General features: G+C 53.3%; 2 protein-coding genes and 1 long non-coding RNA gene across 13 annotated transcripts; 1 reads left to right on the plus strand and 2 right to left on the minus strand.

The window, feature by feature from the left end:
• Positions 1-27207: 27207 nt before the first annotated feature.
• Positions 27208-28017, minus strand: MIF (macrophage migration inhibitory factor). Its single transcript, XM_045535064.1, has 3 exons — positions 27799-28017; positions 27459-27631; positions 27208-27374 (listed from the first exon to the last, which is right to left on the minus strand). The coding sequence occupies exons 1-3, from the start codon at positions 27904-27906 to the stop codon at positions 27308-27310; spliced, it is 348 nt and encodes a 115-aa protein (XP_045391020.1). The 5' UTR covers positions 27907-28017; the 3' UTR covers positions 27208-27307.
• Positions 28018-28592: 575 nt separating this feature from the next.
• Positions 28593-30736, plus strand: LOC123626166. Its single transcript, XR_006730765.1, has 2 exons — positions 28593-29718; positions 30488-30736. It is a non-coding gene; the product is annotated as an uncharacterized LOC123626166 (long non-coding RNA).
• Positions 30737-34811: 4075 nt separating this feature from the next.
• Positions 34812-57282, minus strand: SLC2A11 (solute carrier family 2 member 11). Of its 11 annotated transcripts, none has more exons than XM_045535066.1 (14): positions 56956-57282; positions 53896-53994; positions 49351-49511; positions 43888-44014; positions 42961-43114; positions 42141-42270; positions 41451-41599; positions 40837-40953; positions 37215-37402; positions 37000-37110; positions 36536-36637; positions 36387-36462; positions 36015-36142; positions 35516-35804 (listed from the first exon to the last, which is right to left on the minus strand). In XM_045535066.1, the coding sequence occupies exons 1-14, from the start codon at positions 56974-56976 to the stop codon at positions 35604-35606; spliced, it is 1764 nt and encodes a 587-aa protein (XP_045391022.1). In that variant the 5' UTR covers positions 56977-57282; the 3' UTR covers positions 35516-35603. The 11 variants fall into 11 exon arrangements, with proteins under 11 accessions (XP_045391029.1, XP_045391022.1, XP_045391030.1 ...); XM_045535074.1 differs by lacking the exon at positions 56956-57282 and adding an exon at positions 56540-56681; XM_045535075.1 differs by lacking the exon at positions 56956-57282 and adding an exon at positions 56456-56522.
• Positions 57283-67403: the final 10121 nt, after the last annotated feature.

The following is a 67403-nucleotide window of genomic DNA, read 5'->3' on the forward strand; positions in this document are numbered from 1 at the left end:
AAGACTGGCACACAGAAGCCAGCTTTTGTGGGTCTGGGCGGGGAGACCTGGGGTGACAGCGGGGGCAGCAGAGCCAGGGGGTCACTTCCTAAGCACTGAGGGGGCACCTGCCTCCCAGCTGTTTGCAGCTCTTTCAGAACATGAAGGACTTGAGGTTTCTGGTGCCTCTTTATACTCAGAGCCAGATTTCATACAGGAGAGAAGGTTGCTCTCCGTGTCCGTGTGCACATTTGGTGCTCCCAACACCTCCTTTCTCCGAATATCCGCTGCCCTTGAATCAACAAAATACGTGGTTCATACTCTATGGCATTCTGGAAAAGCAAAAACTATAGAGAGAGTAAAAATATCAGTAGTTGCCAGGGTGTCTGGAGAAAGAGAACAGAGACCTGTAAGTGAAGAACAGGGCATTCATTTTTAGGGTAGTGGAAGTATACTGTAAGACAGCATAATGGTAAACATAACATTGAATATTTCAAAACTTCCAGAAATGTACAACAGAAAGAGTGAACCTTAACGTAAACATTTAACTTTAGGTAATAATGTAACAATATCTGTCCATTAATTTTAGCTAATGTATCCCAGTAATGTAGGATGTTAATAGCAGTTTGAATTATGAGATGTGGGGGAGAGAGGATGGAATGATAAAAGAACTTTGTGTATAATATGCTCCATTTTTATGTCAATTCCAAACTCTTCTAGATAAAAATGTATATTAATTAAAAATAATAACCTAGCACCAATGTTATGGGCAATTTTTCTTTTGAGACAGGGTCTTGCTCTGTCACCCGAGCTAGAGTGCAGTGGCATCATCATAGCTCATTGCAACCTCAATTACTGGGCTCAAGCAAATGTCCTGCCCTCCCAAAGTGCTAGGATTAAGGCAAGAGCCACCATACCTGGCCCAGGGAGATCTTGTTATGCGAATGTTCAGTAATCAGGTAATATCTAGACATTGGCTTGAAACACTGTCTACCATTGAATGTGAACAAATATTGACTCTTAAAATGCATATTTAATTCTGTGTTGGCAGCAGTATTTATTGACTAGGTAAATGAAAGTTTTGATACATTAAAAATATGACTGAACCTCTTCATAGGTTTCCCTTACATGTGGGACACCGAGTAAGACGCAATTATTCTTAATTGTCACAAGACCTCCGCAGGCTTCGCCTAGATCCTAATTCCTTTCGTAGGGCTTTCTATCAGAAAAGAACATGATTAAAGCACTCACCATAGAGAGAGCTGTAGGCAACTTGCTGACAGAGGACCAAAGAGGAATTAGTGACGACGGGTTCTAAGCATTAAGTTTTGATCCCCTTGTTCACTGGCTTCTGAGCAGAGCCATCTGAGTCACAGTTGGGTTTCAGGGAGATCACGGAGTTCGGGGAGCGCGTAACACACCTGTCAGGTGGACTGTGGGGGCCGCACCTTCCTGCAGATGCGTCGGTACAGAAAGGCGGCAGAGCAAGGGGACCGGGAGCTGGAGCAGAGTGAGGGACGGGTCCCAGCCCCACTTAGAGCCACATGGGCCTGAGAAGGTCATGTGATCCCTCTGCCCTCGGTTCTCTGCACTGTCATGTTAAAATTGTAATAGGGCCTACTTATTAGTATCACACTATGAGGTTAAAAATGACTGAGTAGAGGTAAGTCATAATTAAGAGGATCGGTACTTCAGTAGTTCTCTGTAAGTGTTTGCTAAATGCCAGGAAGAACAACGTGACCCTCAGTAGTGGTTGAACACAGAGGCTGCTCAGATGGCTCCAGGGTACTGGAGGACGTAGGTCTATTTTTTGTCCTTTAAGGCGTATGACGCTTTGCAGCTATTAGAGAACATCTGGTGTTTGGGACAGGTGCTGAGCAGTGTCCCAGTACTGGAAGAATTTGTCCCAAGTAGTGTCTCCCAACTCTCAGAATCTGTCATCTGTCCAACGCATTTGGGATTTCTACGAGCTTTTCACAGAATGACTATGGCAAATGCTGTTCTATGAATGCACTAACGCCTGCCCTGGGGCATGTGACCACTGCCACTAACTTACACTGTGGGGAGTGTAGGAACTCTGTAGACTCAGGTAACTCCAGACATGCATACAGATGATGGAACTCCTTTGCACGGTGACTAATAATGCCACAGCTGACTGGTGAGGGCAGGCGCGTGGCTCAGAGCCTCAGCGCTGGGGCTACACGCTTGGGTTTCCACCTTGGCTCTTCTACTTAGGAGACCACGAGCTTGGGCACATTCATCTGTGTCTGTTTTTCTTGACCCAAAGAGGATAGTAAATAAGCCATGCCCTATGTCTGTGGTGACTGTTGAATAATTCCACGCATGTAACCTGTACAGTAAAAATGCTCATGAAGCTTATCAGTGGAATGTCCTGCTTCCTATTTCAGAACTTAAGAAGGCTCAGAGACTCATTCAAGCCCAGGATTTCGAATTCCCAAGCCATTGTTCTTATTATAACACGCACCTGCTTGGCCTAAAAACACATACTTTATTCTAATCCAGACCCACTTTTCAAGAATCAGATAAGGCGTTTAACATCGCTGTCTGTGTCCGCCTGGTGCGCACTCAGTGGGCACCCCACCATCGTCCTCCAGAATGGTCCAGTCGTCTGACTCTTGGTCAACTGATGACATGACCAATGAGATGAACACCCGTGCGCTGGGTGGAGCAGCTTATCTATTAACAAGTCTGGTGTGCTCAAATCATGAAAAAATGTGTTCCTTATTTATTGTTAAGAAATATAAATGCCTCTACCCTTACACGGTTTCCAAGTCATGGAACGAACTATAGCTCAGCCCTTGGAAAGAGCTCTGGATGATGGGTCAGAAGAACTAACTCAAATACATCAAAATAGCACTAACAGAGAAACAGTTTCTCAAAGGTACAGTGCTGTATTTAAATTTATACAAGTATCTCTTAGTATAACTTGTATTTGTTTCCGTATGTATGTGTATGATCTACTTGTTGCTGAGTGTAAATAAACCTCTATGCTCTTGGTTAACAGTCTCTACTAATTCATTATATTGACCTTTGCCTATTGAAATAGTGGCTAATCACTGGGTAACCAAGGAGAAAATGACTCTACTTGACCATATTTACCCCTGGAAAGGTACGTAGGTTGGGTGATCAACTATAATGGATATCTCTATAATTTTGTACAACGTCAAATGCATAAATATAAATGTGTGTTTTTTCCATACACTGATGCATGGACAAGACACATTTTTATTATGTTTGTAAATTAATATATGAATAGAAATGACATACTCAAAATTTATTGAGCTAAATACAGAGTCCATGAAAAGGAAGAGGGAAACATGTTAAAAATATCCATTTTTGTGTGAAAACCTCAAAATCATCTGTACCATTCTGGATTTCCTCCAAATTTTGGAAATTAATAATTTTAATAGGTTCTTAATTAGGTAAAAACAGCATTAAAATAGACTTTGCCATATTTTCCCCAAGGGGGTACCTAACTGGGCAAAGTTTGAGGGGTGCAGGATGTACTAGAAAATAACGCATTTTTAAACGGTGGAGAAGTTTAAGGGCTTGACAGAAGAATTAAATATATAAATTGAGGAATAAAACAAAATCACAAAATACATTTGTAACTGCCTATGGAAAAATGCAGAGGATAGTGTTTTTAAATCAAATATTTTGAGAAATACTAACTATCCCTTTGAAGGAGGACAGCATTCAACAATTCAATACGAACATACCTTTAGCACGAGAACACTTGTTGCCCATGTTCAGGACAGTGGCAGCTAGAGCTGGTGGCCAGATATATATATATATAGTCATCTAACCATGGTGACGGAGCATCATAGAACTTTCACAGTGAATGCACAATCCACATTGTGAGGTCCAACTGCTGCGGTGTAGACAAGTGTGCCTTTACACATACAAAAATGTCATTGAAGATTAAGTATTTTATTTTAGAAACTGAATCCCAAACCAGCACGTCATTATTCTCTGTTTCTTAAAACAAGTTACAGCAGGGGGTGGTGCACCCCCAAATGTAGTCAATAGCGAGGATTTCAAATTGAAGAGGAACAAAACTGACATGTTAAGAACACACAGTGGTTCCGTTCTTGGTCTGAAATACCATCCCCAGACATTTCTACCACTCCTGACTCATCAAATATTTCTAGAACCAATAAGTAAACTTTGTTCAGGATTAGATAAAAGACAGCATTAACATATATTTAGACATAAAAGCCATATTTCTCTTACAATATAATTATCAAACTACATTTTCTTCATATGTACATATTACTGTGTACTGAGTTATCTCTCAATCTCTGAATTCACAGAGGAGTTTCTCTATCACTGTTGTAACCGGCTCCATAAGCAAGAAAATGTTTTCTCAGTAGTGTTTTTAGTTCCCTCATATTTCAAATGAGTTCACAGTATGGCTGGGGCTGGCTGCTCTAAGCGACTTTGACAGTGACTTTTATCTCAGCCCTGGGAACTTAGCAGCTGCAGTCTCAGATTAGGCAGAAAATAGACGGAGAGCTCTCAGTGTGATCTGCTGACCAGAACTTTGTAATTTCTGTTGCACTGATGCATTCTCTTTTCAGTTTTTCCCAGAAATCGCAGAACCTCCATGAAGCCCGGAGATAACTACAAAGTCTCACGCCACCTGTTTGTCTGGAGAAGACAAGATAAGTGACACTCCACCTCAGATCGTGCCCAAAGACCCACTGAGCCTGTGCACGAGGCTGAAAGAATGACCCGTATTAACCCCTAGGTCATTATAATACTACAATCCCCACCCTGGGAATGACTTACCCACCATTTTTTGATCACGGGATACATGTGTGTTAGCATGATTTCTCACTGCGCTTGCGTGCCCTGCGCGCTACCCAAACACGCAGTGATGCTCGCTCCCCTCCGGCATTATTCATTGCAGCTCCAGAAAAACCCTGACCCTGCTGGTCGGGGAGGTGGATTCAGGCGTTCCATGCCTCCCACTCCCAGCAGACGCACCCGCAGTAATAAATCCTTTCTTCCTGGACAGTCTTCGCTGTCTTCGTAATTGGCTTTCTGCACAATGAGCAACACTGAACCCCCCTTGTGGGTTCGTCAGCAATTTGGGGGCTCGTCCAGGGTCTGTTGCTCATGGCTTGGTGGCCATGGAACAGGGAGCGACTTTATTATTTTTTTCTCATATTTTTTATTTCTGCTTTTTTTATTTTTCACCGCTAGATGATACGGGACAGGAGAGACTAAAGCCTCCCTGGTCACAGCCTGGCTGAGTGTCTGCCGGAGACGGTTTTGGTTTCTCCCACTGGCTTTGCGCTCAACAGCCCCAAAGGCATCCCTGATTGTCAGCGAAGAATGGACCTTCGGCCCTTGGATTTTGGCATCTGTGTCCGAACAGGTGAGTGCTGTTTGAAGGTGCCGCACAGCGGAGCAGCTCCTCTCTCACATGGGGAGAGTCTCTGGAATTCCCGTCTGGGCCGAGAGCCGCAGCCGTCTGGGAGAGCAGGACCCCTGACGGCGTGTGGCTGGCACTCCTTAGGCTTATTTGTTGGAACTGTGGTGTGTGTGTGTGTGTGTGTGTGTGTGTGTGTGTGTGTGTGTGTGTGTGACTACGGGAAATAAGAATTCAATTCCTGAACGTAGCCCTCGGGTTGCATTGTTCAAAACTGCTCTGAATACAGTCATGAGCCTACGAAGAAGAGAAAGATGGCGTATTTGTGTAACACTGCTTGGGTCTGGGGAGATGTGGCCCCTTAAGGGCTTATTGAGCTGTAAAGTTAGATTTGCTTTGTTGCCGTGTTGGGAACTGGGATGGAATCCCTTATGCGCAGTCATTTGTGCTTCTGTATCGAAACAAGTCAAATCAAATCAATGTGAGATTCTAATACAGAGGACAGCAGCCTTCAAGAAGGTCAGAGAATGACAAACCAGGTCCAAGGACAACGTATTGCTGCGAGAAGGAAAAGCCCCTGTGGAAGAAGGCCTTCGGGCAGCCGTGGCAGCCGCTCCAGCTGTGGCTGCAGCAGCTCAGGCTCAGGCTCTGGCTGAGGTGCTGGTGGCAGCTGTGGCCGTGGTGGCAGCTCTGGCTGCAGCTCTGATGTCTTTTGGGGGTCCCTCTCCTAGCTCTCCTGCGCCCCTTATGGCTCTGGACCCCTTTCTTCACCTTCACTGACTCCTCCAGGCATCTGCCCTTCACTTTCTTCCTTCTCTGAGAGTAGCCCGGGGCAGCACAGGGACACGATCTTACCTTCACACACCTGGCAGGGCACACAATTTGGTCAGGGTCCTCCCTCCTTCCCAGCAGGGCAACATTTTTTGAGACAGGTCCCTGTAGGAGGAATAAAGGAGAATGGACAACCAGCTGGATTAACGTGGGTTTATAACTCATTTACCACTTCTGATTTGTACAATTGGAATCAGAATAACGCTGGCTACAGGGCGATCCAAAGCGTATAACTGATCTGTTTGAATCTATTTTCGCTACACATCACCCCACGTGGACAGATGTCCAGAGCCTGCTTAACATACTGCTAACCTCTGAGGAGCATCACGTTGTCAAGGAAAAGGCTCAAGAGGAAGCGGACCAAGTGCATGCGGAAGCCCCAAATAACCGAGCTCATGTAGCCATTCCCAACGCATGGCCCAGCTGGGATCCAAACAATGGAGATGAAGGTAAGAGTCAACATTTTTGACACTGCATCCTGGTTGGGCTTAGGAAAGGGGTTCCCAAAACTAAAAGCTTAAACAAGGTTCAGGAAATAAGACAAAAAATAAATCAAAATCCATCAGCCTTCTTAAAAAAGATTATAAAAACATATCAAAAATGTACTAATATAGATCCAGAAATTCCTGATAGTTCAAGGATAGTTAACGTGACCTTTGTTGGCCAGAACATGCCTAATATCCAGCAAAAGTTACAGAAGTTAGAGGGTTCTCATTTTGCCCACATCTCATTTCATGAAAATGACGTATAAGTTCTTTATAAACTGTAAACAGACTTAAAAAAAACAAAAGGAAAAAGGACATATAAAATAAAACAACAGGCAAAACTTTTGACAACAGTTCTGACAAAAAATTCTAGGGAGATCTCCTCAACAGGGACCACTGCCCCACAGAGAAAAAAGATTTGGAGGCCGAGGTGGGAGGATCGTTTGAGCTCAAGAGTTCAAAACCAGCCTGAGCAAGAGTGAGATCCTGTCTCTACCAAAAATTAAGACAGAAAAAGAAAAAAAATACACAAAAATCCCTTAATAAAGGACCAATATGCCTACAGCAAGGAGATGGGTCATTAAAAAAAAAGATTGTCCTAAGTTACAACAAAAGAGTGATGGGGACCTACTGCACAAGTGATGGGGCTAAATACAGAAAATATAAAATGACGAGTCCCTCGGGCTCCCCAGAATCTGTGGGAATTACAGCCAGTAACTAATATCTCCCACCAGGAGCTCACAATAACCATAAAAGTGGGGAAAAAAAACTGATTGATTTCCTGATTGATACTGGTACAACCTACTCATTTTAAAGCTTAAATTGACTAATTTTACTAAAGATTCAGTGCTGGTAACCGGGGTATCTAAAAAACCCTTCCAAAAACACTTTTTTCAGCCATGAGATTGTGCTGTGTTGAAAATTCCTTCCTCACACAAAACTTTCTGTACATGCCTGAGTGCGCTCTCCCATTGCTGGGTAGAGATCTTCTCTCTAAATTACAGGCTCAAGTAACCTTTTAGAATTAACAAGTTCATATTACAGTTCCTCCAGAACATGTTTGTGCCTTACAAACAGCTCTACTTGTCCCCTTGGCTGTCCCTAAAGAGCTGCCCATCTGTGCAGCAGACAACATTGAACCTCCCTTGTTGGTTCATCAACAGCAGGAACTTTCATTATAAAACCCAAATGAGGTGCAGTGGCTCACACCTGTAATCTCAGCATTTTGGGAGTCCAAGGTGGAAGGATCACTTGAGGCCAGGAGTTTGAGACCAGCCTGGGCAACATAGTGAGATCCTGTCTCTACAGAAATAAAAAAAAATAGCTGGGAATGGTGCACCCCTGTAGTCTCAGGTACTGGGCGGGGTGGAGGAATTCAAGGTTGCAGTGAGCTGTGATCACAGCACTGAACTCCAGCCTAGGTGACAAAGCGAGACCCTGTCTCAACCGCCACCCTGCCCTCAAAAAAAACCCACCCTTCCTTTATTCTCTGGAATGCACCTTCATTTTACACCACAGGCTGCGTTTCCCATTTGCAAACTGGACACTAGAATAAAATCTCTTTTCTCCAATTTCCTTTTCACAGAACTTTTGTTCACACAGTGTAAACAGAGTAGGACACTATCTGAATCAAATTTTGCTTCTTTCTTTACTGGCAAGAAAGGGTGTTTGAGGCATGGGAGGATGTGGAAGTAAAGACAAGAGCACCCTGCCATAAAAGAGAGTATGTTGTGGGTTCAATTCATCACTCTGTATCTCACTAGAGGGGATTCTGGGCCACTGCTGGGAGAGGTTTTTTCCTTTTCCAGGTGTCGTGTATGGGGTCTGCACTCAGTAGCAGTCCAACCATATTTGCATATGAGGCCTAGAGACTCACTGGGACATATTTTAAGGTTGCATCCTCTTCACAGGATTTTAAATTGAGATGGTTCTCCATTAGGGAGAGTAGGAAGTTTGAAGTTTGGTCTGAGGGGCAGAGAAATAAAAAAACCTTTCTCATTATATTGTATCATGGCATTAAACTTACATAACAAATCTCTACCAAAAAGATGTGCTGGCGCTTCTAGTCCCAGCTACTCAGGAGGATGGCTTGAGTCCAGGAGTTTGGGACTCGAGTGCACCATGATCACACCTGTGAATAGCCACTGCACTGCAGCCTGGCCAATATAGTGATATCTCATCTTTTTTAATAAAAATTTAAAGATTTGCTGGTGAGGAATCAGAAACTAGAAAGGTATGACGGGTGATAAGAGGGCCTGAGGATATTGAGGTGACCTGAGGAATGAGCAATGAAACAGGCTGTCCAGAGACTCCAACAGCTTAAATAGAATCAGAGATGACAGGTAAAGATAAGCCCTCTGAATTGATGGTAGAGAAAGTTGCACCAGTGTCAATTAAAAACTCCACTTCCTGATCCTCTACTTTTAGTTTTAACGGTGGGTTCTGGGTTGCAACTGAGGATCAGCAAATTCTAAAATTTACAATCCAGAGTCGTCAAGATACTTCTTTTCTTCTTCTTCTTCTTCTTTTTTTTTTTTCTGTCAAAAGGATACCCTGCAAGCCAAGATACTTCTGCAAGCAAAGGTTAAGGTGGTGAGACTCATTGTCAGAGAAATCAAATTTTTATATACAAAAAAATTGAAGACTATTTGCACAGGTTCAACATTAGACAAGATGTACCAATGAAACAGCAGAGTCAAATATGATATGTGATAGAACAGTGGGGGAAAGACTGGACTGTGAAATAAATGATGCTGAAACAATATTCCTCCACGTGATACAGATAAAGTTGAATCCCTATCTCATATCATGCATTACTTTTCATGTGGACTAAAGGTGGACTAAAGACCTAAATGTGGAAAAAAAAATCAGTAGAAAATACAGGGGAATTCCTCTATGACCTTGGGACCAGGTCTGAATTCTTAAGCAAGACACAAAAATGCCCAAATCATAAAGGAAGAGATTGGCAGTTGCCTGCACTGCAACTTTATATCTGTGCTTCAAAAGATACACTACTGCGGGTAGGAAGGGAAGCCAGCTGCAGACTAGGTGAAAATATCTGCCAGGAATGCACTGAGCTGGTAAAAGATTGGAATCCATAAAATTATAAAGAACTACCAATCAGTAAGAAAACACCACAACACAATAGAAAAATAGGCAAAAAATATAAACAGATAATTCACAGAACGTGAAAACTGAGTAGCCAATAATCACCTAAAAAGAAGCTCAAAGTCATTGAAAGCAGGGAAATGAGATGTAAAATGACAATGAATGACTATTCCATTCCACACCCATCAGCTTGGCATGATCAAAATATGTTCAACATGCTACTACAATCGTAATAACAGCAAAAAATTGGAAATGCTTTAAACGCCTACAACAAGAGAATTGAACCCGCGCAGAGCAAGAACGAGTGAATTAAGCCCATACACCTGCGTGGAAGCATCTCAAAGAACCGTCCGGCAAAGTGCCCAACGGAAACGCAAACCATGAAGCCAGCTACAGGCATTGTAAACACACACAGCTGGAAAGAGCAGATTCCTGAATGTGGTTTTCTGTCAATAGAGGATGAAGCAGAAGCCCCTGGGGGTTTCGCTTCTGTGTGATCCCAGTGGGGGATACGCGAGTACTTGCACATGACTCTTTATACTGTGATAAGACACTAAAACCACCATGCTTAACAAAAGGTCATTACAAAAATAAAAGTTAAGCGAGAAAACTCTTCTTTAGGATGCGTGTCTCTTGCCGGTCACTTGGCATAGCATTTTATCAGCCTTCACTGTTCCCACTTCACAAGGACGGCCAGGGTAGGCGCCTGGTGGCAGCAGGACTCGCTCCTCAGACTGACACCAGCTCCGGCCCCGCCCCAGCCCTTGGAGCCGCGCCTCAGCCCTTGGAGCCGCGCCCCACCCCTTGGAGCCGCGCCCCACCCCTTGGAACCACGCCCCACCCCTTGGAGCCGCGCCCCACCCCTTGGAACCACGCCCCACCCCTTGGAGCCGCGCCCCACCCCTTGGAGCCGCGCCCCACCCCTTGGAACCACGCCCCACCCCTTGGAGCCGCGCCCCACCCCTTGGAACCACGCCCCACCCCTTGGAGCCGCGCCCCACCCCTTGGAACCACGCCCGCCGCGCGGAGCATGCTGGGGACCGGGGAGGGCTCACGGACCTCACCAGCCCCGCCCAGCTTTGCGCTCGGAGTGCGCTGGGGTTTGAGGGAGGTTAGTGGGCAGGTTGCCTTGGCAACTGGTCGCGCGGGCTTCGGGCGCCAGGCGCGCACTGGTCCGTTAGGAGGCGGTGACCAGCGGCCAGTGTGTCCTGGGCCTCTGAGGGCGTCGGTCTCTGCCCGGCGGCCTCGGGGGCTGGAGGGAAGGGCGGGAAAACTACCCGGGAGTGGGAGCGGAGAGGCGGGAAGGGAAGGGCCGGGGGGTCTTCAGATTGTTCCGGATTGAGGGCAGAAGGCTGAGGTCGGCGCGGGGCCGGGCGGGAGGCGCCCCGAGCCTCCGTGGGCAGCCTGGGGCTGGCCGTGTCGGGGGAAGGAACGGTGCGCGACCCCGGAGGCCGGGCGGGAGGAGGAGCGCGGGCGTGGAGCGGCAGAAGCGGGGGCGGGAGGGCCGCCGGGCACACACAGGTCAACGCACCGGTCCCCGGCTCATAAGCCATCATGACCCCTACTAGTTTTTGAAAGATCAGTATTTTTTATGTACAAGATTGGGGCGGGGAAAGAAGGCATAAGAGGGCTCGGGGTGGGGCCAGGTAGTAGAAGAAAAGCTATTTGACCTGAATCGAGAGCCCAGCTCTGGAGCAGGAAGGGACCTCGGAGGTTGCTTTCACACGGGACTGGAAGCCTGACTACGCCCACTGCTCCCTCTTAGCCACGCTGAGACCTCCTTCTACCTTTGGGAGAGATTTGCCTTCAGGTTAAGGAGGGAAGGAGGGACCCATGCCAGTGGGAGGTGAGGGAGAGGACGCCCTGTGGGCCCAGCCCGGGGAGAGCAAGACACTGATTTCGAAGAAGAAAAGTCTATGTCTCTGGCTACGCCAGGAGCACCCCAATCCCATTTCAGGGCTTCTGGGTGTGGGAGACTAAGTATTAAGACTAGGGCGTCTGGAGAAGACCCCCCCCCTTTAGAAACCCTTGTCAGTAGGGAGACTTCACGTGGGACCTGCTTCTTGGGTCTGACAGCCCACCTCCAACATCGAGTTCATGCTCCGTTCATCCTTTACCGGGGCACTTTGGGGTCTGAGGCCATATTCCTTGGGAAGGACTTTGTCAGTCTTCTCCACGCAGAACCTGCCGTGACATGAGGTGAACACCCCCTGTGGGGAACATCCCAATGGGAAAGTTACTGAGCTCCCAACGTTTTTTGAGGCTGCTTTGTCATCTGTGAAATAATTGCTGCCCTGTTCCCTCCTGGGGTTGTTACAGAGACCTAGTGAGATACTAAAAAGTGCTTTTAAAGGTTGTGGGGTCTGCAAGTGCAAGAAAGCCCAGTCCATGTGGCTTTGGGAGCCACTGGCAAGAGAAGGGACTGGGGGCAACCTGTTGAGGCCACTACGGCCTCTTGCTGCTGACACATTGTCCCAACTCCCCCCTTTGCCAGGAGGGCTCCATCAATTTGAACAGCTGCCAGTCTGTTTGCCCTCATTCTCCCTGGCCCTGCCAGGACCTGGATTTGAAACCTGGGTCTGTCACTTACTAGCTGAGTGATCTCGGGCAAGTCATTTCAGCTCTTTCCTGCTTAAGTAGAGCTAAGATGGCCTGGGAATAAAACCATATAAACCAAGGCATTTCTGGCTCCAGAGCGAGGCAGCTGCTGTGGGGAGGAACCCTGGCTGGGAATCTGTTAGAGACAGTTATTTTGTCACCAATTGGAATGGCCTTGGAACAAAGCACACAGCACTTATCTTGACCTCATCCATTGCCTTGCTTGAGCTTATCTCTCATGTTACATGTCACCTTCAACATTGTCACCTCGTACAGCCTTAGCATTGGCCTTGGCCTCAGTTTCCTCATGTGTGACTTGAGGATGACGATTCCCACAGGAACCACTAAGCTTGGGATAAGAAAGCTATTAGGTCACATTATAGTTTAATTGCACTAAGTGGGATGTTCAGATCTGAGGGCAGCAGACAGCATGTTGTGAGAACAGAGCCGTGGAGAACATCTGCGACCCCATTAATAGCTAAGAGGCTGGCCAGCAAGCGCCCGGGGGCCATTGACTGAAATGAAGAGTTGGTTGGAAAGCGAAGCCAACAGAAAACCAGGCCACTGTCAACACTGATAAGCAGTTCATTTATATATGTAAAGTGATTACTTAGATGGAGAAATTATACATTTTGAAAAGCCAACAAACACCACAAACATCACAAATGCCAGGAAAAAAAGATCCTGACACTTTTACAAACTGCTGGAAACACCTTCACTTTTAAAATACTCCCTCCTCCCCATATTCTTTGGCTACAGACTCTTTGATCACCTTTTTGGGTGACAGTGATTTTGTAATATTTCCTATGGAGAGAAGAATGGGAGAATCTATTCCACCTTTGGCAGTAGGCATGTCCCTGGAAGCCTTTTACGCACCATGATAGCTATAGAAATTTAAGTAGACACAGAAGTGACTTCAAAGCCCCTACATCTATCCCACTAAACCCATACAAAATGATCCCCCAATTTTACCTTCTGCCTTAGCCACATCAAATATAGCCACAGCCACTCCACAGGACAGATGTGTGACAGAGGGAATTTGCAATGGAAAGAGACAGGGGGCCTCAATCAACTTGTAAATATATCTTAGATCTGCACAGTTTCCAAAAATGCATGACAAGAGCATAGCTAGAGCTGAGACTTGTGCCCACAAAGCCCCTCCTCTGAACAGGACAAGGGTCTTTGGCCTGAGCAGGGTTCTCCATGGCGAGCGCACCCTGTCCTCTCCTGCACACACACAGACCATCAAGCTGGACTTTGAGCCACAGGTGCACTTTCTTGAAAGGAGGCGGAGTGTGGGCCAGAAAAGTCACTTTGGATCCTAGACATGCCTTAGAGAAGCCTGCGAAAGTTCAGGACTCCATGTCTTGTCATGTTGACACTGCCTATCCTACAGGACAGTTGTTAGGAACTGTTTAAAACCCATGCAGAAGACGCCCATATGCATCAAAAATACTTGTCAGCAGGGGAGGGGAAGCTGGAGAGGAAAAGTGTAGAAGAACAAGAAGAAGAATTGAAAGAAAAGAGCAATGGCCATGGCTTGGAAGTGGGGAGGGCAGTGGGGAGGTGGGCACCCTGCTCCGACCATCCTGGCTGTCTCCCCACTTCTATGCTGGAGATTGGCCTTGCTGCCGTTCACTTGGTGTGTAACCTTCGGGAAAGCCTCCTACCTTACCTCTCTGGGCCTCAGTTTCCCCTTTAAAGCAGGGTGGTTGTGAGGATAACACGAGGTAACGTCAGGGAAAATTGCTTGGGAAATTGAGAAAGGCCACTCACAGTGAGTGTGACCCTCCTGAACCCTCCCTTTGGCCAAAGGGGAAAGTGTACTCAGAGGCCCTGACCCAGGCCTGGGCCTTGCCTGTTTGGGGACTTGGTGGGCCTTTACTCAATGCTGACCCTGCCTTAGGTGGAAGAGCCCCACTCAAGCCAACCTCTGCTCCCTGATGAAGGCAGGTGCTGTCAGAGAGAGCACTGGCTTAGGAGTCGGACTGTGTGCTTGATGGGTGGGTACCCAGGGCCTGAGCCTGGAAGACTGAGGAGTTGCCAGGCTCTGCTGCCTGGGGTAGCCCAGCCTGCCCCTCCAGGGACCAGGAGAAGGGCCCCCCAGGGGAGGAAAGTGCATGCAGGAGGACGGTCAGCAGGGGCAGTGATAGGACAGCCCTGGGGGCCCCCTGGGCAGGCATGAGCAAGGGGTCAGACTCAGCAGGGGACTGCAAAGCCTAAGGTTCACTTCAGTCTCTAGGCCCCGGGATCAGGATCGCCACCGCCTGCCTCCAGAGGCCTCTGTGGCATGGACAGGCTGGTGATGCTTGGTGATGCCTGGTGCCAGCTCCCTGCAGCCTCCGCTATCAGAACATAGTCTGCCTCTTCCAGCATGGACGGTGAGCCCTTAAATAAAAGGTTACCTGACATGATAGTTGAGGGTTCGTTTCCAGAGAAAGAATGAGTGTCAGGGGTTCTGGGGACAGGCCTGAGGAAGTCAGGGCAGTAATGTCACAGCTGACTGCAGCATTGGACACAAAAAGGAGGGAGGGAGCCCAAGGAGGGTGGGGGTCGCATGGGACAGCATTTGCTTAGGTCCACAGGGGCAGGAGGCCCGATCTGGTGCTGCCTTGGAGTGCTGGCCTTCAGCAGCCTTCTAGGAGCTCATTAGGCAGATGGGCTGATGGGGAGAGACCTTTGCAAGCTGGGGAGCTGGCTCTGCTTCACCCCAAATTAGAGAGGGCACCATTCACTGGGTACTCACATGGCAAAGTGGGCCAGATCCCAAGGGAGGACCCAAAGGAGCTGAGTTGAACCTGCCCAATGTCTTCTCCAGAACTCAGGGGTCAGCGATATGGCTGCCACTTGCTGAGCAGAGTTGGGGAGTGAAAGGGTCGCTGGGACAGCTTCAACTATTCCCCAGGGCCTCCTCAGGGGAGGCCACCCCCATACCATGCACTCCCCCTTGGGGCTCCCCGACCTAGACCTTGGTCAGCACCCGGTATTATTTGATTACAAGGGCATATTTGACCCAAACTAAGAATTCTCTCCTTACTGTTCCACATCCTAAATTAGGTCTATCCTCAAAGTCCAAATTTGGCTCAGAGGTTCTGCAAACATATAAAATGACAGATACCCCAAGAGGAAGTCACCATAGAAATGCCCTCTCTCATAAATCTCCCCGGGTGAAATCCAAGCCAAAAAATTATATTCCCTTGCCCTTTTTGGTTAAAGTCCAAAGAAAACAAAGTCAGAGGATTAAAGTGCAGCATATTCAAAGAGAGCCCAGCAGTCTGCCAGGGCCCAGGGGTGTTACCCTCCTCCCGGGCTCTGTGCTTCCCACCCACCCCGCACGCACAGGCGCTGGGGCACTCCTGGAATGCGGGTCCTTCTCTCCACATCTTCAGCATCTTAACTAGCCTGTCACATGCTCCACTTTTAAAAGATCCACAGTTACTAGGCTGCAGCAGACGGAGACAGCCCTCGCACCCCACCCGCCCACCACGGGAAAAGCCCAAGAACAACCTGCAGGCCCCCCGATGCCCCCAGATTCTAGCACCCAGCCCGTGCAGACCCCTCTTCCTGCTGCCTCAAGACCCCAGCAGGAAAGCCCTGGCCACTGGTGGAAGGAGCGTGGCAGGGAAGAGTCATAGCCCAGACCCCAGGCCACAGCCCAGTGGGGGCTTAGCCTTAGCCCCGTGACCATGTTGGGTGGGGCAGGGAGCAACTTCCACTGTGTTCCTTCCCCTCCCTGAGCACTCAGTGCCACAGTCACTGCCTACCCTGGGGCAGCCCAGCCATTGCCTCTTCGTTTATCACACCTTGTTCTTTCCAATATGTTGGAAATCTCGTGTCCATTTCCCCTGTGCCCACTGCTTGGTGTCTTTTGGCCTGAGAGACTCTCAGCCAGTGGTGGCTTGCTGTCCTGACCAACAGGTTGCTGAGCTGAGGGCCAGGGAGCAGTGGCTCCGTCCTGCTGATCCTCAGGGCACTAGCCGTCGTCCACTGGGATGTTCCTGGCCTCAAGTGGCATTGTTTATGCGACACAGTTCTCTGCCATTGAGGACATCTGTGCATCACTGTGCTTCCTCAGGTGTCCCCAGCCGGGTCTGGCTGAGCCCCCGGCAGCTGCACTGCTCTGGCGCTGGTCTGGTCCCTCATCTTCATCACAGGGAGGGCTCGCTGTTCTTGTTGGACCCTGGGGCCTTCCCTCCTTTTGCTTGCGCTTTGCTTTCTGGCCCAGATGTTTACTTTTTCTGACATATTCCTCTAGATTTTGTCTCTTGGGGTCTCCCCTGGCTGGAGAAAGCAAAACTGGTCAATTCCAGTCCACAAGCCTCCACTGCTGGAACATTCCTTGGCTCCACCCAAGAGATGGCGGCCTCTGGTCTCTCTCCCAATGGGCTCTGCTGTCCCTTAGGACTCAGCTGAGCCTTCCTTGAGACCTAATCCATACATTTTTAGAACGTGTCCCCTTAGGGCAATCCCCAGACATCCGTCCACAGTAACTGTGCTACCCCAAAATGCACCCCAAAATCTTTTCAATGCTTGATGCTGCTCTTCCGTCCTTGAGTTTGCCCAAATTCCCTACAGCCTCTGGGAGCTGCCCAGGCTCATGGGATGGCTTCTGGTTCTTACGGAGTCCCTGTCTGCAGCACTGAACGGCCACCCCTCAAGAGTGTTCTGGGTCACCTGGCTCCCTGCAGTGGCCTTGCCCCTTCCCCAGACCCTGCCCTCCCCTCACATCAGGGAGCTTTTGTGACCCCCTAAGTTGCTCTGTCCGACCTAGTCCACTCCACGGTCCCAGGAACCCTCCTCTCTGCCCAGCCTGCCTCCAGACACCACATCTTTTCAGAAGTAAATTCCTTTTCCATGGCTGGTCCCTCTTTCTCATTTCCCACTGCTCCTGTTCTAAGAGTAAGACTGGCATGTTTTCCAAACCATTCCAGTTCCTTCTGGATCTTTCAAGTTAAACCTGACTCCCTGGGACACAATGGCTCTCGGCACAAGCCATCTACATGGCCTTAGCCAGCTTCGGGGTGTGCATTGATTTCACTGAGTTGTTCTCTATCTCGACCCAAGAAAATAGCAAATTCTCTGAAGGGCCCTGATTCCTTTTAATGCTGTTGTCTGTTAACAAACTCCCGCCCTTCTGTAGGCAAAGCTCCGACTTTAGTCTCCCAACTCCAAGGTCAGAATTTATGTAACGCACAAACTCGCCACACACAGGGCCCTAACTCTGAGGGCTTTGTGGATTCAGGAGGGACCCTCCCCAGCCCCTGTGCCGGCAGGAGGCTTTGGGGACAGTTTGTCCATGCCACTTCCCATGGCAGCGCAAGACTCATAGCAGTGCGCTCGGCCCCATGCTGCCTTTGCGGTTCAAAGTGCTGACGACAGACCTGGCAGGGGTCGCAGCCAGGGCAGCAAGCCTGGGCCTGCCCAGCCCCAGCCGTGCCCCTGAGGTCTTGAGTCTTCTGCGGCCTCCTCTGTGCTGCCCCTGTTAGGGATCAAGGCCTCCCACTGCCCGCCAAGCCCCAGCAGCCCGGGCTTGCTAAAGTCTCACCTATTAAAGAACAAGGCTCTGAGTTTGTGACCGCCCCCAAAGCACTGTCCTGGAGTGCCGAGGTCACATCCCCATGTGGACTCTGCTTATACTGGTGGGGCGGAGCCTCCTGCCAGGGCCACTAGTTAAAAGTCAACCACAGGACCATAAGCACCAGCCTGTGGCACCAAAGCACTGTGGGGAACCCCAAGCCCAGACGCTGGCGCGGTCCCTTCGAAGCCCCTGTGTACACACTGGGCATCCTCAAAGCCTCAGACTTCATGTGAGTCAGGAGTCAAAGCTCAAAGCCAGTGCACAAGATGTTGGATTTGAGGGGGCTTAAATAGAACACCCCTTTCTTCCTTCCAATTCCAATCTTGGGGCGACCACAGCAGGTGTGGGGGTCACAGCATGTGCCAGAGCAGGCAGCACGCTGCAAAGTGGGCCCAGGAGGGGCAAGCCAGCAGCTCCGGGGTGCAGAGGACTGGAGGGGGGTTCTCAGGGGTGAAGACACCTCATGGGGAAAGGAGATGAGGAAGGGGCCCTGCAGCAGGAACACTGTGGTGGGAAGCTCAGGGAGGCTGGGGGTGGGCTGGGGAAAGGACAGTGAAGTGGGGACAGCTCCTGCATGGGCCAAGGGTTGGAGCAAGGTCTTAGAGGGATGGGGGGTGGGCAGCATCTCTGCAGGGTGCCCAGCAGTCAGCCTGGCGGTGGTATTCTTCCCTTCCTTCTGTCTGTGCACGTCATCTTTTGTGTCATGAAGTGTAACATACCCACAGAAAAATGCATAACAGTTTAACAAATACAAAACAGACACTTGTAAGAACAGTGAGAAAAAAAACTCTGCAGCACCCCATCACCGTCCAAGCGCCCCGCCCCTCAGCCAGTGGGACTGTAGTCCTGACCGTGAGGGGAACCATTTCCTGGCTGTCACAGTTCTGCCACCCCTGTGTGGACCTCTGAACAAAGTAGTTTAGGGTTCCCAGTTTTTAAACTTTAAATAAATGGAATTGTATTATGTGTATCTTGTGGCTTTTGTTCAATATTGGGCTTGTGAGATCCATGCATGGTGATATTTGTACCTGTAGCTTGTACATTTCACTGCTGTTTAATATTCCGTGCTTGAACTTGCCTCAGTTTATTTAGCCATTCTACTCTCAATATATAGTTGGGCTGTTTCCACATACAAGTTTCTCTAAGCTATCGACACCTAGGACCAGATTTCGGGCATGTTAATTACAGGCAGCATGGTGGGGGACAGAGGTACTCATTGTGTTTCCCTGATTTCTGCTGAGGTTGAACACATTTTCCATGCTAATATTCTGTTATGTGAAGTGGCTTCTAAAGTCCTTTGCTCATTTTTTATGGGATTGTCTTACCAATTTGTTGAAGTTTTTAGTATGTTCTGGATGTGAGCTTTTTGTCAATAATATGAGTTGCAAAGACAGTAGCATGTCTTTTCATTCTTTTGGTGTCCTACTAATATACAGTCCACGTGTCAATATTTTCCTTGGTAGTATGTGATTGCATCTTATCTAAGAAATCGTGAAGATGATCTTCTATATGATCTTTTAAGACTTATGGTCTTGTCTTTATGACTTTAATCCATGCAGAATTGATTTTTGTGCGGGTGTGAAATAAAGATCCAGTTTGACCTTCTTCCCCATGTGGTAGGTAGGCAGATGCCTGGTACCCGTAATTGAACAGTGGTGCCTTGCACGTAGATTTCAATGCTGCCGCCATCATATATTGTGTCCACATGTGTGTGGAAAGCTCTGTTCCTGGATTTCTCTTTCTCCCATTGGTCTGTTTTTGGCCATGTGTCGATTCTACTTGGCTTGATAACATATCTCGACATCAGGAAAGTCAGTTCTCCCATCTTTTCTCCTGTCCAACTTCTAACCAGGCCCGACCTTGCTTAGCTTCTGAGATCATATAAGATTGGGCTCATTCAGTGTGGTATGGCCATAGACTCTCCTACCTTTTCTTTGAGAAAATGTTTTCACTCTTCTTGGTCATTTGGATCCTCACATAAATGTTAGAATTAGGCTATCAAATTCCATCAAAAAATCCATTGGAATTTCAGTTAGGACTGGGCTGAATCATAAACCAGCCTGGGGACTGTCACCAGCACAATATTGCATCCAGTCCAAGGATGTGGTGGTCTCTTCATTTATTAGTTCCCCAGTGACCTTAAGGGCGTTAGTTTTCTCTGCAGAGTGTTGCACATCTGGATTTATTCGTAGGCACAGGGAAACCTGTTTTCTCTAAGCTATCGACTTGTTTCCTTTACTCTCCCCTGCTGTCCCCACAGCCACTTCTTTTTTTCTTTGTATGAAGTCATATTCCGTATAGTGGCTGTAAAGTCATATCGTATTCTGAGACGTGTCTGTTTCTGCCTCGAGACTCAATGCATGTCTTCTAAATATACTTTGTCTTGCTTGTCTGGTACATAGGTTATTTTAGTTCCTTGATCTGCGTGTCAAGGTTAAAGGTGTAAAGTTCATGCCCTTCATGTCTTCCTTTGGCTTTTCTTATCCCTCATGGCCATCAGCGTCCTTACGGTCAACACGGAGTTGACACTGTAATATGGCAGTAGAGGGACTCTGAAAGCCTAATTTTTTCCTCTCCTTCCTAGCTGTGTTTCGGTTTTGATTGCCACAATCCACTAAGGACTCACCCTGTCGTATAATCAGGGGCTCGTTCCTGGAAACAGGGCTCCCTTCTCAGCACACAGCTCTCACTCATGTTTTGCTGTGAGAGGAGGGAGCCCTATGGACAGGTGGGGCTCACCCCTTAATCCCAGTGGGCCGGGGTCACCTGTCAGTCTCTTCCGCCTCTTGCCCGGCTGCTTCCTCTTGCTTTTGCTCTTCAGTCTGGCTCCCCAAACCGGGTCAGAAGCAATGTCACCTGGGCGTCATCAGCGCACGCTCTGCCCTGGCAGATTCATTCACAGTCTTCTCCGGACACACTAGAGCAGGTGGGTCTGTTTCCTGCCCCCTTCCCTCCACACCCAATGCTGGAGTTAAAATCTGTGTTTTCACCAGAGTTTAAATAGTCAAAAGGCATTAAATCCAAAGGATCTTTTCGTTTCTCCCTGAACAAGAAGGAAACGGGTTTATTTTATAATCCAGAGCATTATCTTCCGAACTACCAGAGCACAAAAGGAGCCTGAGCTACCTGCAGAGTCAAGTTTTCTCCCGGAGGAAGACCAGGAAGCTCTGGCGGAGTGCGGTCCAGGTTTCTGCTGTGCAGAGGTCCTGATTTCACATTGCTTTTTTGGCTGGCCAGGAACCTTCAGGAAGGTTCAAGGCGTCCTGACGTTCATACCAGCTTTGCCATGGCACGTGGCTGTTAAAGGAACAGCCGCAGATAACAGCACCTCTGCGGCAGAGCTACTGGTATGAGAGGGGGTGTGGCCACCCTCTCAGGGAGGAGAACTCATAAGCCAAGCAGAAAACTCTGGAGTTTGGTGCAGCTCCGCTTTTGCTGCTGATGACATTGATGTGTTGTGGGAGGGCTTCATCCACATGGTACAATGTCTGAGGCCTCTGTGCCCTTGGAGGCTTCGGGGTCCACATAGTTGGCAAAATGCCGTTAGGACAGAACTAGAAGGGTGGGCATTTGGCAGCTGGGGAGGCAGGCGCAGGGGGGAAACTGAGAGCAGTAGGGGGTGGTGGGAGGCAGGGTCTGGGACAGCGTCAGGACAAGGCCTGACCGGCAAGGCCTCCAGAGAGGTGTGGGGAGACCTCCCCGCTTCCCACATGCAGCATGGCACCCAGGGGCTGAGGGGCTGGGGCAGCCTGCGGGCAAGCTCTGCCTGTTACAAAGGACATCAGGGCGGACTGGTCAGGTATAAAAGAGGACTGAATTTGGAATACAAGTGGCATTTCATGAATAGGATCGGATGGGTGATTTAACAGATGGCAAGGGACTAGTGGGTGGCATCAATAAAAGATGAGTCGTGTCTCATGCCTGACACAGCAAGAATGTAAGTGGAAAAACAAACTCACATTAAGCCCTGGAAGAACCACGGAAAAGAGTTTGAGAATCGTGGAGGGGAGGAAACCTAAGGACGACACAGACCCTGAAGAACAGGGTGACATGTGTCTCAGGACCCCACCCACAAAGTCAGAAGCCAGAAGGCCGAAGTGGGAAAAACATTTGCAACTCCTGGCCAAGTGCTAATTTCTCTAGTGTAGAAAGCACTCTTAAACAAACAAACAAACAAACAAATCCAGTGGGGAAAACAAGAGCTTTGAGAATTTGATTTGGTTCCCAGAAAAGGAGAAAGAAGTGACAGTTCACCATATGAAAAGGTGCTCAGCTTCCGAGTAAAGGAAACACGAATTAAAACGTTTTGGCTTGAGAGAAAAGCACCTCCCCCCTCATACAGCCTAAAAGTGGTCTTGGGTTGGGAGGGCCTCCCATGCCCAGCTGGGTGGCACAATAGTCCCCTCCTCTGAGTGGGATCTGTGGCCATATTCCCAAGTGATTCTACCTCTGGGACTCACCCTACAGACACACTTACACACATGAAGGATTCCACATGGCAGAGGCTGGGAACAGCCATAAATGTCCACGAACAGGGGCTGGAATCCTGCTAGGCCACACAATGCCAGAGACTCTTCAGGTATGGAGGGACACTTTCAAGTTACCAAAGCAAGGTGCACAACATACGTAGAATATGCTACCATTTGGGGCTGGGGGAAAAGCCAGGGCTGGGCATGGTGTTATACATATTTGCTTGTGTATGCATAAAATATCTCTGGGGGGACTTGAGAAAGGATTAATTACCCTGTGGAGGGAGGTGGCAGGAAGGAGCTTTGAATTTGAGCCACATAAGTATATTGCCTATTAAAATGAGAAGAGCCTAGGTATGCAAGAAGCCAGGTCACTGAGGGACATGGGGGACGAGACTTCTAGTTTGCAGCTTTTTGATGTGGTGCCCTGTCTGCTTGTTGTGGGGGCTAAACTGTGAGTCCAGACCCCATTGTCACCAGATGGGGGCTGAAGTTCCAGGACTAAGGGGACAGAGCCAGTTTCTGAAACTGACAATCTTTGTCTGCTTTACACGGGCTTCACACACAGCAGTGACGCGTGCTTGGCCTCACTCACCAGGACGGGAACCGGGGCAGGCGGCTGGCGGGTGTCCGTGGTGTCCCCACCCTGGTCCTGGAACTCACGCAGGGAGGCAGGGCCCTGGCTTCGACACTGCTCAGCTGGGAAGGGGACCAGGATGTCAGGAGAGGGCTTCACAGGAGTAGTGTCGTGGGGCTGGCCCTGACCTCCCCAGCGGGGTGAGGAGTCAAGGAAGATTGTGGTGGCTCAGAAATATTGGAAACTTCCTAAGCACCAGGATCAGCTGAGCTCTCCCAGATAATGGAAAACCGCTCTGATCCCGAGGGTCTGCCCTGCACTAACTTTATCTACTGTTAGACGCAGTAGGGTGGCCCCATCGCCCACCCTGCCAGCTCCAGTGAGTGGTGGACCCCTTCAGTGTGGGGCCGATGGGGGCTGTCCCCAGTGAACACATTTCAGCCTTGTGCCCCTCCACGTCTGCATCCCTGCATGGCACCAGTGTCCTAGCACCTCTCGGCTCTAGATGGAGCCGGTGGAGAAGACACCCGGCCACATCCCCTCACTGCCCCTGTCCCCGCCCACCCACTGCCCTCACGCCTGGCACATCAGCAACATAGAGCCCTCTGAGGAAGGGGTGAGGAAGGGATTTCCCAATTTATCAAGACCTGAGCACAGGCACAGGCCACGTGCTCTCTCCTCCCTCCCACAGTGGCCCCCGGAATTAATCATGCCTCTGAGGATGGGCAATGTCCGTCCTGCCGCCATGATTAAGTGACTGTAGCAAGGACATCTGGTGAAGCCCTTCATTTCACAGACGAGGGAAACTGAGGCCTGGAGAGGGAGCAAAGCGGAAACATGACCCTGATCTGGCTGGGATCAGGCTCCCTGGGGCAATGGGCCAGCAGGCTGGGGGAGGGGCAGTGGGGTCCCTGAAGTGATGAGGTGCTTGGAGGGATGAGGGGGGAGGTGTCTGGGGTGGGGGCCTAGGGGAGACCCTATACTGCTGGGCTCTCCAGAATGGACAGGTCCCCAGAGCCCAGAGATCACAGCGCTGGGTGGATGTCCACAGACTGCAGGAGACAGAGGAGAAACCCCAGCTAACAGGGCCTGGGCTGAGCAGAGACACCGGTAGGTGTTGCCCCACACCCGGTGGCCTCAGGGAGGGCTTCCCATAAGGGCACGTGTGGGGCTCACGGTGGGCAGGTGGGGAACAGGTATTCCAGGCAGAAGGAACAGCACTTGCAAAGCGAAGTGCAAGGCCTGTGGGACCGGCCCTGAGGGTAGTCGGGGTCACCCTGGAGGCCAGGGGTCTTAGCGACCGAATGACAGAGTCCCATCAGAATGATAAGAGGAGAACAGGCAGCATTCCGTGCCCCACCCACTTCTGTTTGATACCTCGAGGTTTGAGGTGTCCTTTGGAAATGAGTTTCTGCTGCCGCTTCAAAGGCTGATCCTGGGGCAGTCACTGGCGTTAGAGGTAGGGACCAGCCACCTGGTGGGCAGTAGAGCCGTGCTTTGGGGGAAGTGGGGCTGGCCAGGGGGTGACAGGGATGGGGAGCCAAGGGGGACAGGTGTGGCTTGAAAGTGGCATGCACCAGCTGCCCTCCCCAGTGTGCAGAGCTGGTTATTAGCTCCCAGGAACTTGATGACATGGTGGGCAAGGCTGAGAATATAGGTCCCCAACCTTCGGAGATGCCCCTTTTGTCCTTGGATTCCAAGGAGCCACTATGTTGTGGATGCCCCAGCAGGCCACAGAGCCTCAGTCCCTCGCCCATTGGGGGAGGGGGGCAGCTCTCCTGGCTCCTGTACCCCCGCAGCCCTCCCACCCCCACACAGCAGGCACCCAACCCACCCTGCCTGCCTCGTCAGCCCTCAGAGACTCCAGATTAACTGGGGAGACCCCCTTGTCCATGTCAGGCACAAGAGCCCAAAGGAGGTGGTGGGGAGTTGGGGGATGTGGCCATGCCCTGGGAGGCAGCCAGCCTGAGGGACCAGGGACCAGGGCTGGTGACCTCATCTGTGAAATGAGGGAGTTGGACTCGATGCTCCGAGACCTGTGCCCATCTCCTCTACAGACGGTACAGAGTCTAAGGGCAGAGGTCGCAGGGGGTGGGAAGAGCCAGGGGGAGCCCTGCGGGGCCAGGAGTAGAGGAAAGGGGTTCAGTGTGGGGAACAGGGGGCCTGGGCAGAGCTGGGGCTGGGGTGACATGGAGCTGTGGGCGTGACAAAGGCCAGGGTCCAGGAGGGAGCCTGTTATCCAGCAGGTGCTCAGATGCAAGGCTGAGAGTGGGGCCACCCCCCCACCAGCTCCGTGTCCCTTTCACTGAGGACAGGATGAGACTGAAGTGTGTGGGAGCGAGGCCCTCTGCTGGGCACAGCCAGCTGCGGATGGCCTTGCCTTAGAGACCTTTCCGGGCCCCATTCTTCCAGAGGCCCTGGGGCTTTGACTGTCCTTCCTCTTTCTAAACAGCACCCTGCCCTATCCCGTCCCCACCCTCTTCTGGAAGTAAATCCTCACTGTCCAAGGCTGGGTGGGCCGGGGGGAGCTGACTGGGGGCTGGGGGGAGAGCCCCCCCAGACTGAGTGAAGCAGAGCAGTCCTCTGGCATCCCAGTTAGCAAGTGTGCGAGGGTGGGTGGCCTCAGCAGGTGACCCAGAAGGACAGATTGCCAAGGCTTTGATGGAAAGGGGGAGGGACAAGGGTGTGGATCCATCCAGACACTAAGACTGACATCAGTGGCCCTGCAGTGTGGGTTGTTCTGAAGTTGCCCAGGACTTGTCCTCTGCCTCATGCCTGGGCTGGGCACCTGGAGCTTCCTGCCCCACCTGCCCAGTGGGTGTTCACACTGAAGCCACACTGAAGCCCCACCAGCAGTTGTCCCAAGGAAGGAGCTGGTGCCCAAGCCGGGCCCCAGACCTCTTATGCAGCCCCTGTGCACACACATAGGGCCCAGGCAGCACCCCCTTTTCGCTAGAGCCCCTCAGCTTCCAAGAGCAAATTTATTTAAATTCCATGGAATTTTAAAAAACATGTTCCATCTAGAATGCTCTTGCCCAGATAGAGGCTAAGGAGGGCACAGGGTCTCAAATGTCCTGAGGCCAGCAGGAGTCCACTGAGGTGAGATGTCACCTTTCTGGAGCCCCAGGAATGCAGTACATGCAGTGACAGAGCAGCTCTCTGTGCGGAAGCTGCTGCAAGACTCGACTTCTCCCAACAGGCAGACACGCGGGAAGGCTGTCTTCACTTTAGCTAGGCCCCAGGCACTGGCACCAGCTGTGTGACAAATTCCCAGGGCTGGTGGCTGGGCCACCTCAACCTAGAGGCTGTCACAGCTTGGGGCAGGGAGGAATCCCAGCGCACCAGCCCTGGGGCCTGGACAAGTACCTCCTGCTTGGGGCAGCGACAGCAGAGAAGCCAAGGCAAAGCCCTTCAGTCCAGGTGCTGAAATTGCCCACTCCCCTATCACCACCCCACCCAAGGGGGCCCCTGAAGTTGGAGGGAGGGATCCAGGGCCAGGAAACCCCTGGCACATCAGGCTGTGAGGCTGATGTTCTTGACCCTCAGGACCAGGACCATCGCCGTCCTAGCGCGGTGGACCGGCTAGAGCCCTCGTGCCGCAGAACGTGAATGGGACCAAAGGAAACCCCAGGCATGGAGCTGAGGCAGGGCCGTGTAACCGAGAACCCTGCACCCGCACAACCCAACACCACACCTGAGAAAAGTTCCTTAACAAAGCGATTTTCCAGATCAAGAACCTGGAGCACCGGCCCAGCAGTGACCGGAGGGGGCGCCCTTCCTGGCCTCAGGCTACCCTTTGCCCATCTGGAAGGAGCAAGGCAGCGGTGACCTCCGACCCCCCCTCCGCCCCCCGGATGCCAGCCTCGCCCCACAGCACCCACGCGGTGGCCCTTGGCAGGGACAGACTCTACTCTGGGTTCCCGCGCAGGGAGGGCAAGGCGGTGAACGGACTCGGAAGCTCCGGTTCGCGTCGGACCCCTGGGACCCGACGCCGGTCTCTCCTCACCCAACACTCCCTGAGCACTAAGCAAGGCTGGGGCTGCTGCTGAGGCACCGGAGGGACTAAGAGCGGGTTCCCAGGGGCGGCCCCGGCCCTGACCGCCCACCCACCGCCCACGGCCTCGCTCCCGGTGTCCAGGTCCCGCAGCGATTCCTCTGCAAACCAAAGAAGTCCGAGGCAGCCGTGGTCTCTAAACCGTTTATTTGCCCGGCAGGAGGACCGGGTGTTGGGGGCGGGCGGGCGTGAACACTGCGGATGGCGGGCCCGGGCCGGGCCGGCGCGGCTCAGGCGAAGGTGGAGTTGTTCCAGCCCACGTTGGCCGCGTTCATGTCGTAGTAGTTGATGTAGACCCTGCGGGGGCGGAGGCCGGGCTCAGCGGGCTGCGGGCCGGCCCGGAGTCCCCCGCAGCCCCGCAGCCCGCGCGCCCCCGCCCACCTGTCCGGGCTGACGCGCAGGCGCTCGGCCAGCAGGCCGCACAGCAGCTTGCTGTAGGCGCGGTTCTGCGGTCCGCCGATCTTGCCGATGCTGTGCAGGCTGCAGAGCGCGCACGGCTCGCTGGAGCCGCCGAAGGCCATGAGCTGGTCCGGGACCACGTGCACCGCGATATACTGCGGGGGGAGGGCGCGGTGAAAGCGACCGCGCTGGGCCGCGGCGTCCACTTCGGGCCCGAGTCACCGTCCCTCCACCCCCGCCCCGCCCGAAGTGGCCTTCCCAGGCCCCCGCCAGGGACCACCCCGCCGGCGGGCACGCCGTTTCCTGTCCCCTCCCGGCAAACCTGGGGCGGCTTGCCCGTGGCCTGCGCCAGCTGCTGGGTGAGCTCCGACAGGAACCCGTCCGGCACCGAAGCGCGGGGAACGTTGGTGTTCACGACGAACATCGGCATGGTGGCAGAGGGGCAGCGGCACCGGCACCCGGACGGACGCACAGACTAGCACGCGCCGCGGCCGCAGCCCGGAAACCTGAGCTACGTGACCGCCGCCCGGCCCCGCCCCGCGTGGTGACGTCACCTCCCGCCCGGCCCCGCCCCGGCGCGGCTGCGGCCCCGCCCCGAGTGGTGACGTCACCTCCCGCCCGCCCCGCCCCGGGGGTGACGCAGCCGCCCGGACCCGGGGTCGCCGGGCGGGTCTGCTGGCCGCTGCAGCCGCTGACGCTTGGCCCCGCGCGCCCTCCAAGCCATTCCCCACCCGGGCCGGAAATCCGCCTGTCCTTCGCTCGCCCGGATTCTCCGTCAGCCCTTCCACTTAGGCGCTGACGTCTACGCGGAAGCGCCGTGCCCGGGACGGAGATGCGGACCCGGCCGACGGCCCCGGCCCCTCCAGAGCTGACCGCCCGCCCGGTCGTCCTAGCCCAGCTCGTTCCACCGCACGCACTGAGCCCCTGCGTCCTCAGTCTCTGGGCCACATGTCCCCAAGGGCTACAGTCCTGCGCGTGGGCGTGTGTGTGTGTGTGTGAGGTGGGGAAGGGTGGTCATTGGTGCGGGGCGGGGGGAGCCGCCTTCTCTGCACGTCCGCTCTGCAAGGGGGCGAGGATGCTGGGGGGCCCGAGGGCGGGGGCGGGGGGCTGGAGGAGGGGCCCGGCCGGAGCCCAGGGGGCAGAGGCGCTCCGCTCCTCCCGGCCCCTGGGAACTTCAGCTCCTCAGGGAAGCCCCAGCCTAGTCGAGTCCACCAGGGATGCCCTCGCAGAGCCCTTGGATATTTTGGTTTTTGGGCTGCGGCCGCGGCGCGTGCTAGTCTGTGCGTCCGTCCGGGTGCCGGTGCCGATGTTCGTCGTGAACACCAGCGTTCCCCGCGCTTCGGTGCCGGACGGGTTCCTGTCCGAGCTCACCCAGCAGCTGGCGCAGGCCACGGACAGGCAGCAACTGGGTGGGTCCCTGGCTATGCTGGGGACGCCGGGGGTGACCCTACAGGCCCTGCCCCCCACCGTCCCCACTCTGAGGAGGCCTCTTGGTCAGGGTGGTGCACCGAGGACCAGATCCTCAGAGATCTCTGGGAAGATCCTGTCCTTGGTCTCTTAGGTGCAATCCACCCACTGGCTTTGGTGATGGCCACGTGGTGCAGCAAGGACACCTGGGCCTGTGGGACCTGTGTGGCACCAGCCAGCCTCCAGTCGGGAGGTCCCAGGACCTGTTTATGCAAATAGCCTGTAGGTGTTGGTCCCTCCAGCTAGGCCTCAGGCTGCTTCCCGCCTCCCTCTCACACCTCAGGTCTCGCCTGTGCCCAGGGCGTCCTTACTACTGAGGCGCTGGTGGTGCCACATCTCCAGTGGGGGTGCTCCCCTGAGCCCAGCTGCCAACAGCAGCAGACCCAGCATGCCCAGCTCCGTATGACCAAACCCAAGAGCATGATGTTTCCTCCCACACCTGATTGCCTGCCAGTGAAATGTACGTCCCTTCAGTGTCCCCTTATCCTCACTTCTCTCCATTCTACCCCTCCCGCACCAAGTCTGTGCTGGCTGGCACCGTCTGGCCTGAGATTCCCCTGTGGCAGATGCTTCTCCCAGAGGGAGGCGTCTACTTCCCCATCCCCGGCAGCGGATTTGGCCACTGACTTGCTTTGCCCAGTGAGAGGTGAGCAGAGTGACATGAGTGACTCCAGACAGAAGACAGGAGCCAGTGCCTGGGTGGCCCATGCCTTGTGAGAGTGGATGTGGGTGACAAGGTGGAGCCTCACCAGCAAGCATCCCGCTGCCCCTGGAGGTGAGCCACTGTGCATTTCAGGTTGTTACTGTAGCAAAGGGTATCTTCCCTGGCCAGGACAGCCTCTGGCCCATTTGTCCTTATACTTGGCTAACCTCTCTGAACCTCAGTTTCCCTACCTGTAATTTGGGTGTTACACAGAGATGTTATGAACACCAAGTGGCCTAAATGCTGGTATTTGTCCCCTCTGCTACTACAGGTAGTACCGTCCCAATGCCCTGGGCCTCACCGCCTACCCCCTGCTCTCCCTTGTTCCCTGAGTCATGGCACCTTGTCCACTGCCATACCCAGGCTCCTGGCTCGGGCATTGGTCCTGAAATACAGTTTGCCCGAACTTTCCTTCATCTGTCTCCAGTCCTCGACTTGGCCTCAGATCCCTGGGAAAATGCCCAGAGCACCTCGCTTGGTCAGGGCCCACATGTGCCCACACCTGTCCTGTCCTTTGAGGCTGTCTCCATATTTCTATTTGTGAGTTAAGGTGGCGTTTCTGGGCAGTATGTTCCATGAGGGTGGAGACAGACTCTTTCACCCTTGTTGTATGCCTTTCCCCTGCCCCAGTGCCTCAGTGGTAGGCATATGACCCCTACCGTCTACAGACATCCACGCCCTAATTCCTGGACCCTGTGAATATGTTACATTACATGGCAAAAGCAGTTTGCAGCTACAATTAGAGTTATGGACCTCAAAATAGGGAGATTATCATGGGTTATCTGGGTAGGCCCAGTCTAATCACATGAGCTCTTAAAAGCAGAGAATTTTCTCCGGCTAGAATCACAGAGATTTGAAGCAGGGCAAGGACTTGATGTCCGTTAATGGCTTGGAAGATGAAGGGGACCAGAGACTTCATCATACAACCACAAGGAACTGAATTCTGTTGACAACCTGAATGAACTTGGAAGTGGAATCTTCCCTAGTTGACCTTAAGTGCAAGTCCTTGAGCAGAAAGCCTCACCTTGTCATGCTGGACTCCTGACCCTTAGAAACTGTGAAATAATAAATGTGTGTTGTTGTAAGCTGCTACGTTTGTGGTGAGTTGTTGTAAGAGCAATAGCAAAGTAATACACCTGCCATTTATAGGGGCACACTAATGACCTGCTAACAGTGGACACATGCACCAGGCGGGTCCTCACTGACAGCAGCAGCCCAGCTGCGTGCGGGTACAGCCTTCACTGCCCCTGGCACCCAGGCACGGCCGCCTCAGATCCCACCCCAGAGCCCCCCAACCCCTAGAGGCTTCCAGCACCTTCTCTATCCACAAGGCTGTTCTCATCCCCACTAAGCAGCACCTCCAACTGGAGACACCACCCTTCTCTCAGCTTCCTCAGCCCTGGGCCTCTAGGAAGCATTTTCACGATCTGCCTCCAAAGACAGTACTGTGTGTGTGTGTGTGTGTGTGTGTGTGTGTGTGTGTGCACGCGCACATGAGCCTGAGGCTGCGAAGGTGAAAAGTTGGCATCTGCCCCTGGAATGTACACCAGGATGGGAGCCTGGGTGCCCCTCAGAGTCCTTGTCTCTCTCTGGGTGCCTGGTCCTCCCTGACCTTCAGCGATCCCCTGCTACCTGCAGAATGAAGCCAGAGCACAGCACGACCCGCAGGGCTCACCACCTCGTCCTCCAGCTCGTCCTCCAGCTCACCACCTCTCCCGCTGCCCCATGGCCCATCCTGGCCCCACCCTCGGAGGGCACTGCCCAAGCCCCAGCTCCACCGCTAATCCGCAGCACCTCCAGCTGGAGCCACGCTGGGTGGCCTCTGGGCTCCTCAACAAAATGGGGACCAGGAAGCACGACAGACGCAGACGACCATGCACACCAGCGCTCTGAATTGTGAGTGCCACCGCGCCATGGACCTCAGGCATCCGCCAGTCCTCGGAGGCAGCCTGCACGGTGATCAAGGTCAAAGGTCCAAAGGCCCAAAGTCAAGCTTGTCCAAGGGCACCCAGGACTACTCCTGGCCCTCCCACTTAGCTGTGTGACCTGTGACCTCGGACAAGCCCCTGGCTTTTACTCAGTCTCTCAGGTGTGCAACAGGGGTGATAAAAGTACTAATTCTATGGGGTCCTTGCCAGGATTAAAGGCGCTAACTCTAGTAACACACTCAGAACGGTCCTGATGCATAGAAACCCCCCCATGGGTGTTGGCTCTGAACACTTGTCGTCCTGAGACTGTTTCACTGTTTCTCTTTTTGCAAGGTGAGGGTCACTGCCATCCACTCAACCCTTGGTGCAGCCTGAGGACGGGGACCAGGTAGGGCAGAAGGCTCGGGACGTGGTGGGCCCCAAGTGGATATGTGCAAAATAAAGGAGCAAATGAGCAATTCGGCTGAGGCACAGAGTGACCTGTGTCCCAACAAGAGGGACAAGAGCGAGGAGGGGATGACAGCAAATGCCAGAGAATGGATGACAGCCCTCTGGACACTGCACAACCCCAGGCCCTCATGAGCACCATGTGGAGCCCGGCAGCCGGGCAGCCACCCGACTAGAGGGAGGGGGTTGGGCCAGGAGAGGGGCGGGACAGGCCACGCTGCGTCTGGCTCCTCGGAGCCCCCAGGGCTGGATGTTCACGCTCACACTCGGACACACAGGCACAGCAGAGACAGGTCAGCCACCGGCCCAGACCTTCCCAGACGCTCAGTCTGTCCCTCCCACCCCTCTCAGCACTGTCCCTTCCTACCTTCCGGGTTCTGTCCTGAGGTCCCTTCCCACCAAGGGGCTCCCTGGGCAACAAGGACTTACAACGCCCACCCCACACTCCCAGGGGAAGCAGGCCTGGCCAGAGCTCGTTCCGGCTGGGTGGGTGGCGAGTGCACCATGGCCCAAGGGTGGGGCCCAGCCTAGCGGCCAGGGCACCAAGGTGTGTCAGATGCAGGTGGCCCTGGGTGCTCCTGGCACCTGCTCTGCTTGCAGCCTGTGTATAGTGGGACCTCGGTGGCACCTGTCAATGGATCCTTTCTCACAAATCTTCACCGGAGGCCTGCAGCCACAGTGGCTAGGGAAGCCATCTGGAGCCTAAGTGTCAGCTGGGAAAGCCAGTCATCAGAGGCAGAGATGGGGCAGATGGAGAGAGAAGCAGGGTGGCCACACAGAGGGCTCCTGGGAATGCTGTGCCTGTCTTCCGGAAGACTCTACAGTGACCGGGCACAGGGGGCTGTTCCCATCCTTCAGCTCTGTGCCTCTGAAGGGCTTCAGCTTTAAACACACCCTGCTGGGCCTGTCTTTGGGGAGCCAGCTCAGGGTCAGCTTCTCCCTGAGACCTCTCCTGACCTGCTGACCCAGAGATCTCTCTCTCCCCAGAGAACCCACTTCCCTACCACTTCCACTTAACAGGTACTGTGTCCTGACAAAGGCCAAATTCTTCATCATACAACAATGGTCAATTGATTTTTTGACTTAGATTCCAAAGTATTTTATGGACAAAAGATGGGCTTTTCAACAGTGGTACTGGTACAACTGGATATCCATTTGGAAAAAAAAAAACTTGCCAGCACGGTGGCTCACACCTGTAATCCCAGCACTTTGGGAGGCCAAGACAGAAGGATCACTTGAGGCCAGAAGTTCGAGACCAGCCTGAGCAAGAGCGAGACCCAATGTCTCCAGAAAAAAAAAAAAGAAAAAGGAAAATTAGCCAGGCATGGTGGCATGTGTCTGTAGTCCCAGCTACTCAGGAGGCTGAGGCAGGAGGATTCCTTGAGCTCTGGAGTTGGAGATTGCAGTGAGCTATGATGATGCCACTGCACTCTAGCTCAGGTGACAGAGTGAGACCTTGTCTCCAAACAAAAAACAAAAAACAAAACTTGAAATTGATCACTAACATTAAGGGTAAGAGCTAAAACTATCCAACATTTAAAAAAAATCTTTATCATGTTGAGATAGGCAAAAATGTCTTAGGACACAAAAAGCATGAATCACAAATAAAATTGATAAAGTGGGCTTTATCAAAGTAATGCTGCTCTTAGAAAGATAATATTAAGAAAATAAAAAAGGCAAGAAAATATTTGCAATGCATATATCTGACAAAGTACTGGCATCCAGAATGTATAAAGAATTCCTATAATTCAAACATAATAAGACAGGTTGGCCATGGTGGCTCACACCTGTAATCCTAGCACTTTGGGAGGCTGAGATGGGAGGATCATTTGAACCCAGGAGTTTGAAACCAGCCTGAGCAACAAGTGAGACCCCAACTGTACAAAAAATAATAATAATTAAAAAAACTTAGCCAGGCGTGGTGGTGCACACCTGTAGTCCCAGCTACTCAGGAGGCTGAGGCAGGAGGATGGCTTGAGCCCAGGAGTTTGAGGTTGCAGTGGGCTATGATGCCACTGCACTCTAGCCCAGGCAACAGAGAAAGACCCTGTCTCAAAACAATAATAATGACAAACAACCCAATAAAAAATAGTGGACAAAAGATTTGAAGATTTTTCACAAAAGAAAACATACCAGTCAATGGCCATACCTAAGCACATGAAAAGATGCTCAACATTATTAGTCACCAAGGAGATACCACAATTAAACCACGAGAAGGTACCACTGCACACACACTGGCATGGCTACATTGAAAAGACTGACAATACCAAGTGTTGGTGAGGATTTGGAGTACATTGTTAGTGGGAAAGTGAAATAGTATAATCACTTTGGAAAACAGTTTCTTATACAGTTAAATATACATTTATTATTAAGTCCAGCAATTCATTTACCCCAAATGCTATAGACCAAGTATGTTTTCCCCAAATTCATATGTTGAAATCTAATCCCCAACATGATGGTATTTGGAGATAGGGCCTTTGGGAAGCTATTAGGTCTTGAGGGCAGAGGCTTCATGAATGGGATTAGTGCCCTAATAAAAGAGACCCCAGAGAGCTCTCTCATCTCTTCCACCACGTGAGGACGTAGTGACAAAACAGCCATCTATGAACTAGGAAGCAGGCCCTCAGCAGACTGAAACTGCCAGCACCTTGATCTTGGACTTCCCAGCCACAGGAACTGTAAGAAATAAATTTCTGTTGTTTATAAGCCACCCCCACCCAGTCTTTGCCACTTTTTTCTATAGTATCCCAAGGGACTAAGACACAAAAGAAATGAAGGTCTATACAATGATTTGTGTAGAAATGTTCATAGCGGTTTTATTCATGATGGCCAAGAATCAGAAACAACCCAGTGTCCACCAACAGGAAAACGGACAAGCACATCATGGTCTGACCACAGAGGGCTGACTGCTCAGCAGTGCAAAGGAATCCACATGGACCCGCGCAGCAATGCAAGTGAAGCTGAAAAACTTTACCTGGAGCAAAGCTAGACCCAAATGCGTACGTCCATCAAGTTCTGCAGAAAGGTGCATCTGCCCAGCAGTGACAGAAAGTGGGTCAGTGGTTGCCTGAGGCGAGGGGTGGGGGGGTCGCTGACAGCAGAGGGCGTGAGGGTGCTTTTGGGGTGACGTGAATGTCCCGTCTTGACAGAGGCAGTGTTTGATGCGTGTATACATCTGTCAAACTCATCAAGTGAATACTTAAAATGGTTGTCTTTGATTGTATGTAAATTACATCTCAATAAAGTTGATTGAAAAAAATCAATTCCTCAGAAAATTCTTTTCTGATCACTCCCCTCCCAGACTAGGTCAGGCGGCCACACGCAGGGTGCGAATTCCCACCACAACCTGTCGTTTCCTTCCACTGCATGTCCCGAGTTTGGTATTATGTTTTTAATTGTTTTCCTGTCAGTCAGTTGCCCCCAGACTGGAACACCACTGTCCCCAGTGACTGCTAAGCAGCTGGCACCACGTCTGCGAGTGACAAGTGCTCAGTAAACACTTGTGAAACAAAGGAAAGCAGGACCGAGTGGAGGCCAAGCCCTGCGCTGCAGCTGGCCTTGGCCCCCGCCACCCCTTCGGAGCTAGAGCTCTGTGGACTCGGTGACCTCTGGGCCTCTCCACGCGGGGCCCTGGGCCCGCCAGGGGAAGTTGAGTCTGTGTAATTCTTCAGAGATCTCCAGGAAGGACTTGCCTTTGGTCTCAGGGAGGAACAAGCCAGCGTAGATGGCGCCACAGACACAAACGCCGAGGAAAGGGACATAGAGGAAGTGGGACAAGCCCTCCTGTGGGTTAAAGGAGACCCAAAGACGTGGTGTTGCTCCCTGAGCCCCCAAAGGGCCCGGGACAGGTCATCAGGAAGGACTTGCCCCCTTCGCTCACGTAAGAATTCCCCTCAGTCTCAGCCTCCCTGCAGGGAGGCCTCCCACTGGGGTTCTCAGGATGACAGGGACAGAAAACAAAGACAGGGCCCCCCAGGGGTAGGGCAGGCCTACCATGATGAAGGGGAAGCCCAGGCCGACCAGGAAGAGCATGGTCCACATGAGCACCCCGCAGATCACGTAGGCAGCAGGCCGGGCCGTCTGGTCAAACAGCTCTGTGGCCAGGATCCCCGTCACGCCAGCTGCAAGGAGGGGGAGGGACAGGGGGCTGCCAGCCAGGGCTCCCTGCCCGCCTCTCCCCCACTGAGGCCCAGAAGTCGGGGTGGCCACCCAGGCCCAGCCTGCAGGGGCCCCTTGGTGCTCTCTGGCCATTCCCTCTCAGAAGCCTCGGGGGCCGCAGGTGACATTGCATTCACACCCACCCACTGCGGACCCAGGCACCTGCAGCAGAGTGAGGGAAGCCCAGAGCCCCTCGGGCCCACTCACCAGGGCCAATGCCGAAGCTGAGGATGAAGGCGAAGACGCAGGCCACGGCCAGGTAGGGCATCCCGGGGAGGGAGCTCTGTGGCAGACGGGGCAGGGTGAGGTGCAGATCAGCCCGGCCCGGCCAGCCTGCCCTCGCCCCAGCTACCTACCTGCAGGCACAGGGCTGCCGTGAAGACGCTGGCCCAGCCGGCCATCAGGCCGTAGCCCCCCACCAGCAGGAGCCGCCGGCCCAGCTTCTCGATGACCACACACTGCAAAGACAGGAGCAGTGACCCCCGCACCAGGTCGCAGGCCCCGGGCCTGGGGGCAGGCAACGGGGAGGGGCCTCGTGAGGGACCAAGGGTGGGGTGGGGAGCAGTTTATTGCTTCAGAGACTACAACTTTATTAATAATTTCCTAGAGGACCTTGGTCAATTGATCAGTCAAGTTCATTCAGTTTCCTCATCTCAAAATGGTGCTGTGAGTGCCTAGTAGTGCACAGTAGGTGCTCAATAGATGCTCGCTAACTCACAGCGTTTTAACGGGAAGCGGGAGTGAATGGCTTCACGCAGAGGACTGTGGTCCTCAGAGCGCCAGCACCTGGGCTCCCTGGCAGAGGGCTGGGGAGACTCACGCTGACGATGGCGGAGAGCAGCTCGCAGCCCCCGGTCCCGATGATGGCGTACTGCACCTTCTCCCCCGGCACCCCCGCCTCCCAGAACACGGAGGAGGCGTAGGCGTACACCTGGGACAGGGCGGGCAGGGTGGCGCGGGGGCCTTGGCTCCCTCGTCCCCCCACGGCTCCCAGAGGCGGGCGGCATGCAGCCTCCCCCAGGCCCAGGGCCTCACCGTGTCATTCCCACAGAGCTCCATGGCACTGCCCAGCACCACCAGGCTTGTCACCTGCCTCCGCAGGGCCCGATGCTGGAACAGCTCCCACGGGCGCTGGGTGCGGCAGCCCTGGCAGGCGGCGCCCTCCCGCTCCAGCTCCTCCAGCTCCTCAGCCACGTCCCTGGTGCCCCTCAGCCGCTGCAGCGCTGAGCGGGAGAGGAGGGTGCTGAGCTCCCCCCAGTCCTTCTTTGGTCCCCCCATAGTGAGCCCCCACCTCACAACCCCCCTCTCTCTCTCTCATCAGGTGGGGACGATCCTCCCGGCCCTGTCATTTCCAGAGCTGCTGGGAGGGTCGAGGGCACCACGAGTGGGAAAAGCCTTTACAGAGTAACTGGATTCTGTGGACACATCAGACAAATTGCCGTTATCGTCCCCGATTCTACACCCTCCCTGCATCCACGCCCTTTCCCATGTGATTTTTTGCAAGGCCTGTCTACACCCCGGCCCCTGGCTCTGGGCTCGGCCATGAGGCTTGCTTTGGCCAACAGGATGAGGACGTGCTGTGTTCCAGCCTAAGCCTTAAGAGACCCTGCTCACTTCTACCCGCTCCTCTGTCATCATCATAAGAACATGCCAGGCTAGCCCACTGGTCCCGGGAGGATGACAAGAGACTCCAGGAATCAAGGGGGCCCAGCCGAGCCACTCCCACTGGGACCATCCTAGATCAGCCAGTGCCCAGCTGACCTGCAGCCGCAGGAGTAACCAAGATCAGCAGAGCCCTCCAGCCAGACCCGTCCCAGATCAGCCAGCCCCAGAGAACTCACAGGCTGAAGCTAAACAATGCATCTCAGCTAAACCCTGAGATGTCAGGATTGTGTCCATTAATAATAGAAAACTGATCAACACATTGGCACCAGGAGTAGATGCCACCATAACAAGGACCTGTGAAATATGATGTGGGTTCTAAGACTGGGCAGAGGACACTGAGGAGGCTGGAAAGATGAAAACCCATGTTATGTAGTGCAGTAGCACGGGAGAAAGAAAATAGACCTAATGAACTTATGGGCCGGGTGTGGTGCCTCTCTCCTGTAATCCTAGCACTCTGGGAGGCCAAGGTGAGAGGATCACTTGAGGTCAGCAGTTCAAGACCAGCCTGAGCAAGAGCAAGACCCCATCTCTATTAAAAATAGAAAAAAATTAGCTGGGCATGGTGGCACACGCTTGTAGTCCCAGCTACTTGGGAGGCTGAGGCAGGAGGATCATGTGAGCCCAGGAGTTTGAAGTTGCTGTGAGCTAGGCTGACGCCATGGCACTCTAGCCCAGGTGACAGAGTGAGACTCTGTCTCAAAAAAAACAAAAAAACAAAAAAACAAAAAAAAACTTATGGACCTAAGCGAAGAAATCTCGAAATGTTGAAACCATGAACTGGTTGCTTTTAGCTGAGTATTCTAAGCTTACTGTGAGTCATGAGCTCAAAAAAGAACCAGCCAGTTTGCAAGTGGAATTCAGAGGGAACAAAATTTAATTAAATTTAATATATTCCAGAAATTTCTGGGTTAAAAACAAAAAACGTTTTCTCATCTCTATCCTTTCCAGCTAGCAAAGGAGTCTCAAGTTACATTACAGGCTGAGAGCAAAGATCAAATCCACAGCACGGCCAGGAAGCCGCAGACTCAGAATAAAGGTCAAATCAAGGGTGTGGCTTAAAGCAGAGCCTCATAAACACTCATAGCTGGAAAAGGGGGCATAAGGCCGTACTGGCTTAAGTACCAGTGAGTAGGTCTTGGGAGAGGAGCCTGTCTTAGAAAGAATTGTGGGTGTGGCTCATTGGCACATAAATAAATCGAATACATAGAAAACTCACATCATTTTTGAGAAAGTTGTATTGGCAAAAGCTCTGCCAGTTTGGGACAAAAAGAGGCTAGAATGGTTTGAAATATATAAAGACTTTTGTGCCTCAACTTTCTACAGCCAGGAAGCAGGGTGAGAAATTGGCTCAACCACCAACAGCAGCACACCTTGCAATGCCCACTTCAGAAGGTATCAAGAAAGGTGACAGAAGAGGAAAGCCATCTCACAGGGCAGAAGCAAGAACCACAGAGACCCATGGCCTGGGGAGCCCCTCCGGGGGGCAGAGCCACAGCTTGATCAAGGTACATACCCCACCCCCAAGGCGGGGGGCCTGGCAGTATTCCCCCAGCGGCACTTTAGGATTTAAAGGATCAGTGACTGCTCTGTGCCTTCCTTGCCTCCCCATTTAGAAATGAGTATGAATTCTGGTGACCTTGTCTCACTTTTCACCACTGTATGCTGCATGCGAGAGGGGAAGACTTGTCTGTTTAGATCCTTGGGCTCTGGTTAGCACTCTGGACTCTGAATCCAGTGATCCTGTTGGGAAATAGGCTAGGAGACGTGCAAAGATTTCAGAAGTTTTGCAGGGCTTTGCCTTGAAGGAATCTGTGGACCTGTTAGTTCACAAAATAAAAGCTGCTTCCAACAAGGGGGGAATTGTCAAAGGTCTTTTGCAAAACGTTTTTTCTTTGCTGCCGGCCATCGCCTTGAGCTTTTTTGCAAGGCAGATGCTCGGTTTGGGTCCTTGGCGGAGAAGCTGACTAAAATGCCTGCCCAGCAGATAACATGCAGCTGGAACTATCCTAGACTTCCAGGCTATTCCTGCTTCACTCCTGACTACATGTCTCTGTGTTTAGAAGAAGTAGATTAGAGTAGTACACAGTCTCAATGTTCTCATTTTATACATTTTATCTTTAATTTGCATGCTCAGGTAGGTCTGTTTCTAACTTAGAGCTTAACATGCTTATCTTAGAAAAACTGTGTAACCGTCTATTCTTGTAGACAGAATTAGGTAAGGTTCCCCTGGAAACCTCAAAAAATGAACTGTACACGTAATTCTCTAACAAAAGACAACTATTTGCTGTAACAATAAATACTGATGCAGGACTTCACTCGTGGCCTCACAGCTCATGGGAATGCTGGAGACCCCATGACTCCCCCATCATTTAAACTGCACTTTGTCTCCGTCTCAATCATTTCTCCGTCTATATTATTTCTTTCTTTATTTCCTATTATTTCCAAATCCTTTGCAACGATCCTGCCTTGGGACCTGTTTTGCTGGGAGAGTAGCTAACTCCCACCACTATCCAAGTTCATATCTTGGTGGAACCTCCATTTTTTTAATAAAAAATAAAAATATAAGTGAAAAATTATATAAAGATCCTAGGGCTCTGGATCAAGAAGAGGCACATACAGACTTGATGTGATCTTAAAATCTGGGGCTTCGAGCCTGATGCCATGACTGAATGAGATGCCAGGGGGCCTGGGCTGGGATTGAACATATTTTGCACAGGGAGAGACATAAACAGTAATTGTGGCCCTGAAGGCAAACTGAGAAAAGCACATTCATGGGCCCCAGTCTTCACCCGTCCCTGAGCCCATGCCCCCAGCCCTCAGTTTCCCCATCCCTTGACCTTGGACTCAGCAGCGTGGCTCCCAATGGAATGTTAATGCCAGGAGGCGACCAAAGGTTAGGAAAGTGCTTAGACAGCTGGATTTGCTTTCCTGAGCCTCTAGCATCACCATAGAAAAAACATTCCTAGGCTGGCTCCTTGGTACCAAGACTTACAGGAGAGACACAGAGTGGCACTGCTCTGGAACAGACCAGCAGAGACTGGCCAAGCCCTCGCTGCCCCCCAGCGCCATGCACCAGCCCAGCTGAGATGAGCAAGCTGCGCAGCCAGCCCTGCGAGTAAATGAGTAAAAGCTGCAGTAAATGATTGTTGTTTTAAGCCAGAGATTTTGCAATTGTTCACTGGGTCCCTGGGCTTCTTTCCTATAGCCATAGTTAACTCACAAGACCATTGTCACCCAGGTGGCATTGGGCAGGTGGGGTCTTGCACAGGTGTTTTGCCGTGTGTGTGTGTGTGTGTGTGTGTGTGTGTGTGTGTGTGTGTCTGTGTGTGTGTGTGTGTGTGTGTGTGTCTCTCTCTCTCTCTCTCTGCACTGCCCTGCAGAGCGCCTAAACAGGCTGGGTGTGATCCATTCCCCTGCCTGGCATGTAAGCACAGTTCCTTCATACAGAGTTTTGAAGGGATGTATGGTTAGATCTTGAAACCGAGGCACAAAGAGATGGAAAGCTTTTCCCTGATAAATGGAACCCAAGAAATGGGGGCCCACATACTCTGGTAAGATGCACCACTTGGTCAAGGGTGGTCTGGGGGCTTAAGGGCGGGGACTCACCTGCCCGGCAGGCCTCGGTGTCCCCACGGTCAATGAGGAGGTAGCGTGGGCTCTCAGGGAGCAGAGGCAGGGAGGCGAGCTGGACTGCCCCGGGCACCAGGCAGCTGGCCAGCAGCAGGGGCCAGGCCTGAGGCCCACCCAGGAGCTCCCTGGAGAGGCAGAGGAGAGGCCAGGTCTGATGCTCCTTGCCAGAGCCCTGCCTGCCTCTGCCCCGCCCTCTCTCCCCGGCCCTCTGCCCACCGGCCCGCAGAGGGTCTGCACCGCCCTGTGCCTCTTCCTATCCAGCTCTGGGCCTGGACATCAAGACCCCTCCCACCCAGGTAGGGACCAAGAGAGGGCAGGGCCACCGCCCAATCTCATCCTTAGCAACCCCTCTGCCCAGGGTCTAGGCTCTGCCCTCTCCTCTTTCTTCTGGGGTGACCAGGACACACTCCCCTTTAAAATCCCAAATCTGCCTTTTCCTCTGTAAAGACTTGGCCTTTGCTCCCCGACCTGGAGAGGATGGAAAAAGGCGACTCACAGAGGAGCATGTTGCCTGATACCTGCTTTGCGTATCGGCCGGAGGGATGTGGGCAGGGATGTGATGCCTTCATGCGAAGAGGCGATGCCTTAACCCAGCTGGTGGGGGGGCAGAAGGCTTTCACAGGCATCTCCGAAACCACCCGGTGCACGTCAGCGAGGGGCGCTCACCTGAGTCCAACCACCTGTCCTGTCACAATCCCCAGAGCTGTGAAGACGGCTGAGGTCATGGCCACGGCTCCTCGGAGCTCCTTCGGGGCACTCTCCCCCAGGTACATGGGCTGGACACTCATGCTCACACCTGGACACATGCACAGCAAGGTCCCATCAGCCACCAGGCGGGACCCCAGCTCCAGGCCTCAGGCCTTCTGAAAGGGATGTCTTTCTCAGATCAGCTTCCATCCTGGTCAAGTTCCATCCCACACGGCCATGGAATCTTCCTGGGTCCTGTCCCTGGGACCTGAGTGTGAAGGGCTCTGGGGGGCTCCGTGGGGGGGGGGCGGCGGAGGGCAGGGCCGCAGCCTGGATGCCCCCCACTGTGCCGGCGCTCACGCCAGTGCCGCCACTGACCACTGCTGTAGGTTCTCACCTCACCCCGGCTGCCCCGGAAGCCCCTGGCACCTACACAGCCAGTGGGGAAACAGCTGGAGAGCGCCCCCCTGCCTTCCCCAGATGGTGACAAACGGCAAAGGCCAGGACGCCACAGTCTCGGGGCACCATACACCTGCGAATGCTGCAGGGACTGTGGCCGCATCCCCCTCCCTGACCTGCGACCCGGAAACACCTCCCTTCAAGGCCCTGCCCTCTTCCTACCCGGTGGGCAGAGGCACCTGGGAGGGGGGCAGCTGCGTTGACTGCCGAGGAGTCCCCGAGGTGCCCTGTTCTCCCACGGACATTTCGAGAGGGAATTCCTTTGCTGGGCACTCGGGTGTGAAGGCAGAGTCCGACCTGGGCCCTTTCCCTGGAGTGTGGGCTGTTCTTAGTGACTCACTTTTCATGAACAAAATGTGGCAAAACTGATGGCGTATGAGTTCTGGAATTAGAACTCCCTCCTTGCTCTCACTGTCTCTGTCTCTGTCTTTCCCTGTCAGATCACTCACTCTGGAGGAAGCCAGCTGCCATGTCGTCAGAACCCTCAAGCGGCCCTACGGAGGGACACACAGGGTGAGCAACTGAGACCTTCTGCCAATGGCAGGAGGGAGCCGTCGGGGACACGGATCCTCCAGCCCCAGCCACACCTTCAGATGACTGCGGCCTGGCTGACAGCTGGAGCACAGCCTCAGGAGAGACCCCCCATGCCAGAAGCACTCAGCTAAGGCATCCCCCGGTTCCCGACCCACAGATGCTGGGAGATTGTAAGTGTTGGTTGTTTTAAGCCACTAAATTTTAGGGTACTTTGTTTCACAGGTATAGATAACTAATATGACCAGCAACACGTGGCTGTATAAACAGCTCAAGGTCAAGAGGTGACTTGTTGATTGGAGCCCCCAAAAGCCCAGGTAGATGTCCTCAAAATTGCACTCCCTTAAGTGATAAGCCTCAGAAACTGAGATGTCCCTAACAGGCTACTCTGTTTCTGTAGGGAAGATTAGAGAACTCATCCTATATCCCTTTATACCTTGGCTGCCAGGAAACTCATGGCGTAGAGTGTTGCTCAAACCTGGGACCTCTGTCAGTGTAAGTGTGGAGATGTTTGTTCTCCCACCCCTGTGTGACTTTTTCATTTTTCTATATCTACTTTAAATGCCTAGTTATATGAGCCTTTTAAGATAAACCATATTTCATCATTTTGCAAAAAAAGGTGGGTATAAATAGGAAACAAATCAAAGAATAACGGACACAGATGAAGGAAGGAAAGAAATAAAGGGGGTTAATGGATGGGCAGGAGCAGAGACGCAGGCCGAGATGCCCCAGCCACACCTGCACTGACGCCCATGAGCAGCCGTCCCAGCATGAGCATCTCGAAGGAGCCGGCTTTGCGGCTGAAGCCAAACAGGATCGCTGCGGCCACCACAAAGGCGTTATTCACCAAAAGGGACTTCTTCCTGGGGGAGGGGGACACGACAAGAGAGGCTCCGGTTCAGTCCAGAGGGACGACCCCTGGGGCCCCCTCTTTGCAACTCCCTGCAGCCCTGCTCAGACACACAGACGTGTGTGTCATCACACGTCACCAGGATGGAAATGGCCGCCCCTTGCCCAGGCTCCCTGGGGTACGCCGCGACCACCACTCTCCTCGCCCACAACGCACCCCCAAATTGCTCCCCCGTCTGCTGCACCACGGCTTGAAATCATGGAATTTATGTTTTTTGGCTTTTCCCCTTCAGAGTAAGCACTGTTCTCCCCAAACTTCGTAAAATGATGAGACTAACACATATGATTTTTCGGACTCAGTAAAACCCTAGGGAGGAAGAACAGAGACTTCTATAGGGAAGGAAGAAATTCACAAAAAGTCAAATACGGTTCCCTCACATTGTCCTCCATGCATTACAGAGTCACTTGTCAGAACCTCCAGGGTGGCTGGATGCCTTGGTCAATGGGACAGACACCAAACCAAGGAAAGGACGTTGGAAATGTCACCTGTCCCACCATGGTGAAGCCCTAGCTTTGGCTCCTGCTGTTGCGCTCAGACGTGCTGCCACACAGATCCCCCAGGACAGCTCGCAGTGCTGGCTGGGAAAGTGAGGACCGCAAGAGGCCAGCGTCCTGCTCAGAGTCAGCAGCACGCCCGGGACAGGACACGAGCCAAAGCTCGGGGACCCTGTGTCTATGGAATGAAAATTGACAGTGGATTACAACAAACTTGATCTGGTGGTAACTCCAATTGTCACCAATAATTATAACTGCAATAATATATGGGTCTCCTCAGTGGGATTAATAAATTCCATGAATAATAAGTATTCTGGTCTGGTAAATGCATTTTGCTCCGTTTCAATACACAGCCAATGACAGAAACACTAAGCTTTCACCTGGCAGGGGCAGTAACACACCTTTCCCGACCTGCCCTACGTGTGGAGCAGCTCTCCACTGTGGGCCGCAGTCCATCCCATGCGGACCTGTGCATCCGCCAGGGTGTCCCGCTGGCCCACTGCCTGGATGAGCTCCTACCGGAAGGACCGGAGAAGAGGAAGCAGCAAGTGCACTAGACGTCTCAGTAGGGCACAGTACGAGTAGGACAGAGTGGAAGATCAAAGGCTGCCACATGGATGCAGTCTCCGAGGTCGAGCGGACTCAGATATGTCCGCACAGCTCCTCCAAAGTGCCTGACCGACTGCTGCACCTTGGTTACCCTCCTCTAAGAAGGAGGCACAAATCGCAGGGAGCGTCTTTCCATTTTGGAGGCAGTATAGACCACATCGGGTGTCATGATCTGACACGTTTGTCAGGTGTCTTGAAAACCTGGCAGTTTGAGTGGCGCTAAGCAAGAGGGGCCTTCTCTAGTGGGTCCAAGCCAAGTTCAGAGAGCCCTGCCACTCAGCCCTTCAGCCCCAGGAGTCCTGTGGTACTCAGAGTGTCCGTGGCAGTTAATATATCCTAAGAGAAGAATCACAATACAAAGCCTAAGGTTTTGAGTAAAGCTTCTCTATTTCAGCAAACTACTTCTTTGTTTTTTTTGTTTGTTTGTTTGTTTTTTTGAGACAGAGTCTCGCTCTGTTGCCCGGGCTAGAGTGAGTGCCGTGGTGTTATCCTAGCTCACAGCAACCTCAGACTCCTGGGCTCAAGCAATCCTACTGCCTCAGCCTCCCAAGTCACTAGGACTACAGGCATGCGCCACCATGCCCGGCTAATTTTTTCTATTTTTAGTTGTCCAGCTAATTTCTTTCTATTTTTAGTAGAGACAGGGTCTCGCTCTTGCTCAGGCTGGTCTCAAACTCCTGACCTCGAGCAATCCTCCTGCCTCGGCCTCCCAGAGTGTTAGAGCAAATTACTTCTTAATGACAATAGCTTCTGGCCTTGTCACTAGGCCCTAGTGGGGCACAAACTGTTGGACACCAGATAGCCATGCACCCGTTGTTAACTGGGTGCTATGACACTCATCTGCTAAGGCTGAGCGTGCTCGGTAGCACCCCACCACCGAATAGAAGAGGTACATGCTGAACTTGCCCCACGTGGGCCCCAAAGTTTCCAGTGAATACCTCCTCACATCAGCTTGGCTCCAAAACATACTGAAGGCGTTAAACCCTTCCTACATAAGGATTTTGAGTGTGGAATTTTATCCCTTTTTCAAAGGGTTTGGTTGGACAAAGTCTTAGACAAGGCAGCATTTGAAGACTGGTTTCCAGGAAGTGTAGGGAAAGGGCAAGTGGATGGAATTCTTAGCCTTAGCCCAGAGCCCAAGAAATACACGTTCGTGTTTCCACTCACCAGGGGCCTTTCCTAACCAGACGGGTGGGGCGGCCCTCTCTGTGGATGGCCTGCGACTGCCTTCCTGACCAGCCCCGCACTTGCTTAATTGGCTCATAAACAGGTAGGGCAGCAAGGACACAAAACACATATGGGCTCTGCAACATGGGCTTCCTGTCACCAAGCTAACAACCTGCTACCCTATACTACCAGCCCTGAGCACCCAGTAGTGGCAACAAATTTCAGGGCTCCAGTCAGCTACTGAGTGGAAGAAGAACCACAGAGGATCCCGCACTGGGGACTGGACATTCATTTGACGTAAGTAGAACAGGCGTAGGTGCTGAGTTCACATTTTCCATCCCTCCACTTCCTGCTCATGCCAGCTGCGCCCACGACCATTACGTATTCAGGCAACAGCAACTGCCCCCTTCTTACGTGCAGGAGGAGCCCCACTTTTGTTTGGGACTGTGCCCCTACTCCACATGTTTAAGCTGTGAACCCAGGCTTGGTGGTCCTACTCTCTACAGTGGTGCTATGGTTTGGATGTTTGTGTCCCCTCCAAGATTCATGTTGAAACTTAATCCCCAAAGCAACAGTATTAAGAAATCGGGCCTCTAGGATGTGATGAGGCCACAAGGGCTCCACCCTTGCTGCTGGGATTCGTGCCCTATGAAAGGGCTGGAGGGAGCCAGCGAGGCCTTTTTTGCCTTTAGCCCTTTCGCTTTCTGCCACATGAGGACACATCATTTGCTCTTCCAGCTATGTGAGGACACAGGGACAAGGCACCATCTCGGGAGTAGAAAGAGCAGCCGTCACCTTACACCGAATCTGTCGGTGCCTTGGTCTTGGATTTCCCAGCCTCCAGAACTGTGAGAACAGAAATTTCTGTTTTTTATAAGTTACCCAGCTTCAGTTGTTTTGTTGTGGCAACAGACACGGACTAAGGTGGCTACCGACTTAGCGCAGGCAATGAGACATGACAACGTCTTTGAAAGTTGTTTTTTTTTTTTTCTTTCTGATATGAAGTATTGGCCAGGAAGAAATTGCCCTTGTGCTGAGTGTTGTCCCATCTGGGTGCGGCACTGCCGTAGCTTTCCAACTCCAGCTCTGAGGACAAAGATGACCCACAAGGAGGGTTCAGCTAAGGGAATCCCAGAGGCGCAGATCTGGAGTACTGAGGGAGCCCTGAAGTCACCCACCTGCAGGCTCTCTGTTGTGTGAATTAAAGGATCTCCCATTGTTTTAGCCAACTGAGTCCTGGGTTTTGTTCTTTGCATTTGAAGACATCCTAACAGACACACGCTACACAAACCTCATGCCCATGCAATCTTGCTCCCAACCCAGGAAGTGAGGTCAGCAAAAGAAGAAGGGCTCGTTCCCAGGGGACCCATTACTGCACCATGGCGCCACCATCAGAAACAGATGATCAGAGAGTGTAACAACCACTGAAGACCCCACACCACCAGCACCACCAAGCCACTCAAGAATGAAGATTGCATCACCATGATGGGAAAAGAGCCTCAACTAGTTGAAATGCTGGCCCAAGAGAAGAGTGGGAAACTGGGGAATTGAAGTCATGTAATAAGCAACAGCCTTGTGGTCAGTTGCAAAAATAGGGCTAAAACCTTTACTTATATTTCCAGGCTTTCTGTATCATATGCTTTAAAATAAACTCACCTACTACTTTCCTTTTCCTTAACTAGTTGTTTCCTTCTTTCCTCCCCCTACAGGGTGTCATGATGGCAGGTGAGCTGCCTATTAAGTGCAGAATATCAACAGAGGCTAACTGCAGGCTGGCAGAGCAACAGCGATCACATGAAACCCTGCGCTCAGGAAGGAGACCTGCGTCACACTGCCCCTGGTGGTGGCGGCAAGACAGTGCCCTGAGCAACCCTACTTGGGGTGGGATGGACACAGATGCTGGTGTGTATGAGATGGCACTTATGGAGCTGAACATACGGCAGGTGTCTACACGTGCTGGTGGTGAGCAAACCAGTGAACTGTGGTAGCCATTTTTTTTCTGCCCAGCATGGTCTCTCTCCCACGTCACAGGTATAGTCATGTGACCCAAGGTAGACCAAAAAAAACTTGTCATCCTAAATTCTGGATATTTGCTTTGGTTTGGAGGTTTGTCCCCTTCAAACTCCACGTTGAAATTTGATCCCCAAAGTCGGGTACTGGGGCCTAATGGGAGGTGTTTGGGTCACCAGGGCAGATCCCTCGTGAATAGATGAATGTCCTCCTCAGGGGTGAGTAAGTCTCACTCTATTAGTTCCCGAGAAAGCCTGGCACCTCCTCCCCCTGCTCGTGTCCTCTGTCACCATGTGATCTCTGCACATGCCAGCTTCCCTTCACCTACCGCCATGAGTGGAAGCAGCCTGAGGCCCTCAGATGCAGCTGCCCAATCTCGAACTTTCCAACTCTTGGAATCATGAGCCAATAAACTTTTTTTCTTTATAAAGTACCCAGTCCCAGGTATTCCTTTATAGCAACACAAAACAGACTAAGACAACCTTGAAGGACGATGTTGGAGAAAGAACGTGGCTGGAGCTGAGTGTGCTGAAGGCATCTTGCCTGGAAGGATGGTCCAAAGCTCTGGCTGTCAAGACCCTCAGCACCGCCTTGGTTTCTGCCCTTTGCAAGGCCTGCATTTTAAGCACTTCCTTTCATTCAATGAGCTGCCCCAATATCCTTCCAGTTATTACAATTTTTGATGACATTAGCCACAATCAGTTTTTGTTGTTTGCAACCCAAGAACCACATCAGACACCTAGGAGGCAAGCAAGGCCCAGGGAGAAAATACTCATTTAAGGTAAAGTGACACTTGTTGGCAGACCTGGAATTAATAGAAACCAGGAGTCCTCCCTCCCGCTTAGCACAGTCTCTTCCCTCTGAAATCTCCTTGGAAATATGACCTTCAGGTGAAACCTCGTGATCTGTGCCTGAAGCCTGCAGGCCTCTTCCTTCCCCCACGTTCCTCAGCCTGCAGCCTGGGGTGCCCTTTGTTAAGGGCATTCAGGGGTACACAGGATGCACTTACCTTCCCAATGTGATGGCCAAAGGTCCTGCAAGCAAAGCTCCAAAGAGGCCCCCCAAGGGGTAGAGAGCCACGATGAGGGACCACACAAGCAGAACCTGGTGGTCGGGCAGCAGCCTGCCAGTACGTGCCCGCCATGTCTCATTGGTGAATTCCTGAATGTGCTGTGGACAGAGATGCCAGTCAGCCTCCTGGGGATGGGGCAGGGGGTGCGAGACAAGACAGGCCTTCTCCCCACAGGGCTCCAGGCCTCTGCAGAACAGGCACCAGGAACAGGCGCCATGTTTCCTGAACTCAATTTAATCTAATTCTGACACTGCCCACCTGGAGTTGGCATCAAATGCCACAAGTCAAAGGGCTCAGTCCTGCAAGACTGAGTCCCCACAAGCCCCTGCTTCAGATGCCAATTCCAAGTCCGGGCCTCCTGTAGTTCTAACCACCAGCCGTAACTTGGGGGTTGCTACGACCCTCTCCTTGAGTTCAATAATTTGCTTGAATGGCTCACAGAATTCAGGAAGGCATTTTACATACATGTACTAGTTTATTATGAAGGACACAACTCAGAACAGCCAGATGGGAGAAATGCAAAGGGCAAGGTCTTGGTGGGCGCTGGCGCTCAGAGCTTCCACGCCCTCTCCGGGAGCACCACACTCCCGGGAGCACCACCCTCCCAGAGCCTCTGTGTGTTCACAAACCCGGAAGCTCATCAAATTGAGTTATTTAAGAGTTATTATACAGCTTCGTCCTTCGTCCCCTTCCCAGAGGTCAGCAGGTGGGATCAAAGGTTCCAACCCTCTAATCACTTGGTCCTTCTGGTGTCCAGCTCCACCCTAAGGTTATCTAGTGGCCCACCTTAGGTACCTCATTAGCATAAACTCAGGTCTGACCAAAAGGTGCCCATTATGAATAACAAGAGATGCTCCATCAGGAAATTCCAAGGGTTTTAGGAGCTCTGTGCCTTAGCGCAGAGATCTGACACATTTTTTATTATACTGCACTCTCAGAATCTGTCACCCCTTCCTACCCTGCTTTTGCCCCAGGAAGCCACCTCTACAGCCCACACCAGGGGGCTCCCTGGCTGACCAGCTTCCTGCTGGACCCAACCAAGGGTGAAGACCAGCAGGACATCAGAGGAGAGGGAGGGCGGAGTGTTTGCTCCCCACTTCCTCCCTGTGAGGGCCCCTCAGGCTGGCTGCGACCCTCCTCTCCAGGACACCTATGTCAGTCACATGGTTCTTTCCTTCCACTTGCCCCTTTGGGGTAGTGAAACCACCCTTTATAAAATCAATAAAGGGCCACAAAGTGGGAACTGTGGTAGGGGCCTGAACTCTGCTAAGGTATAGACATAGTTAAAATATATATAACCAGCCACTGTCCCCTGGCTTGCTTTCCTATCATTGCTACTCAGGAGTCACACAGCTGATGGTCATCAAGATTCTTAACTTTCTTAGTTACTCCCGTGGATAATATCACCCTTGTGAAACCTAACACTACCTTCTGAGATCCCTTCCAGGCCCTGCACTTCAGTGGACTGCCTGACCCACCTAGCGCAGTGGCCCCTACCAGGGAACGGACCAGGCACAAGAAGACATTTCTACACTTCTACAGTTCTGCCTTGAACCCAGCCAATCGGTAGACCCACTGCCTAACCCTCTGCCTGCCAAACTGTCTTTGAAAACCCTTTATCCCAAATTCTCAGAGAGACAGATGTGAGAACTTCCTCCCATCTCCTCGCATGGCGCCCTCGGTATTAACTCTGTCTCTGCCGTGACCCTGCTGTCTCAGCGTACTGGCCTCCTCTTGAGCAGAGGCCTCTGAAGCCGGTGAGGCTGTAACAGCAGGGCTGCTGCAGAATCTGCATTCCTGCACTGTCCCTTGCCGGCGTGCTCTCTGCGCCCCACCGAATCCTCCGTGAATTGCCCTTTGTGGTACCTAAACCTACTGGACTTATCTGGAGTGCGCCAGTGTTTCCTTGAGACCCCGACTGTGACAAGCCCCCAAAGTACTCTGTTAGATACACATCACTTTTCTCATTGATAATACTTGGAATCAGGCCCCGAGAGGTGAAAGGACTTGCCCACAGCCTCAGCCACAGGTCAGGGCTCGCACCCAGCTAGTGCAGACTCCCGAGACCCCCACCCCAAAAGGTGCAACCTCAGGTGACTGAACACCAGCCACACGGTTAGCAAAGCCTGTGCCTGGGGAAGACCTGGACACCCTTCTCTTGGTTACAGATGAAATGGCAGTCGTACGCCTCCCGACAGAACGTGGATTCAGGTGTTGGGTCAGCTCTCCCCACCGCAGCCAGCTCAGAGCAATGGCTGTAAGCCTGGGCTCTGCGGGGAGGAGCCGTCCAGGAGAGCTGGGACCAGGGTCAGCCTCCTCTGACTCTGGCTGGAGCCCCTCAAGAGTGACCATCGTGGGGTATGGGAGCTCACTCCTGTAATCCCAGAGACTCAGGAGGCTGAGACAGGAGGATCTCTTGAGCCCAGGAGGCTGCAGTGAGCTACGATTGCACCAGCCTGGGCAACAGAGCAAGACTCTTGTCTCAAAAAAAGAGAATGACCATTGAGACCATTGATAAAATAAAGATTCTCTCCTCGACCAAACTCTACTCATTCCACATCTGATCCCCCTTTAAATCTTTTTTTTTAATTAATTTTTTTTATAGAGACAGTGTCTTACTATGTTACCCCAGCAGGTTTCAAACTCCTGGCCTCAAGCAATCCTCCCGCCTCAGCGGCCCCCAGCATCACTGGCATAACAGGTGAGAGCCACCAGGCCTCCTCGAAATCTAATCCAGCTCCTCCTCCTCCACCATCCCCCATGACATCGGGTCACCTGGCCTGCCTTCAGCAAGAGTCCTGTTAGGACAGTTTAGCCAGAGTCTCCCCAACCCTGATGTTTCTTCTTAGTGATTTTCTGTCCACTGACCCCACCCTGCTCCTTGGCTACAAATGCCCACTTGTCAATGATGTACTCGAGTTGAGTTCAATCTCTCCCCCCCACTGCAGGACCCCTCGGCCGTGGTCCTGCATCTATTGCCACGGTCTCCTTTGAATAAAGTCTTCCTTACTGTGCTTTGACAAGTGTCATTGAATAATTTTTTTAACAGTTAGAAGAATATTTTTAAACACCATTCAGTGAGATAGGGGGAGCCTCTGGGCCCCAGAGAGTCTCCTTGGCAGGGCTTGGTGACAGCCCACAGGAGGGAGAGTCTGAGAGTGCCCCGCACAAACAGAACCCTCTCTGGTCTGTATCTGCACTGAAGGAGGTGCTCAAATGCCTGATGAATGAATAAATAAATAAACCAGCGCAGCCAGTTCAGCCCTCCCTTTGTAAACTCTCTCATTTCATCCTTTCTTTAAGGGACACTGGGCTGTCTCTGCCCAGAATATGCCCCCATCTCCGGCTGACACACATTCCTTTGGGGGAAGTTCTCTCCCATTGTCAGCTGTAGCCCCTTGTGCCCCTCTAAAGGTGATCACCTGACCCAGACCTGGCCAATCTGAGTACTGTGCCCTCCCGACCACGTGACTCATCTAGGAGTGGGCATGTGACCCAAACCAGCCAATAAGACTCTTCCCAGAACTTTCTGATAAAACTAACTGGGAAGGCTTTTGGTTGGGGAGGAGCTCCCAGCTGGCAAGAAGCTGCTCTTTGCCCACTGGGTACGAGAACAAGGCCAGGCAGGCGCAGGGGGGCCACAGTTCTGTCCCAGACACTGCTCCCTGCGGCTCTCCCCCCACTCTGTGTAAAGCCCATCACGTCACTCCCAGGTTCAGGACCAGACGCTGAGAGCAAACGGGCAGGAGAGATGAAATGGGCACAAAACAGCCAACACGCAACCTGAGTGAGAACAGGCTGCGCCCAGAGCTGGGGAGGGAGGAAGGCTTCAGGAAGGAGGCGGTATCTGGGGTGGGCTTCTGCACGTGCAGCGGAATGGAAGGGGGCTTCGAGGACAGGCTGTGTCATGGACATTTGGGGAACTACATTTAACTTGCTTTGATATCAGGTCGGGGGAAGGCGGGAGACAGGGGTGAGGTTCTGATTCCAGGAGACCTTGAACTTCAGGTGATTGAGCCTGTCCTTCGTCCTGTAGGCACTGGGGAGCCACAGTATGTTTCTGGGCAAGGGAGTGCCTTGACAAGCTTGAAGGAATCAGGAAAGGGAGTGGCTGAAGGCAGGGAGGCCATTGAGGACGCTGGACCAGAGCTGGGCTGTGGCAGAGACCTGGGAGAAGTGGATGGATTCTAGGGGTAGGCAGGAAGGACTTGGCGTCTGAGAGGGGAGGAGTACAGTCAAGGCCGCCCCCTCCTCACTAGGAGGAAGGTGGAGTCATCTGCTGAGATTAGGGACTCGGGAAGACATGCAGGTTTGGGGGAGGATGCAGAGCTCAGTTTGAACCTGTGGGACCCTGTGGGATGGCCCAGTGGAGAGGAACTCGTGGGAGAGAGCGCCACCAAGTGGATGGAAGCTCCCACAGCAAGCAGCTGTCAGCCTCTACTCCGCACCCACTCAGTGACAGTGGGCATGGAGGATACATACCAAGGTAGGGGCATTGATGATCGAGAGGTTGTAGCCAAACTGAAAAGTCCCTCCAATGCCAGCTGCACAGATGGTCAAGAGCAGGACCCTGCCCTGAACCTGAGGAGAGAGAAGAGGACACAATGACCAATAACAACCTCCACCTCCCTCCTTGGGCCACACCTGCCCAGCACAGCTTTGAAATTTATTTGAACCAGGCTGTGATAGCCTCACTTTGCAGAGGAGGAAATTGAGGCACAGAGGGGAGGAGTTACCTGGGTCACATGGCTGGCAGGCAGCAGAGGAACTCAAGTCTTCTGCTTGAGTCCAGGCCCCCGCTCCACCCTCACCCCACCCACCCCTCACCAGCAGTTTCCTGAGATGGGGAGCAGTTCCGTAATGAGGCTAAGAGAAGGGGGCACGTGGACCTACAGGTGCAGGGACTTGGGGGCACAGAGAGCAGCAGAGAGGCCATGTAGGTGGTGGAGGTCCCTGGTCCCAGCTCTGCCCCACCCTCTTGTCCTTTCTAAGTCACCTCCTCACCTGGACCTGGAGATAATGGTGCCTGCCACGAGGCTGGGCCTATAGGAGCCACACACACTTGGTGCCATAAAGGACAGCTTTTCATCCTAGTGCAACACCCTTAGAGGGGAGGGAGAATTCCTCAAGGCACCCAGCCATGAGGACTCGGTATCCTGAGGCCCCATCCATTTAGTCGGTGTTATTTTAGGGATTCCCAAAATTATAATTTTCCTCTTATGATTTTTAATTACAAAATGACATTTTTTGAAAATTCGGTAGATATCACAAGTTCTCCACTACCCCAAAGGCACAACAATGAAGTGCTTCCCTCAGATAGTCTCCTACACATTCACAAAGTAGTTGACTTTACAAAAATCAAATCACTGATCTTGTCCCCCAAAATCATACTGGCAAATTGTCCTGCAGATTTAAAGTCCTGCAAGTCAGATTTGTTGTTATTTTTGAGTACTTAAATACAAGTTTCATGAGAGAAGGATGTTTGGCTAAAAGTTTCCTGAGGAATTTCCAGAACCTGTGGACTGTTTATTCACCCGTCAGTCAAATTCTGAGTGTCTGTCCCGGCCAGGAGGTGTGCTGCGGGCAGGTACAGCAGGGGAGGAGACAGATGTGCATTCACCATTGGGTGAGACACTTGGGGGTGGGGGAGCAGAGGAAGTGGCTCTGGAGAGCAGGGTCCTGCTGACAACCTTGCCACAGGCCTCAAGACATGGCAGCGACAGGGGCCCTGGCTGCCCATAGTTCCTATAGGGCCTGTCACTTTCTCCTAAGCTGGAAGTCATAGGAGGAAGCTGGGCCAGAACCCCAGAGTCTGGTCCTACCGGGGCCAATTGCAGCTCCAGGGGGGCTGCATGAGAATAGCCCCCTAAAACAGCAGATCTGAAGGAGGCAGCGAGACACAGTGCTTGATGACAGATGAGCCCATGTGGCAGGGGATGCTGACAGGTCTCCCAGGCCATAGGAAATTGTTTAATTCAAGAGCATGGAGATCGCCTAGTACCGTGTCTGGCCATGGCAAGCACCAAACATTAGCTACGATGGTGATTATTGATTCAGCGAGCAAGCATCTACTGCCTCCCCACTATGGTCAATAACCCCACTGCTCTAGGTCCTGAGGATACAGCAGTGAACAAAAGACAAAATCTGTGACCTCGCGGAGCTTTCCTTCCAGTGGGGGAATTTAAGCAAAATATAGAGTATGTCAGCTGGTGCTACAGAGACTTAAAGCAGGGACGGGGGACAGGTAGTGTCTGCACAGGGTGATGCTATCTTAAGTAGGGGGTGGCGCAGGGCGCCAGGTCACAGCCCCGAGGGAGCACGGAGGAGCAGAGAGGCGAGGGTGGGAAACAGTCACAGGAGGGGGGGCGGGCAGGACTGCAGCGCTTGAGCATGTCTGACCGCAGGACGCCAGGACGACGCAGGCATCTCTGGGCGATGCAGGGATGGGACGTCCCGGGTGAGCGCCGCCCCTGCCGGTCTGGGTCCAGCCCCTGCACGCACGAGCACGGCACTTCGTCGTCTGACGCTTCTCTTAAGGCTCCCGGGCGGCTGCGCCTGGCGGTTCACAAGGGTCTGTGACCCTCATCTGAAACCCCCGGCCTGGGAGGGCTTCGGAATGCAGACCCTTCGGACCGCGGGAGGGCATCGAGCATTCGGAGGAAGAGGAGCCCGCGAGGTGCGTCTGTCGCAAGGAAACCGAGGCGACCAGCGGCGCACCGCCCGCGACGGGCAAGGCGCATGCGCGCGGAGGGAAGGGCGGAGAGTCCGAGGGGAGGAGCTATGAGTAGCCAGCGCATGCGCAGCGAGCGCTTGACGCGCCCAGCTCTGTCGACGCAGCAGCAGGCACGCAAGCGCAGTGCTGTTGAGGGAGGTCTGACTAACGGGACGCTCCGCGCTTACCCGCGGCCAGGGCGAGCCGACCTGACTCAAGCGCAGGCGCAGTGGCGCTCAGAGCCGCTAGACTGCCGGCGGAGGGCGCCTGAAGCGCATGCGCAGGCCCACAGGTTGTTAAGGGGGCGGGCCGCCGCTACGAGGGGTTCACCTGGGTCGGAGGCCGTTTAAGGGCGGCTCCTCCTCATCCTCCATTGCGCCCTTGCCGCCCCTCTGAGTCTGAAAAACCACTCACTGCCTACTCATCCGGGGCTCATCTCTGCAGACCAGGAGGGAGCTCCGGCCCAAGGTCATCGCGGCCAAGCCCCTGCATTCCAGGTCCCAGCCGGCAACGCTGTTCGCCGTGCTCGGGGTCTTCCTGCCTCTCTGTCGCCTCTGGACCCAATCTCTGCGGGTCTCCGTCTGGCTCGCTGCCGGACCTCCGCCCGTGCCGCCCCCTCTGCCCGGCCTCCTTTTCCTCCACCTGGCGCCTCTACCCCGGGCGCTCTCGGAGGGCTGAGCCCGGGATTCTGCACAGACAACAGCCCCCCCAGCCGCACCCCGCTAACACCACCCCAACCCCACCCCGCCACCCACACTCCTCGGATCAGGCGTCACCATCCTTCCTCCAGAGGAGGGGCAGAATTAGGAGGGACCAAAAGGCCGACCCACCAGTCTCTGGAGCGCTCTCATCTGTCCGTCCGGGCAGAGCGGGTGACTTGGCGGAATGCAAAGAGGGGAACCGGTCTCGGGGTGCCGCCCCAGGATTCCTCGCGGGAGAGGCCGGTCCCGCCTGTGGTCTGGGCGCGCTGGGAGGTGAGGAACCCGAGTTCACTGCACCGGATTAGCCTTTTATTCCTCAGGGCTTCTTGGACCCTGCATGGAATCCAGGAGTTGGACAAAGGCCAACTGAAACCAGACTTGCCAAAGATGCTATTTGTGCTCACAGAAACATAGAGCTGGAAGTGACCTTAGGAAGTCATCTGAGCAAAAACTGTGACACCAGAATAGGTACTGCGGTGTCTCTGCTGCTCGTGCTTGGTTTTTGTTTGACTTTTGCTGCTCTGAACTTTAATTTCTAAAACACTGTACATTTAAAGGAGGAGCACAACGAATAATACATTAGCAGTTACCACCAATGGGTATTTTATTGCATGCTTTTCCGGCATCTGTTAATATGATGGTATCGGGTATTCTCTTTTAATCTGTTAGTGAGATGAATTACATCAATAGACTTTGGAATCTTAAACCATCCTTGAATTCTTGGGGTAAACACAACTTGGTCATAGTATTGTTATTGTTGCTATTAATACATGTTGGTTTCAACTACTAATATTTCATTTAGTTTTTTTTTTTTTCCAAAACACCCATTGCTTTTTCCCTCTAAAAAAGCCAGTGGAAAATGATAGCTACTAAATAGTGGCTAGGATAACTGATGATGGGGAAGAATGAAAGTGGATCTGTATCTCACCCCATACACAAAAATCATTCCAGGTGCACACAAACCTAATGCAAAAGCTAACTTTAAACATTGTAGAATAAAATATAGAATACTTTTAAAACCTCAGGATAAATAAAAGTAAACCATACAGATTTCTTCTGAGGATTTAACCTCAGTAAAATTAAAAATCTGTGTCAAAAGACACTATATAAAGGTCAAACCTAAAGCTACAGAGTAGGAGAAGGTATCTAAAAGCATATGACCAACAAGTATTAGTATTCAGAATATGTGAAGAATTCCCAGGTACAGTAAGGAAAAGAAAATGGACAAAGGTTATGAGCAGGGAATTCACAGATGAGGAGAGTGAAGTGGCCAGAAAAGCTAATGAAAAGATGCTAACCTGCATTTGCAATCAAGAAATATGAATTAGGCCATGCCTGTAATCCTAGCACTCTGGGAGGCCCAGGGAGGTGGATCATTTGAGCTCAAGAGTTTGAGACCAGCCTGAGCAAGAGTGAGGCCCCATCTCTACTAAAAAAATAGAAAGAAATTAGCTGGACAACTAAAAAATATATATATATATAAAATTAGCCAGGCATGGTGGCGCATGCCTGTAGTCCCAGCTCCTCGGGAGGCTGAGGAGGGAGGATTGCTTGAGCCCAGGAGTTTGAGGTTGCTGTGAGCTAGGCTGACGCCACGGCACTCTAGCCCAGGCAACAGAGCGAGACTCTGTCTCAAAAAAGAAAAAGAAAAAGAAAAGAAATACGAATTAAATCCACAACAGCATATTGGTTCATACTCAACGGACTAACAGTTTAATTCTGGCAATGCGAAGTATTGGTGAAGGTCTGTTGGAACGCTTATATTCTGTTGATTAAAATGTAAATTGGTGCGATGACTCCGGAGAACAATTTGGGCATATGTGGTAAACTGGAGTTGCACATACCTCTCCAGCCAACAATCCCAGCAGTTCCATCCCTGAGCTTGCCTTGGAAAAACTCTTAATCCCATGCTCAAGAAATTCCGTTCACAAATGGCAGCAGTGTTTGTAACATGGGAAAACTGGAAACAACCCAAATCTCAAACATCAAGAAAATGGAGAAATAAATTGTGGAATGTGATAGAATGCTAGAATATCACTCATCACTGAAAAGCAGTGGGTCAGAGGAATGGTATCAACCTGGGTGGATCACAATGCTGTGTGAACAAAGTTGCAGAAAGATGCATTACTCTGTAATGCCTTTGTGTTAAGTTTGGAAATATACAAAACCACACCTAATGTGTGTATTTATACACACATTTGCAGTGAAAGCTTGAGAGTGAGCATGCAGGTAAGTCCCAAGTTCAAAACTGGGTTTAACATTAAGTCCAGAACCCTGCAAGATGTGACCTTGACCCAGCTACTGTTGTGATATCTGGTCACCTGTTGGTTCTCCCTGAAATGCCTCTTGGATGCCCTAAACCCACCCACCCCCACCCCCGGAGTGAGGGCCCTCAGTGTGTGAGTTCCCCAGCCAGTAATTATTATCCTTTGGCCAGGAAGTTTGAGGTTTCTCCCCAGCAAACATTGACTAGGAGTTTAACCTTGAGCATGTGAAAGTCATAGCTATATTTGTGGCAGCTCGGTGCTCACATCTGCCCTGTGTGGTGCGAGGTGCTGATTTCTGATCCTCTTAGCAACCCACACGTGGTGGCTTCAGCCCCTTTTACAAAGGGAGTCCCTGAGCCTCCGCAAGGTCAAGCGCGTGCCCACACCAATCTATAATACAACCTGGCTGCAAGCGGGACTGGTCTTCCGCGGATACCAAGTCCGGCCTGGCTGACCCTCGGACTAGGGACCCCCAGACCGCACTGGGCCGACACGGGGCGAGGGATGGCGAAAGAGCACCCCCTAGTCTGTTTCCGAGGTGAGGTGGGGAGCTGCCCACAGCCACCAGTTGTTCACGCTCCTTCCTACACGCTAGGGCCCCTCTCTCTGCAGATGGGGAAACTGAGGCAGACAGCGGCCCGGGATAGTCAGCCCCTGACAGCATGAAACAGGGAGGAGCGCAGCTCAAACTAAAAAGAATCACTCCAGCGAAGCCAGCTGGTGACATTGACTCCCACCCCGGAGCCCACCAGCTCTTCTGGTCCTACCCCCGCAGAAGCGGCCGGGCCACCGTGCCGGCCCCTGGCCGTTACTCGGGCCTGGGGAGCCGGGGTTGGGAGCGAGGGGCGTCCCAGAGGTTCCGCCTCCGGACCGAGACTTCCGGCCCTCGGGGACTGAATGGGGTCAGCCCGCCCCCCGTTAGGCCCCGCCCCGTTAGGCCCCGCCCCTCCGGCCTCTGGGACGTCCCCGACGCCGGCGAGACCGGCTCCGGCCGCGAGAGGGCGACAGAGCCCGGGCTCTGAGGGGCCGGGGGCCGCCAGCGGCTGAGCGCTCGGCGGGGCGGGCGGAACAAAGGCGCCCGGGTGCCGCCGGGTGGGGTGGCAGTTCTGGGGGAAGCCGCCCCGCTTCTGCCTCGCCCTCCCTGTCGCTCGGCCCCTGGGCGCGCGAGTCCCGGGGCGATTTCACTTCCTGTCTTCACGCCCGGCTCGGCCCTAGTGGGCCCCCAACCGGAAAGCCGGGCGTCCGGGCCCCCTGCCTCTGTCCGCCCGAGCGCCTCCCCCTGCTCCCCGCGGGGCGGGACGGGCGCCCGGCACCTGGAGGCGGGGCTCAGCCTAGACCCCCGGACCCCGGGCCCCCGGACCCCCGGACCCCCGGCCTCCAGCCCGGCAGCAGGAGCCTTCGCGGCGGGCTGGGGGCTTCATCCCCAGTGGGCTGGGCGGCTCTCCACCAGCCCGGAGGCCTCTCTGACCGTCGGTTTCCTCCTCTTGTCGGTGGGGCTGAGGTCGCTGGTGTGGAGGAAGCGCTGCAAAGCCGGCAGCCTGCGCTCCAGGTGGTTCCAGGGCACTCAGAGGCGCCTCTCAGCCTTGCCTAGTCCCCTACTTGGGCTGGCGTCTCTGTCTCTGCTCCACACCAGGGTCCTCCCGACGGTGTCGCAGGGCTGACACAGGTCAGGGGCCTGCTGGCCTTGGGTGCCAGGTTGCCAGGCCGGGCAGTGCTGGAACACAGACCCGCTGCAGCCACACCAGTGGGGCTCCCGCACTTCTAACAGGCGCTTCCTCTTTCCAGGCCCCAGTTTGCTGTCCTGTAAAATGGGGACAACCAAACAGCTGACAGCCCCGCTCCCGCACGGTCCTGAGCCCTGGGCCCCATGATGCCTGTTGACCCTCCCTGGACTGATCACCCTGAAGGCAGACACGGGCCCTCTCTGGATCGCCACCCTTGCCCCAGACAGACCGTAACCTTGGGTGGGTGAACATGGGGGGCTGCAGCCTAGCTGGGCGATCGCAGCCGAGGTGGGGGACGGCACGGAGCAAGGCCCTGGGGCAGCTCCTGCAAACTCTGCCCCCGATCCTGCTGGGCCCTCCTCCTCCGGGCTAGCGTTCACTCAGGTTCTGGGTCTCATTTCCAACTTAATGGTTCCAAAAAAAAGAAAGAAGCGGAAAAAAAAACCAACCCCAACCCTACAACCAGCTGAGGCGGCCCCTCCTGACCACACTTTGATATTTGAGGAACGAACAGTGGGGCTGATTGCAGATGAGAGATCTGAAGCCATCTTAATTAGAAGGAAAGAATGTCCGTGTGGTCGGCTGTTCTAAAAATACAGCTGTGCCCACATCTGGAGGGAAAGGGGGGGCCTGGGGGTGGGGATGGCGGTTAGGCCAGAGTCGGAAGCACTGATGCCTGTGTGCCTTGCCGGGGCTGCCCCCTCTCAGCGGGGCCTCACGGAGGGGGGGGACACCAAAGCAGCCAGTCCCCTGTGTGGGGATATGCAAGCAGCAGAACTTGTGTCCCTTCCTGGGTCCGCCCTCAGCACTTCACACATGCTCTCCCCACACCTCAGCCTCAGTTTCCTCCACTGTGCAGAGAGCACACGCAGGGCTCCAGCAGTGCACGCTGGTTCTTTGACCGACAGCCCCCACCTGACCTGGGCAGGGGGCGCCGTTTAGCCACAGGCTTCCGACCAAGGAGCAAATTTTTCTGTATTTTGTGATTTAGGGTGCTGTTTGTCAGCTTTTATAAACTTGTCCTTTGTTTTGTTTGCCTTCCCATCCTAAATAAATATTCACTTTGGGACCTAATCTTGCATTTATAATTTTGCATTCATTTTCTTAAAGAGGGCCCCCCACCCTGTCTCTTGGGAGGAGGCGAAGGGCATTGGAGGGCTGGGAGGAGGTCTGCAGGCAAGTGTGGGGGCAGGGACTCTAGTGGCATCACTGTGGAAGGATGGGGACACTGTTAGCCTCCCGTCCCCGCGGCTGGGCCACCACCTGGCGTGGGAAGCGCTGGCCCCTACTATTGTGAGTAGGGCCTGGCTGCTTGGCAGGGGCGTCAGTGGGTACAAACCACGTGGGAGGTGGGGTGAACCCCAAGCCTTTCTGAGCCTCTCCTTACGCTTGCCCAGGCTCTCAGTCATTGGACCTGAGCAAGGGCTCCCAGAATGGTGGCCTCTGTCCCTCCAGTTCCTGCCAGGCCACAAGCCAGCACTGCGTGGTGCTCTGGGGTTGGGCAGCACAGTGCCACCACAGGCTCCACATACACACAGCCCGGGGCCACGTGGCCAGACCCCCAGCTATGTGGACCCCAGGAGGGCAAACAGGCAACACAGATTCACAATGGGCTTCCAAGTCTTGCCTTTTTTTTAAAAGATTTATTTTTGGTTTTTAGAGATTAGGAGGGGGGGTCTTGCTATGTTGCCCAGGCTGGTCTTGAACTTCTGGGCTCAAGTGATCCTTCCACCTCACCGTCTTGAATAGCTGGGATGACAGGTATGCACCACCGAGACTGGCTTGTCTGAAATCTTTCCACTGCGTGTCAAGGTTCTGTCTCTGTGAAGTCGTCCCCGGCCCAGCTGTTTGGCTGACTCTGCCAAGCAGATAATCTGCTTCTCCCCAAACACCGCCCACAGCGCTGAGCCCGAAAATAGTGGAGGCAGGGGAGGGGGAAGGCCCCTGCCAGGCGCTCTGAGGCTCCGGAGCTCTGGGCAGCCTGGGCTGGAGGTGGCTTTGACATTCCTGCAGTGGCCACAGCAGGAGGTGGGAATTACCAGCAACTGCCGAGGGCCAAGACAGCCAGGGCACAGGCTTGGGTGGGGCCTGTAGCTGGGGACTAGCAGGGACCATCTCATGCAGCCGTGGAGAGTCAGGGACAGTGAAAGGAAACCAAGGCCCCAACAGCAGGGAAGCAGCCAGGGTGCAGAGTCTCATGTTGGAGACCTTCCCGGGAGCCCAGACATTGCAAAGAGGTTTTACCTCCAAACAGAGGCTGGAGAAGGGCCCGAGGCTGCACAACACTAGCTGGTTGGTGATGCCCCTCCCACCCCTGTGCCCCAGCAGTGGGGTCAGGGTAGCTTGCCTCCTCCCTATGGGTCCCTTATCACTCCGGTGGTGGCAAAGCCAGGACTGGCACCCTGCTGTTTTGCTACTCTTTAGCTGTGTGTCCTCAGGCAGATTACTTAACCTCCCTGAGCCTGTTTCCTCCTCTGTAATAGTGACCTGCTTCATCAGGTGGTGGTGAGGCTTCAACGAGTTTAGTAAAGCCCATGTGTGGCATCTGGCTAGGGACCACTGGGCAGCTGTCATCTCCCACCCTTCACAATATCCTTGCCTCCCTCATGAGTAGCACACGGGTCTATTCCCACCTCCCCAGCTTTGCTCGAGCCATTGTCCCTGCCTAGCTTGCCCCTCCTCTGTCTGCTCCACCACTGTCCCCATCAGGGTCCCGCCAGCCCAGCGGCCCCCACGGACCACTCACCAGCCAGTCCCTGCCTGCTTGGTGCGGGACTCAGTGTCTCCCCAACAGGCAGAGGCCAGAGGTGGCCACCGCAGTCCCCTCCGCCACCTTGCAGGCCTCTACGGATGTTCCTGGCCATGGGCACAGGAGAGCTCCAGCCAGAGGAGACAGCGGGGATAGGCCTGGCAGACAGGACGTGCAGAACCCACCCCTGGTGCATTCTCGCTCACAGGCCTTCACTCACTCACGGCAGAGATGGCCCTGGAGGGGGAGGCCAGCCGTGCCTGTGACAGGAAGGGGCTCCCACCCAGAAACCTCTGACCCCACCCAGCGTGGAGCAGAGTACAACCTTTGAGCTGAAGGAGACTCTACAGATGGACTCCTCCAAGCCACCCATTTCATAGACAGGGACAGGAACACTGGGAACCAGAGCGGCAGAGAGTGGCCAGGTCCCACTGCCAGCCCCGGAGTCCAGGTCTCTGTCTTCACAGGGCTCCACATTCACCACGCCCCTGCCTGTGCCCCAGCGATATGGCAGACACCAGGCCAGAGGGGCCATCGTGGCATAGACAACCTCAGCGTGACAGGGCTGAGGAGGGGAAGGAGCTGGGAGGACGGGGCTGGGGTGGCCCGGAGAGCTTCCTGAAGGTGGTTGTGTCCCCACAGCACCCCAAACTTGCCTGCCCAACCTAACAGGTGGCCTCTCCCCAAACTGGGGCTTCATCCATGTCTCTGCCAGGGGAGGGCTCAGGGCCTTTGCACATGCTCTTGTCCTGCCCTGGCCTGGCTAGTGCGGCTCTTCCTCAGCCCCCTCTGCCTCCTCCCTCCCCGTCTCACCCAGAGACCAGCTCGTTCCTGGAAAGCCCAGATTCTGCTACCAGGTCCAGAGGGCCAGGCCCAGCTCACTCCGTCTTTGGCCGAGCTCTGACGCGGCCCACCTGGGCAGTTGTTGTTCTTGTACTCTGGCCACGAGCAGCTGCTGCCGTGTGGCTTCCGGATTCAGTGCTAAAAATACCCCATGGCCCAGACAGGAAGGGCCAAGGGGGACACAGCTGCTCCTGGGAGGAGCTGGCCGGGGTTTCAGTGGAGGCTTACTCACCACGGCTGGGGCGGGGCAGGCCCTGTGTGCACAGCCCCTGGCCAGGGGCGCTATGTGTCATCAAGCGGAAGACGCAGATGCTCCACCACATACACAAACATTCGCCTCGTTTCTCACGTTCTTCTGTGTCGCCACAGCCATGGGCTGACTTAGGAATAAAATATATTAAAAAATTAAGTGCTCAGAGACTTCACAGAAGATAAGTGAGCTCTGGTCCCTTCAAAGGTGATCAGGGAGGGCTTCCTGGAGTAGGACACTTCCACCTGCCCTTCCTCTCTTCTTTAACAGCACATCTAGGCTGGTAGAGAAGAAAATGAATGAATGAATGAATGAATGCTCCAGAGAGCTAGGGCAGTTCCAGAGGAGAGAAACTGAGGCTGAACAAGAGGCGGTGGTGGTGGGGAGGCGTATTGGAGAGGAGGGAAAGGACAGGGGGTTCCGTGGGGGCACCAAGTGCGACATGGGGTAGGGGATGCAGAGATGACCCTAGGTTTCTGGACTGTTACCAGGGGCTGATGAGGGTCCCTCCTAGTGTGTGAGGTGGGCCCAGCGGCAGATCTGCCCCCTAGACATCCGCATCCGGCCCTGCCTGTGTCTCTCGGCCCCTGGAACCTGGGATGCCCAGGGCTTCTCTCCATAAAGAACTCTCGGGAGGGGCCCAAGGACTCGAGGAGAAGTGGACTTGGTGTCTCCAGAGTGGCCTGTTCTTGGCCTCAGACTAGACAGGAAAGGCCAGGACTGGTGACAGAGGCCTGCCCCAGGGATGCTCTGCCTCCTGCTGTGCCTCAGTTTCCCCATCTGAGCATACCCAGGGGCTCTGAGGAGGGAGTGTCTACAGCCGAACCCAGCTGCTGCTCCCTGGATGTCCTACCGGGCACCCTCTGGGCCTCCGCTGGCCTCCCCTGCCTGCCCTGGGCTCCGGGCCTCCCAGGAATGTGCTTCTCGGCCCCCAAGCCAGGCGCCTGCGTTATCGGCCCCCAATCGAAGGGGAGACAGACGCCCCTGCCGACAATGACAGCCCCTCCCGTTAGCCCCGGCCTGACCCTGAGTGGAGGGCCGCCAGCGCCCGCTAAGCGCCTGGAGGAGGAACACCCCCCTTCCCCACGCTGACATGAAACCCGACCTCCCTCCTGGCTCCTCCGTGCCTGGCGGGCGCCCGCCCTGGCGTCAGAGGCCCGGGATCCCCGCCCTGCTGCACACGGCTGCTGCCAGGGTGGGCTCTGCCCTGCATGGCCGGCCTCCAACATGACCTTGGCCTGCTTCACTGGAAAACCAAGGCTGGCCAAGGAGGCCCCCTCAGCCTGCCCCCAACTCCCGACCTCCAGCACCTTGGTCCAAGCCCTGCTGTGTAGGCCAGACCTTCTCCTCATCCTAAACCAAATGCACAGCCCTCCAGTGCTCCCAGCTCGCCCCTCCCCACACACGGGGCTCCTGGACCCACTGTCATCAGGCACTGGTCCTGCCCCTCTCCCCAGGGGACCCCCCTCAGTGCCCTGTGGGACCTTGTGCTCTTGGGATCCACCTGAGACCACCTCCCAGCCAGTCCTCCCTCTTGGCCAGTTGCAGTCTCCTTGAGGGACCTCAGGGCCCTGTCCAGAGCGCCCCTGTCGTCCACACTGCGTCCAAGGCTGAGCTTCGCATGCTAGTAAAGGCGCATGCATCCGAGTGCCTCTCCCTCCTGCCCGCACCGGGACCTTGGCATGACTGCCACCCAGTGCCTTCTGATGCCACGTCTCCCTGGGCTTCTCGCTGCCTTGCTCTGGGAGCCCTTCCCTGGCTCAGCCCCTGGGCCCACCCTGCTCAGCCTCCCTCGGCCTCCCCAGCTGGGTTTGCCCTCTGGCACTCCTGAAAGGTCGGCTGCCAGGCCCAGCGTCTCCTCTCCATGTAGCCTTGCCCCTTGCGCATCTCACGCAGGCCCGAGGCTACAAGTGACTGGCACCAACATTTGGACTGCCCGCCCTGCCCTAGTCTACCCCAATCCCACGCGCAGATTTTTCCAAGCGATGTCACACAGATGCTCCAACTCAGTGAGGCCAGAACTGGACTCTCCAACCCACCCGCCTTCTCTCTACAATTCTGCATCTCAGCCAAGACCACCAGCATCCATCCACTCTGCAGCTCAGCCCTTGAACTTACCCTTGACTCACAACCCGGTCCCATCTGTGGGCAAACCCACAGCACACCACTCCTTGCCCTCCAGGTTCCAGCCTGCCCAAGTCACCACTGTCCCTTGCAGTCTCCCCCGGCTCACTGATTTATCTGCCAGCCTACTGCACTCACAGCAAACACAGAGATCTCTTACAAAAGTTCTCTTAAACGTACACACAATATACGATTTGCCTTAACCATTATTAAGTGTACAGTTCAGTGGTATTAAATACATTCACGTTCTGGTGAAGCCATCCCCTCCACCCACCTCCAGAACTTGTTCATTTTCCCAAACTGAAACTCTGTCCCCATTAAACAATAACTCCCCATTCCCATCTTGTGTAAGTGGAATCATACAGAACCGTCTTTTTGTGTCTGGCTTATTTCACTTAGCTTAATGTCTTCAAAGTTCATCCATGTTGTAGCATATATCAGAATTTTATTCTTTCAGGGCTGAATAATATTCCACTGAACGTGTAAACACCACATTTTGTTTATCATTCATCTGTCCATGGACACTTGAATTGCTTCCACCCTTTGGCTATTGTGAATAATGCTGCCAGGAACATGGGTGTATCTCTTCAAGTATCTCTTCAAGTCCTTGCTTTGGATTC

This window comes from Lemur catta, chromosome 21 (genome assembly GCF_020740605.2).
Source record: "Lemur catta isolate mLemCat1 chromosome 21, mLemCat1.pri, whole genome shotgun sequence".
Lineage (NCBI taxonomy): Eukaryota > Metazoa > Chordata > Mammalia > Primates > Lemuridae > Lemur > Lemur catta.

Coding starts and splice junctions, on each gene's coding strand:
- MIF (XM_045535064.1), bottom strand. CDS start 27,906: ATGCCGATGTTCGTCGTGAACACCAACGTTCCCCGCGCTTCGGTGCCG. Junction 27,632..27,798: donor CCACGGGCAAGCCGCCCCAG/GTTTGCCGGGAG, acceptor CTCCCCCCGCAG/TATATCGCGGTGCACGTGGT. Junction 27,375..27,458: donor CTGCGCGTCAGCCCGGACAG/GTGGGCGGGGGC, acceptor CCGCCCCCGCAG/GGTCTACATCAACTACTACG.
- SLC2A11 (XM_045535065.1), bottom strand. CDS start 55,839: ATGCCTGCGTCGTCCTGGCGTCCTGCG. Junction 49,512..53,895: donor TCATCAATGCCCCTACCTTG/GTATGTATCCTC, acceptor CTCTGTCCACAG/CACATTCAGGAATTCACCAA. Junction 42,271..42,960: donor CCACATTTTGTTCATGAAAA/GTGAGTCACTAA, acceptor GCATGTGTCCAG/GTGTGAGCATGAGTGTCCAG.